Below are 72,089 nucleotides of genomic sequence, written 5' to 3'. Positions count from 1 at the left end.
TTGATTTATCGAAGAAAATGCATTTTGCAAAAAATATGCATATAGAACACTAAAATACTTAACTGACGATATATGAAATAAAATATAACAGCTAATAAATATGTAAAAAAAGGAAGATTAGTCAACAAGTGTGAAAAAAAAAATTAAATTACATATATTAAATCAGCTCAAAAAAAATGAAGATGTTGCGATATCGGACACTTGATAAAAACGGGTTATATTTTGAAAAAACATTAACCTTGTCATCATACCACTCATAACTAGAGCAGGTGGCATTTATCGGTAAATGGCCTATATTGAAAAATTATTCTAGGTGGCATGCACGTCCATTTTTTTCAAAAATAACAATGGTCCTAACCCAAATATGCTTATTTTTAGGAAATCAGCTGATAAAGAGTTTTTAAGCGAGTTAACCCTCCCGAACATCAGGGCTTTGCAAATATCGAATATACGCTTTTTCACTTCGATATCCGCGGCTCGCTGAAATTGTTGATCCGATTTTTCGGTAATGATGATCAAACTTCCGTCCCATCCAATTTTTAATTTTTAGGACGGGATACGTCCCAAAGACGCTAAACTTGGAACGCGACTCCTTGTTTTCTTTTTTAAATAGAAAAATACAATTTTTGAAAAATATGTAAAAAATATTTGGTAAAGATATTCACTTTTTTTAACAATAAAATTTGATCATAAAAATTGTAAAAAAAATTATTCGGTCTTTTTTGAAAGACGCGCATCTCAAGAAGGCTGATCTTGTACGGGTCTGCACTCCGGACTCAAGTTTGATCATCTGTTTTTTCGGCCTAGTTGGTAATAATTTTTTAAGAAAAAAATTGCAAAATACTTTTTGTCCAACCCGGGCAGACTTCTGATTTTCACGGACAGATATGTATCATGAATCATGAGTTCAAAGTTCGGATCGGATAATTTGCCATAGTTTAGTCGTTATTCTAATCCTATTCATATGATTTGGTTTAATTGATATAATATTATTTTTTCACAGAGTACTCGATTTAAAAAGACCAATATACTTTCACACCGCTACTTACGGGCATTTTGGCAAACCGGAATACATTTGGGAAAAGCCAAAAATTTTGCTGTAGAAATGAAATAATTATATAAAATAGTTTTAATTTTTATCTGTAATACAACACTAACAATTCCTGAAAATACCAAAATCTAATCAACCGCGTTATCAGAATACAATAATTATTTCTTGGTAAATATCAAATAAAATTTGACATAGAATGTGGAATGGTTCTCGATATATCTTTAAATAATTTTAACTTAATCCCGTGATTATGCATATTAGGATATACTCATATATTATAATAACACGACGATTCAATGTGATTTTTAAATTTTAATGATTTATAGTTCCTATTTCGCGTGTTTAAAATGTTTATATTAATTTATATGTACTTTCATGAGCACAAGCATATTTGATTGTTTATTATTATTAATCAAATAATAAAAAAATATTTTTAAGTGGTATTCTTAGATGAAGAAAATTGCCTTTTTCAACAAATATAAGCTAAAAAAATATAAATTCACAGAAGCTAAATTAAATAGTCATGTTAATATAATATTTCGAGTTCAATTCTAACACTATTTATCATAATCTATTTTAACAACAAAATTTTCATAATAAAACAATTCAAATAAAGTTTGAGGTTGTAGGGGTAATTCAAAATTGGATAATGGTTCTGATTTTATCACTAAGTTCATCTTATATTTTATCTTCAATATGACCAATCTTACATTTTGCAATTTGATTGGGGTACGAAACAAACAATTGGAAAAATTTGCAACTAATAAATATTTTAGTAGGGGACGAAGTTGCGGCACTATCTTTTTTGGTGGCTATAGTTAGCGCGCTACCTTTTTTTTAATTGTAGCTAAGTAGCTTTTATTATATAATTTTGAAATTTATATTTTCGAAATTTGTAAACCCAAATCAACTTTTATAAAATATTAAAATTGTCTTGTACAAATAATAAAATCATTCGATTCGATTTGTCAAATATTCTATTCGAAAATTAAATTTTATAAAAATATAAAAAATATTTTGCAAAAAACTAATAGATAGATATAAATATGGTATAAAGATTCTATTAAAACTAAACTAATTCTCTTCAGCAGATCAGAACAGAAAATAAAATCCAATAATTTTATAATGTTATCCAAACAAAACTTGAACAATTGTAGCAGGCGCATACTCAACAGGGGTAAGGAAGGGGGAATACCCCCCAAGCCAAAAAATTTAGATATAGGCTAAAATATTTTTCAAAAATATTACTGATTCCTACCTCTTATAGCATATATATTCCAATTTGCATTTATTTATCACATTCACATAAATAAATAATTACTAATTTATTCTATGAATATCATTCTAAATTTTCCTTAGCTTTATATATATATACCATATTAAATTTCCCATCAAATCATTTGAAACCTTTTCATTGAAAAACTTAACTTAAACATTTCACAAAAAAATTATCGGTTCGATTAAGATTATGCGAATAGCTGAAAGCATTATATTGGATCTTAAGGAAATTAAGACAAATATAAATGATGAATTTCATAAATTATGTCATTATTTAATCAAAATCATAGCTCCATGAATTTAATTTTGTCTACTTCGACCCATCGCTCCTACTAATTTATCCAATCAGAATATTATAAATATATCTCCCTCTTGGATACTTTTGTCACTCTGAATGGAAGTTTCTTGATTAATCAGGTAGGAAACACTTTACAAATATTATTACCACAGAATCTTTCCGAATCTATTTCAAATCTTGATAAAGAAAAAACAAATATTTGGCAGATTTTTATTGTGAGGAAGTTAAAATATTTCTTGATATATTACTAGCTAAATGCAAACTATGGTATAAAAGGTTAAATATGGTTAATAATGTTAAAATGTTATAGATGCTTCGCCTAATTTCTGACATACTTAGACTAATTTCCTAATATAATAAATTATATATTTTGACAACTCTAACTATTGGTACTTCCAGGGGCCCCTACAACGAGGGGGGAGGGGGTCCGAAGCAACTGCTTCAGTAAATTTGAGTGGGGGTACTTTTTTTTACATCCATCATGATCATGTGATTTCTGGTTTCTAAATGTAATAATAAGACCCTCCCCCCACCACTTAATATTTAATTTAATATATTGACGGAAATTTTGGTCGATGTTTAGTAAATTTTATTTAATATCTCGTAACCAAGCCTTCTGAGGGAACAGGCAACAAGAAGGCAATATGATGGCCCTTATTAAGCTTATTGCAGATTCTGAACCTATACTAAAAATGTATATACAGCAAAATGAAGAAAGAAAAAAGGATAAAAAAAATAAGGGATTAAAAACGAAATTATATTCAAACCTATTATCATATATAACATAAACATTATCATTGAAACCATGAAAAATATGGTTATAAAAAAAATTTAAAATGAGATTACATTTAACAGGTGCTTTTCAATCATAGTTGATGGCACATACGATGTTTCGAAATCAGAAGCAATAGCTTGATAGTAAGATATGTTGAAAATAGTGAGACGCCGAAGCCTGTTGAAAGACTGATTGACATATATTGTACGGGAAATACCACAGGTCTCGATATAAAGCATAATATAATATCCAGACTTGGCTCGATGAATTTACCCCTTGAATATCTAGTTGGGCAAAGTTATGATGGCGCCTCAAACATGAGTAAAAGAATCAATGGTGTGCAAGCCTTGATTAGAGCAGAGGCCAAAGGCAGCTTTTATTTGGTGTTATTGTCATCGATTAAATATAATCGTTGTTCAATTATGCCAATCAATTAAAGAACTTCGAAATGTTCTAGGAATACTAGATAAGATTTATGTCTATTTTAATGGTGTAAAAAGATATGAGGTACTCAAAAAATTTCAGTGTAATGATCTGAAAAAATCGCAACGATTTCTACGCGTCAAGAATACCACTCGGTAATAGTTCCTTATTTATTTAAATTTTAAATGTTTTTTTTATTTAGAAGCTGGCTATCGTCATATAAAGCTATTGTAATTTTTTTTCAACTTTATGATGCCTTGAGGGCAGCTTTAACAAATTTAAAGGATTTTGAAGATCCTGCCACTTCCACTATCGCTAGTGCTATAGTCTTTAGAATAGAAAAATTTGATTTTATTTTATCACTTTGTGTTTTGGATAAAATATTGTTGATAACAAGTTTGGCTTGTACAAAATTGCAAACCATTTCGAAGGATATAGGGTATGCAATAAATCAAATTCAATTGGCAAAAGATTGCTTGATTAATTTGAGAAGTATAAAATAAATTATTGTCTTAATTATTTTTTAATCTAATAGATAATAACACTGAATTTTTGGATGTTTTTCCAAAGGCGCAAGATTTTATGAAGGAGAGAAATCTACCTTTTGATTTTGAAAGTTCTAGACTTCAAACATTTCAATAAGGAGAGGTATATATACTTTCATCATTAAATATAGAAATTTTTTTTAGCTTTAAAATAGGTGTGTTTTATGCTGCACACGATTTAATTATTATGCAGTTTAACGAAAGATTTAATGATGATTCAATGAAATTTTTACATCAAACATAATTTTTTACGCCAAAGGGAATGGCAGAAAAATCAATTATTAAGGAAGATATCGAGGATATCTGAATTTTACAATTTAAATTCAAGTCAAATTTTCGAAGAAATGCTGAAGTTTAGAAATATTTATAAGATGGCCAAAATGGGGAATGCAATTATTACTCATGACCTAGAGGTTCAAGAATCTAAAGATTTGTCAGATTCTGAGAATTGTAAATTTATTTAATTAAAATATTTTTACCAATACATCATTTAGCTTCTTCTGATGATGATGATGGACTTACGATTCAGATTGGAAAAAGTATTCATTTATTTTACCTTATCGTTTACTTTTAAATTTTTCTGCTTTCCCTAATTTAAGAATTTTATATAAATATTTATTAACCATTCCCGAAAGAGTCATGAGTAAAATTAAATTAATTAAAACAAGACTGAATGTCGAATTTTGGTGTTTTCGATTATATTCACTATAATTTTAATAATACCCTTTAAAAGATTACAAGTTATTTATTTTCCAATATCCGATTGATTGTATTTTATAAAAAATTGCGAGTTTATATATAAAAAATTTGCTATGCAAAAACAAAACATTTTCTATGCAAAATAACAATAATCTATAATATTATTCATACGTAGACGTTCGTTAATAATCATGGGTTTTTATGTTCAAATAAAAATGTAACATTTTGAAGAATTTAGAAGGGTTGGGTGATTAGAACCGTTGTCAAATAAAGAAAGGTTAGAACTAAAATGATACTAAATCAGACTAATATCCTCGATTATATATACTTTTCTATAATATTCGTCAAATAAAGAAAGGTTAGAACTAAAATGATATTAAATCAGACTAATATCCTCGATTATATATACTTTTCTATAATATTCGTCAAATAAGAAAGGTTAGAACTAAAATGATAATAAATCTTTATTAAATAATAAGAAAAAAACATAATCAAAATAAATTAATATAAATTAAAATTAAAATAAGAAATTAAAATAAGATAAAAAAAATTAAAAATTAAGTTCGTAAAATCATAATTTAATCATCATTTTTCGCTTCATAATATCTCCTTATATATCCTTTTTCTTTAATCAACATTTGCATAGTCTCAATTTGTACCGAGATTTAATTCTTGTAGATTTGAATATCTTTGGGCTTCGTAATTTTGTTTAAAAGTAATTTGCCTGTCTGGCGTTTTTCTTAATCTAGTAAATTTGCATGTTACCACAATTACAACACCTTTCCACTTAGATTAGTCCCACCATTCTGCGAATAATCTCCTTTCTTCCGATTTTGACTTTACTGACAAATTATCCTAGTCTTTGCTTGTTTCTAACGGTTTCTAGTAACTAATGACGGTAAACGACTGCCGATAATTTGTCTGCGAGTAACGATGGTTTCCACGACTTCTTGTTTCTAAGATCATCGATTTTTTATCCTATACTAAAGTTTTGATAAGCAACTGGCGATAATTTGTCAACGATTAACGATAGCATCCTGGTCTTGACCACTTGTTCTACCTAGTCGCTTGCCAAGATATCCACGTTGTCTTAAGATCTCTTATACGATAAAGATTTCTTGTATCTTTTGATCCAAAATAAAAAATCCGATCTCTAATTGAGCTCGATTGCGGCATAAATTTTCTAATGACGAAAAGCCGTTTCTCTTTATGAAGATTTTTTGGTTAATCAACAACCTGATATTTTGCTAAATATTATCAACTTAAATAACAGTCAACCGTATATCTTTTATTTAAAGGTGATAACTAAGAATTTTATATTTAGAAGTTACTGGTAAACTAAAAACCATTGGAATTTTGAAACTAATAAAGACTATGATATTTTAGATTTTAGAATTATTATCAAGTGATCACTAGAAATAACTTTGACAAAGAAATAGAAACATAAATTGCGAAAGTTAATATTTAACTAATAGGTTGCTGAGATATAATAATTAAAAAATTCGGTGAATAAGATTAGAATATAACTTTATTGTTAGGAAATAGTTGATTAAATTCTTATTGAAGATTTACGTTTAACTTTTATTTTAAGGGCTGCGAGAGATAAAACAGCCTCAAGGATTAATGTGAATTAGTATATTAGGTTGTAGATTAACCAAAAAATCTTCATAGAGAGAATCGGCTTTTCGTCATTAGAAAATTTATGCCGCAATCGAGCTCAATTTGAGATCGGATTTTTATTTTGAATCATGAATAAGATTTAAGAAGAATCATACAATATTATTCTAATAGTACAAAAGGAAAAACATGCTTTAGAAATATACATATCAGTTTTCAACAACGGTTGTGCGAAAAATTATAATGATTAGATTTCATAAGTTCTTCAAAGACGTGGGGTGAAAACCATAGTGATTAGAATTAAGAGGTTGTTCATAAACGTAAGTATGAAAACTTTTATGATTAGATGTCATTGATTTCTCAACAACGTATGTATGAAAAGAGATTTATATATTTCAGCAGTTTTTTTAAAGACTTGAGTGTCAAAGAGTACATGAGGAAATAAATACACAATGATAATTGTTTTAGGTTTTGATATATATTTTAGAATAGGATTTTTAGATATAAATTTAGTATAGACATGGCTGAAAAGAAGATGAGGATCAATAGCTAAAGGATGAGTACAAGTATCAATGAAAATATGGGTCTAGGCTTCATTAAGGGGAGAGGGGTGATAGAATTTGATATATTTATATAATTTATTATATTTTGCTACGTATTATAAATTTAAGATTTAGTATAATTTACGCCATTTATTAAAGGCAGAATTAGTTTAGAGGAGATAAATGTAGACATTAGGATAAGGTTGGTATAATTATATATTTTATTAGTATATTTGTATTAGGTAGTTTATATTTGAGAATAAATATAAGAAAGTGATAAAATATTTCAGAAGTTATTTAAATAGATTATTTTAGGTAGAAGTAGATTAGATGTGATTACTCGATATCTCAGCAAGGGTAGACTGTCGTAGAAGACCCGGAAGTCTGAAAGATAGATACGATTACAAGAATTAGAGGCAAAAACCAATCAATTACAAGAGAAAGGGGAAAACAAGCAAATTGATAGAAAGTAGGGTCAAGACGTTATGCTGCAATCGTTAATCGCTGACCAATAATAGCCAATTATTACCGAGACTTTAGTCTTGATAGGAAACAAGCTACGATAAATTGTAAAAAAGATTAAGACAGACTAGCAAAAAAACAAGAGAGGAAAAGAAACTGGATGTCATCGATAATCGTTATCAATCATGGATAGTGGAAAACAGGCGTGTATCAAGTTCGTCAGTGGCTTACAGCGATAAAAAGCTGATCGTTTTACAGGGTGACAAGCGACAGATAGAATTCAAAAATTTCAAGCGACAGAGCCTTCGTTAGAACTTAGAAGACAGCAAAAATTAAGAAGAATAAGTCGAGATCGAAAGAAGATTGATCATTCGCAGAATGTTGGGTCTAATTTAAGTAGGGAGGTGTTGTAAATGTTAGATTGAATTTGCATAAAGATTTCTGTTGGATTTTGTTGTACTTTATATGTAATTTGCATAAAGAATTCTTGTGGATTTATTGTTATAACGCGTGATAAAAAGATTATATTTGAATAGTTATGATTAGTTATTAGAAGATTTAAAAGAGTATAAAAAGGCAAAATTTTTACGATACAAACAATCTTTGATGTTTTTTTAAATTATTAACTTTTTTAATTATATTTTATTTTATTTTTTTTATGATTTTTACTATTATAATTTTGAATAAAGAATTAAAGTTGATTTTATGAGTACCATGAAAGATTCTTTTCTCAATAATTTAACCATATTATCAATAGAATTTTTTTTATTTAAACAATTTAATACTGATGAAATTATAAATTCTTTCGCTTTCTCTTCCCCTAATTTATCTAAATTATTAATTTAAAAATAATATTTATAAAGTTATATTTTTTGCATTTTATTTATATTATATATTAAAAATTGATGCAATAAAAATTATTTTTGAAATTTATGGGTGTCATAATTATCATTTTTTCAAAGGGGGGGGGATACTTTTCAAGGGGTACTTTTCATGGGGGTATTCTGCTTCATTTGCTCAAAAAGTGTAGAGGCCACTGGGTACTTCTACTAATGAAAGAACATTTTATTCTTTAACAAGAATAAAAATACCTGAAAAGTAGTGTTGTTAAATGGCTAGATTTGGATTAAGTTTAAAAAACAGCCAAATCGCTAGAAAAATATTGCCTCAGCATTGAGATTTTGTTAATAGATTTCCAAACCTTTGTACCATCTATGAGCAAAATCTTTAGGGGCGTTTTTAAAAATCGGTGCAAATTAAGGTATTTAGCCACATTACTGAGAAGTACTACCTCTGAAAATATTATATGGGTGCCCCTTCTTCAAGCTCGTAGCCAGAAATTTGCTATTAGGGGGGGGTAATTTTTAAAAATTAAAATAGTTTTTTGGAACATTAAAAATTTATTAGAAATATTCATATAAAATTTCTTATAGGCAATCAAATGGCAGTTTCGAACACGAAATAATAAATATTATAGCTATATAAACCGGTAAGTAAATTAACAATAAATTTAGAATTAAACATTATATGATGATTTAAAGAGTTAATCAAAATTTGTTCAGTAATGGGGATTAAATCTCAAAGTTATTAGATTCAATCGATTTTCTATTGTCGTACTTCTGAGTTAAGTTGTTTTTATTTTCGGTAATGTATTAAAAAACCTCTCATTTATACTTGTTGTACCTATTGGCATTGTTGACAAAATATTCAGTGATCTTAATATATTTGAAAATCTTCAAAATTTATTTTAAACTGCAATGATATCATTCTTGAAGGATATTAATCTTTCACACCAAAATTTAAGTTCTAAAATTAAATTTTATATCCTCTGAATAAAATTTTTATAAATATTTAATTTTTCAATAGCGAGATTAAATCCTGAGACGGATTTCTAAGTATAATAGTATTAATTAATTTTGGACCCATTTTACAAATAGTTGGATTTGAAAAAGGTATCCAAATTTTATAGTAATATACAATTAAGTCCGCGTTGATATTGGAAGAATTTGTTTATTTAGGTGCTAGTCGAGGCTTACGAATCTCATAATCATATAAATTCTCTTCATAAAAATTTCTTAAAATTCTTGGTCTATATTATCTTTTAGTTTTCTAAGTTATAATATAATAATATTCGAAACTATATCATTTTTTTGAAAAATATTGCATAAATTTGTTGCTTAAATTTATTATCACATTCCAATGCAAAAAAATATCGGCTTCGTATATAATCTGATAATGGATTAGTTTCAGATGAAATATCTGGTTCAGATTATTCTGATATTTCCTATAAGGGCATCAAAATAAGTTTCTCTAGATCCAAAAATGCTATAACGTTTGGTCTAAGGTTCTACCTTGTCGACCATGCTTTTTGCAGTTTTTTTTCTTGTAGTATAGGAAGTCTTAGAAATATTCTATTCAGCAAATTCTGTCTATCTGGATATCTGGACATTTCATACATTCTTTAAGTTTTGCCTAGTCTAGTAATTAGTAGAACTAAATTAAATAAGATTTATAATTTGGTTAATTTAAATAAAATTTAATTTGGTTAATAAGATTTTTACCCATTAAGATAATATAAGAAAACTACTTCGGGATTAAATAATAATACACAAGGAAGATATATTTAAATTAATTTTAACTTTTGGTTAAAATTAAAATAGAGTATTATAACCTATTTGAAATACATTGAAAATAACAAAAATCCTATATATTTTTCAAAAATTTTTGGCCCTCCTGCTGGCTATGCTCTTGCTTTCTCAATATACATAGAGAATTGACATTGCACTGATGAAATCATTGAAAAATTAGTTCAATCTCAAGGAAGAATCAATTTTAAATTATATATTTATTATTTGCATTGATATTTCTCCAATTTTTAATTCGCCTTATTTTTTTTCTTAATACTTTGTAAGTCCATATACATGCAAATTTTTGTGCATTAATCTATATTTCCAACATTTATTTCTTTTATAGGTTTCAAGAAAAATTTAACCCCCCCCCCCACCCCGATTTCCATATTGAATTCCTGCGTACAAGATTGGTTTATGAGAACTTTTTATGAGATATTTCTTCTAATTATAATAAGTTGAAATTCTTTTAAATAATCAAATTAATTAGATTTCAAGCAATGTTCAATTTTTATAATATGCATAATATTTTATCACTATCTTAAATAAAATACAGAAAAAAATCTATCCATCCTAACTTTTTCCATTCCTTTTAATCTTAATAATAAATTTTTAATAAAGTGAAAAATAGAATATTCATCCATTAAAATTTGTTTATTTAACTTTTTATTTTTTACTTGCGAATACGAAGAGGAAGAAATAAAATGTTTACGAATAATTTTAATGTCCAACACAAATAATTTACTAATAATAAAAATTAATAATATGAATTATTCGATAGAATAGTAAAGAGCTTATTTCGATGAATATATTTTTTTTCATTATTTATATTCAGAATAATGCATAATTTGTTTTAGGTCTATTTTGTAGTGATGTTAAAAGTTACTTTTGAAACATAACTAGTTACAGTTACTAGTTACATTGGCAAAAACATAACTAGTTACAGTTACTAGTTACATTTTTTCAAAAGTAACTAGTTATTAGTTAGTTATTTTCAAAATTTTTTGCAATTATTGTAGAAGGAGAAGGTATAATTTCTTCATCATCTAACTCAGAATTCATTTTGTATTCTGTTTCTATCTAGGAGATAAATATAAATAACACTATCTAAATTAGGAATAGAATAATCAATTAATGAGTGAAACATACAGTTCTAAAATGTGTCTAATTTATATATAATTTGATTATAAATAAAAATTCAGGCTAGATCAAAAAATAAATTTCAGAAAGCAATCATTTTTTAAAATTTGAGTAATGTGCTTATGCTTTTGTTAGACTTGGTTCTTGTAAGTAATGATTAATAATTTAATATTAAATTCTAAAATAATCTGTCTTTTTCCTTATACTAAATTTAATTTTTTTTTTATTACGTATGATATGAAGTTCCAATGCTTGTTACTTGACGGAAAAAAATATATTGTGCTACATTTGTAAATAAATATAATATTAAAATTTATTAAATTACTTGAATTTGCTTACAAAATTATGAAGCCCAGCAGCAATGTAACAATTTAAGAAAAGAAAATCAATTTGAACGGGAAATTATAACAATCCGACATTTTCACAAAATTTTAAATTAATAAATTTAATTTAAAAAATAAATTTAATTTAAAAAATAAATTTAATTTAAAATTAATTTATCACAACATATTAAAAATAAAATTAATTATTTGAATATATCTTTAAAAGTAACTAGTTACTTTTGGCAGTTACATTTCAAAAATTATAACTAGTTACAATTACTAGTTACAATTTTAAAAATATAACTAGTTACAGTTATTTTTTAGCCAAGGTAACTAGTTACTTCTTAACATCACTACTATTTTGTAGTAGTGGGAAAAATCTAAAATAAAAGGAAGAAACAAATTAGTATAATTAAAAACAAAATTAATAAAACATTTTAAGATTTTAACGTTTTATTCATAACCATTAACTATAAATACTAATTATCAAATAAAAGTAAAAAACTATATGAGGAAAATTAATAAGAAAGTAAAATAATATAAGAAAAAGTTAATAATTAGGAAAATTATAAGCGAAAAATAAAAAGTAAATAATAATTTTGTATAACAATCTTTTATATCTTTTTTTTTATCTAACAATTATTCAAATTTTATAATTATTCATTTTAACATCCAATTCATCTTTAAATTAAAATAAAGTACAATCTCGTTTCTGAAACATGAATATTACAAAAATTAATCTTCTTTCTCTTGAAAACATTATAACAAATGTTTACATGTTGTCTACAACATATTTATATGTTATTTAATGGTAAAATCAATTTCATTATGTAAGGCACGTTTATCATTTAATTAAAATATATATTCTATTTATTTTTAAATTTACATAAAACCTTATTAAAAAAATTATAATTTATAAATTTATAATTATATAATTAAAAATAAAATTCTATAATTGAGTCCCCAAAAAGAAACCATAATTGTGTCTAAAATTTCTATTTGAATTTTTTGATGAATAAAAAGGAATTCTCTGGGTTCATTTGTGAAAAGTCGTATTTTATTATCCAGATTTTTTAAAAACATAAATGTTGAAGGCGAAAAATGCCCGTTAGTAGAAGTCACTACTGTTAAAAGTACAAGATAAAGGAAGGGAATTGTTATTCCTTTTTAAGGGGGTAGGGCACCATAAAAAATCAATATTTAAATCTAAAATTAGGAAAAATTGGCTAGATAAGCATTGGAATTAGTTTATATAAATTAGGATTAATTTATAGACCAAATATGAATTATAAGCTTGATTGACGGTAAAATTTTGTATCATTAATTCTTTATTCTTTAAAATTCTTTTAACATAATTAATGCTAACCGCTCCACGCCTTAGAAAATATCAATATTCAAAAACAATATAGTGTATCAATGGCTTGGTTTATTTTAACCCTGAATTAAGATCAGTTTTTTTTTTAAAATTACCAAAAAAGAAAGAAAATTTTATTTAAAATTATTAAAAATGAATTTATATGGGCTTCAAAATAAGTTCCACCCCCATCCCACCCCCACCTACGAAGCCCCTACAAAGATTGTAATTAATTAATCTAATATTGTAAATCATAATGTGCAATTTTCAGTTTCATTATAAAAATTAAAAAAAAGAAAGAATAACAAAAAAAACAAATTAAAAAAATGAAGAAAAAAATTGAAATTAAAAAAAAACATTTAAAAAATATCATAAAATGGTCATAGATTAGAATTTCATTTAAAATGCATAATTTATTTGTGCAATTAAAATTTGAATATTTTTTTTATAAAAATCGTCTGCCGTCAAGATATATTTGTATATACTTATAATTTTTACAAGACGTTTTATTACTAATTAATAATAGTATAATCAATTTTATTTAGTATTCCTTTCGAACCAAGACACTTATCTTATTATCCCTGATGCAAATAAAATCTGGTTATGTTGAATTTGAAAAATTAAAGAGTTTCTATGATATCAAGATCAATTTAAAGCCTTTGCACGTTGATGGAATAATTCGGGTGCTGAATAATCTTTATAAAAAAGTATAACTTTTTTGCACATTTAATTAAAAAAAAATACCTATTTTATTATAAAAAAGGTAAGAGATGATATTGGGAATATTGAATATATGATCCAGGCCTTATCGTGCGTAAATGATTTCATATCTTTAGGAAATTTGAAAGTAGGATTGGTTAAAAATTTTAGTAAACTCCTAGACAATGTAATGTAAATAGTTTTGATAAATATATTTGTTGCATCTAGTTATTCGACATCTATCAATATGGATTAAAATGTCATACACTTGATGAAAATCATAAAATATCCCTTTTAGAGATATTAGACGACATATTTATAGTGAGTTATTTTGACCCCCAAAAAAATCTGTGATATATATTTTTTTTTTTCAGAAAATGTTTCACCTATCACCAGAAAGTAAATTTTATATTAAATTTAGTTTTTTCAATCAATCATTTATATAGATGCCTATCAATTATTGGAAAAATTTATGTCATGTTTACATAAACTCGGCCAGAGTTACCCTTCTACAATTGACATATTTGTTAAAGTATAAAAATAAAAATAAATAATTACATTCCTTAATTTAGCTTCTACTAAATATTGACTTATTTCTATTTAAAGTTAATCAAAAGTGTTTTAAGGATCGTCATATAATTAAATCATTTTTCATTTTTATAAATTTCCTAAAAAAAGATTTCCAAGTTATTGCAAAATTTTTCCGGATTAGTCGATGACAAAATAAAGGACAAAGCTCTTGTTTTACCAGAATATTTAGCTCAGATGTAAATCTATCAAAATATAATTTTTTTTTATTAAGGCTATGGCCTCAATATAAAATTATATTAGAAAACTTTCGTAACCTTAACTAAAGCTATTTTTAATATAAAAATATAAACATTTTTTAAACATAATTATAGAAAATGTTATTATACGATTTGATTAAATTTTAAAAACTTCATAGAGTTTTTTTATATTGCGAATATTTAAACCAGATATAGGACAGAGCCTAAAATATTTTGATAACACAATTTTGTTTAAGGTTGCGGCCAAAACCTGTTTAAAAAATTTAAATTTTTTTAAAACTTTAAGGATACCAAGTCTAATTTCCTGTTTTGATAAGTTTTGGAATTAAATTTTTTGAATGTTTAGGACACAGTTTAAAGAAAATGATTGTTCCCATTTTTTATTTTTTGCAAAGAATAAATTAAATTAACCTAATTGTAATTGGGCTATGGTTGCTATTGTTCAAATAGAAAATATTCGAGCAGTGATAAAAACATATTTAAGGTGTGTTGAGCGACACTTTTTTCATCGCGTTTGAATTTACCTATCAATCAACTAATAATTTTATACCAAGAAAGGAGATCATTTTAAGACCAGGATTTTTTTTTGGTCTGGTCCGGGTTTTTATTTATTTTTAAATCCAGACTTAAATTATTTATTTAAAATTTAATTATATTTTATGGCCCAGTTTGGGTTTTAAAATTTGGACATTTTCTTTTAATAAACTATATTTTATAAATTATTTCAAAGGGAAAATTGGAAATATGAGAGAATGGATATTAAAATGATCCATTAAAAAAAATAAGAGTTTAAAATTATTTCCATTTTAAGGTCCCGGTTCTGATATTTATAATCATGTCATATTACGGTCATTGAGGGACTCTTATTTATACGATCGGTCGAAGAGGGCCTTAAAATTAAAGTGGTATACTTTTAAAACCAGGACATGCTCAAAAATAAAACGTGCTTATTTTTTAATAGAGTAGTTAAAAATAAATCAGAATGATATCTATTATTCAATTAGGGAAATCATGTAATGGACAGTTCAATATTTATTTACTGCTCTTTAATTTTTTTTTCTATGAAACAATTTGCGAAATACTGTCAAAATTTAACTATATTATAAAAATCTAGGGCAACCCCAGGGCTGTAAAAAGTTCAATATTTGAGAAATACGGGCTTCCCTTAAAAACAAAATTCGGACCGGGCCATAAAAATTTTTTTTTAAACCTGGGCCGGGCTTAAAAATAGGAAATTTTTTCAAAATCCAGGCCATGCCTAAAATTTTAACGTCCATAGGCCTCTAAAAAGAGATTAAAACATATATATCAAATTTATAACATTAAATTAATTCTTTTTTTTTCTTTATATATTACAATTAGAATATCGCTTCCTCAACTATTAACCCATATAGGAGGTAAGCAATTAAAATTATTTAAAGATAAAATGGTTTTAGATAGAGTCTACAGGTTAAAGCAAATTGAAACATATTTTATTGTTCAAATTTATAACGTTTTTAAAAAGAGTTTATGTTGGTTGGTATCTTGCCAGGTGTTTAATGTCTTGTTTAATCTCCGGAAAGTCTTCTTTTAATTATTATTATTTTTTTCATTGGGAAGGAATATTAACATTAAGTTATTTTTATTGCAAAATTAATTATACTGTCAGGATCTATCTTTTCTAAAGCAGAGGATTCGAATCGAAAAAGGGAGTTTTATTTGATACTCGCCCCACTCCTCATAGATTTTAATAAAATAATTATTTAGTTGTTTTAATACATTTTGATTTGACAACAAACTATTCCAAAATTAGCCTCTAAAAAAGGCATGCTCTCAAAAATAAGTTCAGTGGTTAATCAAATGTCATACAGGTGAGAAATATATTTAATAAACGGTAAGAAAATCATAAAAAGTAACTTGGAAATAGTTACTTTTGTGGTTGGTTGCATTCCGAAAAATATTACTAGTTTAGAATTTTTGAAAAGTAACCTGTTAAAGTTACTTATTTGCACAAATATAATCAGTTAACGGCTTGTAATTAGTTACTTTAATAAAAGTAATATTCTGTATAAATATTTATTTTAATTCCCTATTTTTATAATTCATTTTTCAATAATTTTATTATAATTTTTCTTAAGGTTCAATAATAAACCCTTTTTTTTATAAAAGGAAATATTAATGCCATAAAATATTTTTTTTACCTTTACCAACAGATTATGGAATACAGAGTGGTTTGGTCAAAATTCTATCCGCATTAATACCGACAGCCCGCAAGCACGAGTTAGCTGTTAACATGTTTAAGGATCAAAAAACTTTGTTACAAAATTTCGAATCCCTCGACGAACATAATTTCATTAAAGTTTGAATAGTTTTTTTACCCTACTTCCTAGTCAGATCTACCTTTCGTATTCAATAAACGTTAACCATATGTTTTTTACTAGCCTTATATTTAAATATATTACTGCTTTACAAACTGTAAATTATCTAGTTGGCAGAGTCTATCTTAAGTATTTTTATTCTTATAATTATCAGAATTTTAATGAGTTTATTACTTTTAACATTTAGTTTTATATATCATAATTAAAAATTTAAATAGAATTAGTGAAGGTCAATGGGTCAGTTTTTTTTGTTTACCATAGTTTGAACCGAATCATGGTGGTTTAGTCTTTAGAATTGGTCCTGTAGTTTATTTCGATCTTTGTAATTTTATGGTTAGGGATCAATAGAAATTTCGTTTTTTTAAAAATTTATTTTACATTATATCGTTTTATAATTATCAAATTAATTGTATACATAATATTAGAATGCTAGTTTTTTTCATCTATCTAATTTCTATTCATACACAAATATATAATTTCATTTATACTTGTTATAATATATCATTTTATTTTACATTAACGACGTTAGGGAAATATTTAAATGTTACGTTCATAAATAGAGAATTCACATAATTAAAATATTTAAGATTTGTTTGTTTGTGTGCAAATTAAGAATAAGTTCCATTATCTATCTCTACTAACAAGATGTTACTTGTTAGAAAACCCTTACTTCAACCCCTTCAAATACTTAAGCTGCAATCTATAAAACTACTCCCTTTGAAAGTTCTTTCAATATAATCGTCAAAATTTTCTTAATTAAAATATTTTCAATATAATCGTCACAATTTTATTAATTAAAATACTTTCAATATAATCGTCAAAATTACAACAAATTTCATCAGTTTTAAATTAAAAAAAAATATTTTTTTTACTTCTTAATATCAATAATGGCGTTTTTCTACAATTTAAAAAAAAAATATATCAAAACATTCTATGCTATTTGAATTTTATTATAATCTAATCAACCTTATTTATATCGGTTGATTGGCAATACACAATATTAATATATAAACATACGTATATAAAAATACAACTACTTGGTCATTCAAGCAACTGTGAAGAGTAATTTTCTAAAGCAAGATGACAGTAACAAAGAAGACAGATAAAGCTAAGAGTAGAATATCTAATGAAAATGATTAATGAAGCTGATATTATTATTCTATAATATAAATAAGTTTAATGGTAGATTGTTTTGCCAGTATCCATATCATATCACATAATATATATCATATCCTGCTTTATTATTTCTTTATTCACAAATAAATAAAAAATATTCAATTTTATAAGATGTTAAAGTTACTTTTGAAACATAACTAGTTACAGTTACTAGTTACATTGGCAAAAATATAACTAGTTACAGAGTTATTAATTACCGTTATTTTTCAAAAGTAACTAGTTACTTTATACATCATTCATATAACGCATTTATTTACTAAACGAATTTATTTAATATAAAAAAATTATGATATACAAATTATAATCATTTGTTTAAAAAAAAATATACAATTTATTTATATAAAAAAATAAGTAAACCGAAAAAAATATCGGATAATAGAATATTTATATTTACATCTAATAAAAATATCCTATATATTTGCATTGAAAAAAAAAACATACTTATTTTTCATAAAAATTTGAGTTTATTTATTTGCTTTTAACAACAATTGGATTTCAAAATTTTTATCTAGGAGACGCGCTCGTTTCTCTCCAAATATGAGCTTCCCTAGACTGAATAAACGCTCTACAGCAGCACATGATATAATAACAACATTATATTTAATAAAGAGTATTTTTAAATTTGGAAAATCGTCATATAAAGATAATGTGCTGTTATTGGATTTATAAAATTTTCAATAAATTCATCATTATCAATAATATTTTGACGCTTTAAATCAAAAAATCTAACTACTAATGATGTTTGTTACGAACATGAGCCATTTGTGTTAGATTCACCGCGAGGTATTAAAGTATTTTTTAAATTTAAAATTTCCATCTTTTTTGATCTATTCTTTTCTTGCCTTATCCAAGGCCAATCAGTTTTAAATAGTGGATGAAGAATAGCAGCAATTATGTTATCATTATCATAAAGATTATGAAACCTATATCATTGTATTATTAATTTATAAATAATAATTTATTTAAGTTTTTTTAATACTAGCTAATATAGCATCTTTTAAAGGTTGACAATATTTTAATTCTTGAACACCTTCCAGACAGATAAGTATCTGTGTTATTGTTGGGGTATAATAACCTAGATACACATATTTTTCACCTTCTAATATATCAATAGCTTTAGCTACTGGTTGCAAATCTAATTTTTTTAATTGAAATTATTTATAAGACATTAATTTAAATTTACACTGCAATATTCTTTAATAAAATCACGATCTTGTGATGCAAATCTACACAATTCTATCTAATTCATCACATAATAAATCGAAATCCAAAGGCAATTCATTTATAAGTGATGATATTTAAGATAAAGATGTATAAAAAGAACCCCATCTTGTTACAATGGGATATGGCAGCTGAGAATGTAATCTCTTTTTAATTTGCTCAGCGCATGGCCCAGATTTGTTTTGTGTATTCCACAAACGTTTACATTTAGATATAGCAACCTTATACACTTTCCTATAATCCTCATTGTTTAAAAGTATTTTATTGGCATCTTGTGTTGTCACTATGTTTAATGTGTGACAGGAACATCTTCGATGCCTGGGAAGGTAGTCGAAGTCATTTATATTATAATTGGTTAGCCCAGAAGAAGACATTTATATTATAATTGGTTAGCCCAGAAGAAGACATTATATCTTCTATTGAAATGTATTCAATATCTGAATCATTATCTTCCTTTATTTAGATTTATACATACATATTTAAAAGTTACTAGTTACTTTTGGCACTTACATTGGTAAAAATATAACTAGTTACAGTTACTAGTTACAATTTTTAAAATATAACTAGTTACATAAACTAGTTACAATTTTTAAAATATAACTAGTTACATAAACTAGTTACAATTTTTAAAATATAACTAGTTACAGTTATTTTTTACCAAAAATGTAACTAGTTACCTTAACAACACTAAAGAATATACTGTTTAATAACAGGTATTTTTACGCAAACTAAAAAAATGTCGGACCCACGTGACCTAGGCAGAAATTTTGATATACCGGATTGGCTTGAGCCAGTATTAAGAAATAGCCAAAAATATGATTAAAAATTGAAGTGTATAAATAAAATAGGAATATACATATTATAATATACTAATTAAAATAATAAATAATTTTTAGTAAGCTTTACAAAAATCATACGTATATTTATATTGAACATCTTCAGCAATGTAGAACTTTTCTAAGCACCTTTAACGGATCGATCCCTCAAAACAGGCACGTCTATTCTTACGATTGTTTTTCGCTAAATTTCGGAAAGTTGATGGAAATAATAAAGTTCCAAGATAATGTGACACAATTGTACTTGGATTTTAACATCACAACCAGTTGTTTCTCTTTCCACGTGGCATATAAAGTCAGTGATTTTATAAAAATAAAAGAATGCTTATATTATATATATTTTTTTGCGCCTATATTATTATTACGTAAGTGGATTCTTATTTTCATTTTGAAGATCACGGATATATATTAATCTAACCGTATAGTAGACTGAGGCCTCCTTTAGAATAGTCATAAAAATAGCACGATACCGCGTCACTTACGAAATGCATCATATTAAATTATTCAGCTATAATCGTTTAAAAATAAATTGCTTATTGCTCGAGCTAGATCCCGGTTCCTAGGAAGGAGGCCTAAAGTTTAATTCATAGTGCACATGATGCGACAAGATTGAACATCTGATCGAGTTTATAAAATCTTTTAAATGACATTTATTTAACTATCCTATATATATAATTGTTATATTATCATCAAGATTGGGTTAGGATTAAGAACAAAATTAAAATTATAATAAAGAAAAATTGATAAAAGATTTTTTAAATTCTATCGGCTGTTAAATCGCGTCGCATTATGCCCACTGCGTATTCAAAATTATTCTCACAGGCCAATAAAAATAATGAAATGATTATCACATACCCACTCATTTTTATCCAATTAAATATTTGTTTTTTTTAACTTGAATTGAATGTTATCTCGGTTGGTGTAATTATATTTAACGTTTATGGATTAGCAGATCACTTTGCTAAAAATGATTTAATTTTATTAAATAAATTTTTCTGATAATTTTTATGCCGATCAAAAAAGATAATAATTATTTGGAAATAATATTTTACGATGAAATTCATATTTATATATCATGTCCTAAAATAGCTGATCATTATTTTTTTGAGATATATGGTCATTTTTTGTGAATAATTAAATTCTTTTTATTTCTTTAAACATATTTGTTAAAGGAGTTTGATCAAGAAAGGTGGGAAAATTTAGAAATATACAAATATCAGATAGCATCTATCCATGTAGCAAGTTTGAACCTCAATTTCTTATTTTTTAAAACTTTGTATATAATGTATTCTTTTAACACAAGAAACGCTTTACTGTTACTCGTTACCTTACAAAAAAGGAACGCTTTAATTGCTATTTAAAAAAAGTAACTTCTTGTACTCGTTAAAAAAAACTAAATATAATATATAAATTTTTAAATATTTTTTTTACTAATAGATAATAAAAATAATATAAAAATAGTATATTATAAGATAAGTTCTTTTTGTAACAATTTTTTATTTATTTTCAAAATTTTGAACAGATAAACAAGAGCATAGGCATATCTAGGATTTTATTAAGGGTGGGGGTAATATTAGGTGAGGATTTTTTTTCAGAAATTTTATTGATCTTTAATTCCACTTATTGTAGGCCTTTGCCTATACTAGTTTTTATAAAAATAATTTTGTTTCACTTTTTTTTTATTAAAATATTTTTTTCTAAAAATTTTGAATTATAGTCGATATTTAAAAAAGTTATTAACTTTTATTAATTTTTCTTTCAGATTCTTCCTTACACTGATATATTGTATAAATTTCTTGAGGAGTGGGCAGGGGGGGGTGTAGAGTTGAAATTTTTATTAGCTTAAAATGATGGAATTGCGATGGAGGGGGATTTTCGCCCTTGGTTATGCGCCTGCAAGAGCAATTAGTGTTAAACACACATTCAACTGGCGTTGAGGATGAGAGAGTTGTATTATATTTAATAAATAAAATTTATTGGGAGAATTTATTAAAAATATTTTAAAAATGTTTTTTTTAGAAAAACTTATCACCATCTTCACATGAACTTCAGATCCTCGTCAATTCGTTTTTAATCTTTATCAGAATTTAATCTAAATTCATGTAGACTTCATGTCTTGATTTTCTTTATTTGTATAGAAAATGTTTCATACTGGGGCCAGGGAAGAGTTAGATAATTTTAATCTAAAGAAATAAGTACTATTATTGACATATTTTCTTTATAAATAATATAAACTGTAATATTAGAATATTAACTAACATACCTTCATTGATTTAATATTAATTAGATTAACAATCTTGAATGTATAGAATTAAACACCAAAAATGTAATAAATAAAATAAAACTGAAAAAATTTGGGGTTGATTTGAATTAAAAGGCTTAAGCTATTTTTAAAATTTAAAAAATAATTTTTTTATTTGCCTTATAATTACTCAAGGAAACGCTTTGCTTTCAAGATGTTAATTACAGCACTGTTTATATTACATATCTGATATCTCCTAGCCGGAAATCATATGAATTTAAAAAAAAAATGAAATCTCAATAATTTGGGTTGCTGATATAAAGTTTTCATAACAATATTATTTACATTTTCCATATAAATTTTATATGAAATTTTTTTTAAAAAAAAGGTTGGAATCCTAGAATAGATTTCAAAATATATGTAAATATAAGTCTATCAGATATATTAAGAACTAGCGCTGAACCTCAGCCTTCAATTCTTAATAATAATAATAGAGGTATGGGTGCTAAAGATTGTATTAGCATTGAATTGCCATGGCAGGATGACTCGTTTAGCAAGGCGATTGAAGCTATGTTTCTATGTAAAATTACGGTAAATTTCTTTTAAATTTTTATAAGAAATGAGTGAAGAAAAATGAAGGAAGGAAGGTAAGATGGAAGGGGCGAAAGAAAATATAGGAAACAAAATAAATTTTTTAAAACTATGTTTAACAGAACCTTACAACATCTTTAACCTTGAATACCACCATGATAGGCTCAAATTCTTTCACTTCAAATAAATCAGCAAATAATGTTCCGATCTGCAAAAGGTTATTCATCTAATTTTATATTATTTTTTCATAAAATTCCTCAATTTTATTAAAAATGATACATATAAATTTTCAATTCATTTTTCATAATTTTGCAGATTATTTTAAATTTGTTCCTTATAATCATATTCAAATTATCATTTTAAAACATATAGAAATTTTAGCAAAAGATCCGAAATTTCAAGTATTATAATAAATACAGATATATATGCATACAGTATTGTAAAATAGCACGAGAGCTATCGCTATTTATTTATTTATTTTTTAAAGCTCTAGCTAAAGGCTACGAATATGAAGTAGTAGCTTTTCTACTTTATAAATTTTTTTAAAAAAAATTTGAATTACCATTTTTTATATATAATCGTAGGCTGAGAATTGTAATTCCATATCCATTTTTTTCCCAAATATTACAGGAGATGGTTAGGAATTTTTAAAATTTTAGCTGTATTTTTCAATAGTGAAAGACGAGAAATTTATTTCTATTATATTTAACTATTATAGTAGAAAACTTGATGGTACCCTTTAAGTACCAAAATTTTTCTATTTCAGGCATTTAAATTAGGGATATAATCGATCAAATTTTTCACCAGTTTTGGTACCAGATTCTATAAAATTAAAATAATCGACTGAATTTAATACCGGATCTTATAAAAAAATTATTAATCTCTTACGCGTGGATCGTAAATTTAATTTAATAGAAAAAAAAATACATTTAAATTTATTTATATATCTTCAACATCAAAAATAACTAATATTTAATCGACCGGTATTCAATACTTTATTTATCCAAAAAGAGACGATTTTTTTTGAGTTGTAACTAGAGGTCTGCATTGGGCGGGTTTTTGGACCAAAAGTCCACCCACTCAATGTTTAAAAAAAAATTTACCCCGCCCGCTCAGCCCGCCCATAGTTAAATATAGGGATGTATCGATATTTTATATCGGATCGGGCCGATATTTCGCTCATTTTAAAATATCGGTTATAGGCAAATATTATAAAATTTTCCGATCCGATATAAAATGGCGCTTTTAACAAAATTTAAAAAAAGTTATATCTAAAAAACCATTTATTTTTATATATAAAATCGAAATACATTTTTATGTTTAATTCTGCAATATAGTTATTTTTTTTCGCATTCTGTTTAAAAAAGTGTTCATTAATCTCTTCAGTATCTGTTTTTAGTGATGCTAGTGATATTAACAGTCCCCATCACCGCCGACATATCTCTGATATAAAAAGAAATCTTCGATATATTAATTTTAAATATTCATTTCAAATTTCATAATATATTTTTTTATTATACTAATTATGTAAATAGATTAATTTTATTACTTATTATATAAATAATAGCAATTGAATTGAATATAAACTATAACTGACCATTATAATATATTTAAATGACATATGTTATGGTATAGTAAAATTATAGATGTTGTACTAATAAAAAGTATAATAAAAATTAAAACCGGTATCTTTGCAGAATACAAAATTAGATATGATATCGGATCGGTTATCGGCCGATATCAATTTAATATCTAAAATATCGGATCGGATGGGATCGGCCTCCAAAAAGTGGTATCAGTACACCCCTAGTTAAATATATACCTGCCCGCCCCACTCATTTGTCTAAAATTCCTTGCCCGCCCGCTCGCCCGCCAATTAGTCTAAACCGCCCATTATTTATAAAAATTTTTAACCCAAGTCCGCTTATAAAATTTAATTATGGCCATTCTTTCAATTTTTTAAGCATCTAATAAATATTTTAGCATTACTCTACAAAAAGTTTATAATTTAGGAAATTAATTTTTAAAAAAAATTATCAATTAAATTATAGACAATTTATTTTATCAAATAGAATATTTATGAAAAATATATAAATCTAAAATTCATATTATATGTAATTATAATGCAAAATAATAAATCGACATTTTTCAAACACGTTCTTCTTTGTTATAAAAACCTTCCAGCAATGCTAAATCCTCATTGAGAAGAAGCACTAGTTACAGGAATTGACAATATCTTTCTTGCTAATCTTGATAGCTTTGGCAAATCTCTTTCTTGTCGTTTCCACAAAGTGGATATCCGTTTGAAGTGTATCCTCTTCCTAAAGTGAGATCCGGATGTCCCGTATGCAATATATGTAAAACTCTTTTTTGAAGTGAGTACGGAATGATTAATCTGCTATTCCAAAAAAAATACTGTTCTATTTTTGTAATCGTTTTTATGCTATTCGGAATAGTAACAGAACAAAATAATATACCGGATGGTTAATATTAGAAACAGATGCACCTAACCAAGTATTTGGAGCTGTACTCATGCAAAAATATGATAATTATAATGAAATTTCAATAGTTTACACCTCAAGAACTTTACAAGATGCTGAAAAGAATTATTCAACAATAGACAAAGAAGCAAAAGCAATAATAAACGGCGTATAAAAATCTCATAACTATTTGTAAGGACGAAAATTTAAAATTTGAACAGACCACAAACCTTTAATAAAGATATATGGTAATAACAGAGATTTAAGCTCATTAACAAACCAAAGATTATTACGTTGGGCTTATAAATTATCTGCATATGATTATAATATAATGTACAAGAATGGCGCTAATAATATAATTGCAGATGCTTTATCGCGAAACCCAATAGAGAAAAATGATGATAGAATAACAAGCGAAAATAAAACAGTGAAATATATAAGAAATCTTACTTATGACACATAAACTCTATCAAGAAAAGAACTTAGAGAGGAAACCGCAAAAGATCCAATTTTAAGAAAAGTAAAAATATTAATAAATGGTACAAATATACAAAATCAAGTACCAGAATTACAAGCTTTTAGAATAAGAATAGATGAAATAGAAAATGATGACGGTATTTTATTTTGGAATGGCAGATTAATCATTCCGTACTCACTTCAAAAAAGAGTTTTACATATACTGCATATGGGACATCAGGGTATTACATCAATGAAATTCATTACGAGACATTATATATAGTGGGTAGTGTTGTTAAACAGCTCGTTTTGAGCCGATTTTTAAAAACGGCTAACTCAATATTTTAGCCAGAAAACTATTGCCTAAACCTCAAGATTTCGCTAATAGATGTCTAAACCTTTGTTCCTTCTACAAACAAAATATTCAGGCTTGCGTAATATTATTCTAGATGAAATTTTGAGTTAGCCGTTTTTAAAAATCGGCTCAAAACGAGCCGTTTAACAACACTAATAGTGGGTCAAAAAACTAGTAAACAGCTGTAGTGGATGTCAAAAACTATACAGAGATATACCAAGTGTTGTCGTATAACAGAGGAATCCGCCCTCACAACCCTAGAAAAGTGAAGAAGAAAAAGAAAAAATCGTAGGAAAACATTCCGGCCAACTACGAACAAGGGAAAGTTGAAACCGAATTAAAAACAAATGACAATATAAAGCTAGGAAATAATAAAACAGTAGAAACAATGGAACCAAGTCAAGGAGGAATTCAACCCCGATATCCAGGGATCGAAGGCCAACAAAAAGATTAATAAAGATACAAATATACAAAATCAAGTATACAAACTTTTAGAACAAGAATAGATGGAATAGAAAATGATGACGGTATTTTTTGGGATGGCAGATTAATCATTCCATACTCACTTCAAAAAAGAGTTTTACATATATTGCATATGGGACATCCGGGTTCAATGAAATCCATTATGAGACATTTATATGGTGGGAACAATTAGATAAAGATGTCGAAAAACTAATAAAGTGTTCTTCACTTAAAAAAACGATTGGTACAATAAAAAAAGAAATATTGTTATTGATCATTTTATTAATTATGATTTTTCTGTTGTTTGTTTTTGAACAAAAATGTCCCGCCCGCCCATTATTTAAATTTCTTAACCCGCCCAACCACCCGCCCGCTCATAGTTTAAATTTTTCTAACCGCCCATCCGCCCGCCCACTTATATGGGCGGGCTTGGGTGGGCGGGCCGAAACCCCACCCAATGCAGACCTCTAGTTGCAACTATACTTCTGTTTATTAATTTTACATATTTTAAATAAAAATTTTAAAATGAATGCATTTATAGATGACCAATTAAAAACCGTTCAAGATTCGGATATTTTCAACAGGACGGTTTCAAAAAGGGAAGATTATGGTATATTAAATTTAAGAAAATTTCTGAAACTAATAATTATTTCTTCTTTGGGATTTCATTTTAATAATAAAGATTCAAGTCTCTTATATAGTTTTTACCCGACAGATTAAAATCTGTATGGATGTTAGCATTAGTATATCTTTGCATTTCCAATAACAAGTAATTTTTATCCAATAAATGTGAAAAAGCCCAAAATATTTATAAACAATATATATGTCATATTGAGATAAGGACCATCGAGATTTACTAAGGCGATTTTTAAATATGTTAAATCTGATTTGACCGGAAATGTATTCTAGCAAGTATGAAGCCACACTGTGAATGTCACAATTTTACTCTGAACCTTTGAACCATATTTAACTCATCAATTTTAATATAAATTGAATTAATACACAAAAATTTAATGATAAAAATTGTCTAAAATTCAGAGGATAGTTTAGTTTACATATGCCAGAATACATTTCGTGTTAAATCATACTTTCCCAAGTTTAAAAATTGCTCTCACTAATGATATGTAAATGTTAAAGATTTCGAATCCCTTTATATTCCGTATCCCAATACGATGTGTATACATTCAATAACATCTAGATTATAAAATCTATATTTGGGAATTATATGTATAAATTTTAATTAAATTAATATAAAAATAAAAATTTTAAACTCTTTTATAAAATTTATATATTAGATTTTCGTATTTAATATAGTTAATTTTTATTTTATTTATTAATAAGTAACTAAGTAGCACACTCTGTATTGCTATTAAAAATGTAGAGCGCTATTGCCATCGCTATTTAAAAAAAAATTAGTGCGCCATTAGCTATCGCAATAAATAAACATTTTTTTTTTCTTTAGATTTCACCTTTTCTGGTGGTAAGCTCCTTCAACATCTCTCTCCACTTTATGTTATTCATACAATCTCTTTTATCTATTTTATACTTCTTTATATTGGCTCTAACTTTATGGCCCCATTGAAGTTTTGGCCTTCCTCTTTTACGTTTGCCCATCACTTCCCAACTTTCAACTTTATTTCCTATGTAGTTCAAAGGCCTTCTCATTGTGTGCCCATACCACCTAAGTCTGTTTACCATTAACTTAGTTTTAATGGGCACTACCTTTAAACAATTTAGTATTCTTGTACTGCGCACCTTATCCTTTCTTGTTACCCCAGCAATCATCCTCAGCATTCTCATCTCCATAATTTGTAGACTTCTCTCGTCTGATTCTTTGGTTGGCCATGTTTTGGAACTATATAGAATAGTTGGTTGTACTATGGAACTGTAAATTTTTCCCTTTAATTTGTGTGGGATTCTTTTGTCAAATAGCACTCCAGATAAAGATCCTCTTCATTCCACCACCATAGTTCTTTGTGTGATTTGTTGCCTCCTCTTGTCAAGCCTAGCGTCGATTTTGCAGTGTCTATTTGAAAGGTCTGTCCAGATTTTTTCACTGACTTGTGAGCAATTTATTTTTTCAATGTTTGCATTGATTGCAGAGGCATCTGTCATTGTTTTTAATTTACCCCATTTGATGCATGGTTCCAGTTTTATCTTGTTTTGAGTGGATTTATTTGAGATGTGTAAATCCATGACTAGTAGCTTTTGTTGTGCGGCGATATCTTCTCCTGGGAATCTTTTAATCTTCTGCGAGAGATTAGCATGTAATCTATCTGTGTTTTCCTAGTACCACTTTCATATATTATTAAATGACTGTCTTTTTTCCTATAGTAGGTATTGGTTAAGGCAAGGTCGAAGGCTTGCGCAAATTTCAGTACGTGCTCTTTCATCCATCACTCCTTTCTCCATATCCAAAACCACCATGATGCCTTTTGTAGCTATCTCTTGCTTTCCCCACATGCGCATTTAAGTCACCACCAATTATGACTAGGTCATCCTTAGGGATTTCCATTACAGCTTCATCAAGGATAGCTCTAAAGTCTTCTTTCTCTTCTTCCTTGCAACCCGTTTGAGGGGCATATACTGATAGGATGTGTAGTATTGATTGACCAATGCAGAGTTTTATCTTCATTAGTCTATCAGAGATCCTGTTGACTTCTACTACTGAAGAGGTTAGGTCATGGCTGAGGATGATGCCGACACCGTTCCTATTGCTCCCATCTCCATTCATCAAAGTTTTCTGTCCTTTCCATTTCGTCTCTTGTATGCACGCTATATCAACTTTTCTCTTGTTCAACATTGATGCCAATTCTCTCGTCTTACCTTTAAGCGTCCCAATATTCAAACTTGCCAGTCTTGTCTTCTTTGCTTTGACCTTTACTTTACTTTTCACAGGATGGAGGTCTACACTCTGCGCGTCGCATGGAGGGAACGCCCTAGCTTTCATATTCATATATCCATTTATTTCTGTCATTTTGTTTATTGGACAGGTATCCTTAGCACCCGTTGTCCAGGCCTGTCGGTGACCGGGGTGTCATCTCTAAGCTCCGAAATTCATCATACCATATGTCTTTACACATCAGTCATCGAAGAAAAACTTTGAAAGTTTTTGTTCCTTACCAGGATTGAACCTGCGTCTTTGTTCATACTCGTGTTTCCAATCGTACATCTTACCCATTAGGCCACCCCGGCGATCGCAATAAATAAACATAACGCTTTATAATTAAACAACTCTGATTACCTATAAAATAAAATATCATGTTATATATTTTCATAAACAAATACAATTTTTACTAAATATTATAAGCCCCCCGACCCAGATTTTAAAAATTTATTTACTTTATAAATTTTTTTTGGCTGTAAAATTGTGTGAATCTTTCAAATTGTAAATTGAAAAATATGAATAGTAAATGAATGTTGAATCCAGAAATATTATTTACTATTTCAATTAGACCCAACAAGGATAGTTTTTCTTGATAAGTCAGGAGATTTTTAAGATACCATTTTATGGTTCTTCTCCAGGTAAACCTACAGATCTCCGATTTATATGATGATTCTAGATTTTATTTTACAGGAGACGTGTTAACGGTAGTTCACAATGGAAAAGACATTTCAAAACCTTCCCACATTTCTCCAGTAACTAGTGATACAGAATCTTATAATTCCAGCCCGGGCTCCAAAAGTAAATTATAATTTATATTTTTTAATTAAATAAGTGGATGCCTATTGAGGTCTGCGAGGCAAAATTTTTAGACCCGACCCGTTGGGAATTAATTGATGACCTGTCCGGCCAAATTTTTAACCGGCCCGGAGTTTTAATATTTTACTAAGGATGTTCGGCCTGTTAAATTTTTTTAAATATAAGGTTTAAACCAAAAAATATGTTGTTGAACACCAAAATAAACGACTATTTATAATCATGGGTAGTAGTTAAATTAAAAACACTATGTACTATGGATTTTCACTTCTATGAAACATCATAATATATTGAGCGAAATGATGAAATCGCGACGCGACGTTAGTTGTGATCTCTCTAGAAATTGATTTTGCGTCGCTTGAGCGAATTGCGCTTTATATGAACGAGGCTTTACATTAAGCCAGTTTTATTTTAAGCCAGGCTCTATCCATTGCCATTATTATTGACGTGGACTAACGAATTCATTCATTATAATAAATTGTACATGCGTTTAAGTAAGTCGGGTCCTAAGAATGCGTCCTAATTGGATAATTTAGTAAAATCATTCGTGGAAATTATTAATACGCTGGAATGCTCGAAGTAGCCTTAAGCGTTTGCGCCCCAAGTAAGACCTACAAACCAGTTGCGTCGCTAGCTCTTATCTTATTTCAAACTTGTGGTCATTTATTTTGATTTAGGTATGTAAATTTAGCAATGTTGTACATTAGAATAATCATCAAAAATTAGTTTATTGCTAAACATTTAGACAAGAATGACACACTCCCCTCAATTCTTAAAGTTGAGACTATATTTTAAAAAAGTCGAGGCAAACTGGTTTAAGGCAAACTCAGTTTAAGTCGTTTAAGGAATCAGCTAAAATGAAGCTCAACACCATACTAAGCACGCTTACCCCTCTCCAAAAGACCTAGGCCACGACTGACAAACTAATATATATTTTAAAAAAGTTTATAAATCTCGTTTTTTTTGTTTTGGTTTTATTATTACTCAAATTATCAATAAACTCTAGAAGGGTTTCATTTTTTTTAAATATAATTTTTTACAAAACGAAGCAAATGTTAGGTGCGCAAAACCAGACATGAGCATATTAATCGAACTGCAAAATAAATTGAGTGAAAAATTGGCTCCTCCAAACGGTATTAACTATGTTGAAATTGTTTTATATTATAATTATATTAAAATGAAATATTTCTTTCAAGATTATTTTTTCATTTTAAAATGTTTTTGTAAATTTTAGGAATTAATTAAATATCCTCTGTAGATTAGAAAGAAATTTTTTAAAAAGAGGATAGATAAATATTTAAAAGATAAAGAAAAGAAAAATTAATTCCAGGAAAGATGATTTTTAATTTTTTTAAAAAAATCTGTTATTTAATCAAATTTGAACTGAATTTACTAAAAATCATATGAGTTCAAGTCAGATAACATATAATATAATATTTGTCGGAATATTTTATGAATTGTAATGCAATAAGATGGAATGAGTGGAATGAAAGATGATGTGAGAAAGAACGACAAAATGGATTCTTGGACGAATGTTAAAGACAAAATGAAAGAACCTAATCCCAATTCAAATATTATATACAACAATAGTAATAATTTAACGAAAGTACCGAATTCAAGCAGGAATTACGATAAAGCTAACAATTCCAAAAAAGTAAAGGTTAATTGCAGTGCTATATAATTGGAATTATCAAGATAAATATAAAAAATAAATTGCCACAAAAATGATATATTAAGCCTCCTCCCCTCCCCCCATTTCACTCAACCCCCAACTCCCACCCCGTCATAATATATAATATTTTAATAGAGCCTAATATTAAATTGTTACCATTATATAAATAAAAATACTCTAACTATAAATATATCAAAGACCTGCAGCGGACCGGGTCATGCTATATTTTAATTTTTTTTAAATACCCAGGTCGGGCCTTAAAATTTTCTTTAAAATTTTTACTCGCCATCATTAGCTATGAAGATTAAAAATAAATGTAAAATATTTTTAAAAAATCCTAGCTGGGCCGAATAAAAATCCGGGCTGTGCAAATGGTATCTCTGCAGATCTCTGAAATATATTGCGATCCATAATTAAATAAATCTGAAAAGAGAAGAAAATAAGGCAGAGGAATGTAATATTTAGTAAACTTTAATTTTCGAAGCTTTAAATTTAAAAATCACTATAATTTTTTTTTTTATAATTAATTTTAAATATTGAAGATTATCTCCATTTTTAGCGATTTTTATAAAAAAAAATTTTTTTAGGAGATATAAGCAAGATTCTTAATTTTGAACTATTAGATTAGAACCTATCCTATTTTTTTAGATTCTTTAAAATTTTATCTTGGATATACGATGGTAATAAAGCATTTTTTTTAAAATGTCATGAAGATCGATAATGACAAATCCAATAAAATGGTCAAACCTTTAAAACTGGATACAACAATAAAGGACGCTAACGCCACCATATCAGCGATTTCTAGCTCTGACATACGCGGAGTGAGTAATAATAATGACAAGGTTAATAGCGATCTCGATGTTATCAATCGTGGACCGTCCAAAATAGACCAAATTACTATTAAAGATGGAAGACAACTTTTACGATCACAAACTAATGAAATCAATATCAGTGATAAATTTTTAAAGGGGAACGAAAAATTCGATTTAATTATAGAGACGGTGACCAAGAATCTAGGGTGTGAAATTAAAAATTCGACAAATAAGGGCGAATCCGATATCATAATCCTTCCCGACAATCTTGGTTCTTCTCAATATTTTCAAAGTGATCCTAAAAATAAGAATAGAGTAGACAACAAAAATTTGAATACCGAAAATATCGGCAAACAAAGTTGGCAACCGCCCGAAAAAATAGATAACGACAATGTTAGAGATATATACGATTTTTATTCCCCACCTTGTAAACATACTCGGTCCCAAAAAGAGAAAGTGGTAGAAAAAACTAAAAAAAAATGTAACAATAAAAAAAACAAAGCTCCGCAGAAAGGGAATAAAAAAATTAACGTTAAAAATAATGGGATGGGGGAATTCACGAATAAACCTATAGAATCGAAAAAGAAAGAGAGCTTTTACGTTAAAACGAAGGAATTGGAAGCGGAATACTCATCTCTGCTCATGTTTGAAGAGAGTCAGATGTCTGGAGATTTTCCCAAAAATGATCATAAGAAGAAAGACGTAAAAAATTATCCTGATTTAAAGATTGATCTAAATAGTAATCGTAAAAATGATAACCAAGATAAATGCAAAATGAGCGATAATAATGACAATTTATTGAGTGACACTAATAAGAAAAAAAGGGGCAAAAAGTTGAAAGTCACGACAACGGCATCGAAAGGTAAGAGCGGGAGGAAAGAGAAGAACGGGAAGAAAGGAAAATCTAGTAACATTAAAATTGCTAATGATAATAATAATAATAATATTTATATGTCGAATGTCACGAACGATAAATTAGATTTTGGCTGCGATAAAAATAATAAAATGGGCTTAAAAGAACACTTGCTGTTAAATGAAAAAGAAAATAAGATAGAGGATTATAAAACTAAATTTTCTACTAATAAAACTATGAAAGTGAATGATTATGAATTAGAAAATGTCGTTATAGAAGATGACAGCGTTTTAGCCTTTTCTCCTATTTTCAGTTCCCAACAAAAGCTGAAAGTGGATAAAAGGGAGAATAAAAATATGGAAAAAACGGATGTTATAAAAAGTCATAAAAAGGACTTGGGAAAAAACATGAAGGTTGATAATAAGGATAAACCATCAAATTTTCCAAAAGATCCAAATTTGAATTCAGTATCAAGGGGTAAAACCATAATAACATATCCCAATCCATTATATTCTTCAACTCCGAAAGTAAATTTGCCAGTAATCAAACGTAAAGGGTACACACCCATAACTCTAAAAGTTAATTATAATAACCAAGTCATTACTAAGCACGTTTTTGATACTTCAGGTAACGAGAAAGAACTGGAAAAACATAAACGACAAAAGAATCCCGAAAAAGAGAAAGTTGTGGAAAAGATTAACGTCTACGAAATAGCGGAGGGTTTAAATAAAGGTGTCCCCAAAACTTATTTAACAACATCTCATGAAGAAAATGATCATGAGAAACTGGAAGGCCGATTGAAAATAACGGGAAGTAAGTTAGAAGCAAACGAGGGTAATAAGATTAGTACCGACCAGAGGAATTTAATCCAACAACGCAAAATAACGATAGAGAGAAAGGTCGAAATCACACTCACTCCGCTTCGCGAAGAAAATGTTTTCGATAGATTTAAGGCACCTCGAACTAATAAAAACGGCGGTAAAAGCGCTTTGATCAATAATAATAATAACTATAATAGTTTAGAAAGTCATAAGGGCACGGATAAGAAAATGGATCTTGACGTATTATTTGGGAGAGATTATAAGAGCAGAAACGCGAAAATTGATTTAAAAAAAGATGTTTCCTATAGGCAAATCACCAACTTAAGAAATAATAATGATAAACATAATGCAGCAACCTACAGAGACTTCGAAAAAAAAACGGAAGCAAATAAAGTATCAAACGATTGTGATAGAAATGACTTTCAAATCCGAACTAATAAAAAATACAATTTGAACATACCAACAGCAGACGGAAAGCGTGTCGAGAAAATCAATAATAATAATGTTATTAGTGAGGCAAAAAATATTATCGATAAAATAAATGGCAAAAATGGTGACCCCAAATCTGGGTCCGAATACGAAATATGCAGAATCCAACAGTCGCAAATGACCACCGTGCGCCCTTCTCGCCGAAAAACGTATAACTCCTCTAAGATAGTTGATAACGCAGATAATTCCCTGTTCTCTAAACGAGATGAAAAGGTTTCAGAGGATAATGCCGATCATTGCATCTTAGATTCGAACGAAAAAGAATCGATTACTAATCCTAGCCGAAATAAAAAAGATGATGCCAAAAAAAACTTCAAAAGAAATTCGAAAATTTCTTCAGAAAAAAATGACGAATTAAAATCGAATAGTAAAAATAATTTAGAAGAACAAGATGACGACATATACAATTTCGACACCGATCACGAGTTATTTAAGAGTCCGGATAAACCAATTACTAAAAAACCGGAAATCGGGAAAATAGATCGTTATCAAAATAAGGGCATATCCTCATTCGCTTTGAATTGGGGTGGAAATAAATTGGATAGAAAAAAAGAAAATGACGCACCCACTACAAATACGATCAAGAAAAATACTAACCATAAGACTAAGAAGAAGTACGAGCGAGAAAGTCAGAGAAAATATAAACAATGTTTGATCAATGTTGTCAGCAGCTCGAAAAACCAGCCGGAAGATCGGAACTTGGGAGATAATGGAAATGAGCAGTTAGTTAATAGGACTAGACAGAGCAAAAGGCTCGCTTTAATAGCTATCAGTAATTGTATGCACGATAGTTCTAGAGGAGGCCCACCACAAAAGATAAAGGATACGTCTGAAGAGAGCTTTGTGAGCTTTGCTGGAAATGACGATCATAACGACAGCGAAATCTACTGTCGGGATAAAAAACAAATTTTATATTCAGGAGAAGATAATGATTTTGATAATGAAAAGGTTAGTAAAATTGGTGAAAAAGTTGCGATTAGCGCCAAAAAGGTATAATAAAATATTTTTTTAATACTTAAAATTGATTTTTCACTTTTAAATAATATCGGATAAATATAATCAGTTTAAAATAGATAAAGATGCTTCTAGTGATCTAGATCAACACAACGTGATATCCATGTGTATAGATTCTGATTCTGAAAGCAGCGCCATTATAGAAGAAAAGGATTATATCGTTAGTGTTAGGTAAAGAATGTTAATGAATTTATGAAAAGAAAAAAAAAGAGTCTCTCTGCCTTTAAAACGGACTTTTCGTAAATAATGCATTAAGTTATAATTGTCTAACATAAACGTAGGATGGTTGCATCTTAGTATGTTATTGTTTACGGAAAGATAATTAACTTTTTGAATTAGTGTTAAAATAAAATAATTATGTTTATTATTAAACAAATTTTATATTAAAAAATTGCGAAAGGAATTCACTCGATTTCAGAACCACAATCGGGGATAAATTTGAAGAATCTATAAATCACCAAGTAAACGTTATAATGGGGGGTTTTTTTTCCAAAATTAAAATCGGGATTAATTGACATTAATACTAACCTGACGGATTTTTTCATTAAAAATTCTTTAAAAAATGTACATGCATTGAAGTCCGTCATTTAAAAGCATTTGGATTAGACTGGCATTTAAACAAAATTCCTTTCAATAGCCCCTATAGGCAATGACATTCCACAAGCTGACTTCCTTCCTTCCATGTACGCACACTCTTAATAAATGATTCATCAGTCTACATTGGTATTAAATTTCATTGGGTTAATAGTTAGTTTGTATCAGAGTCAGGTCTCTAGCTATTAAATTTCATTGGGTTAATAGTTAGTTTGTATCAGAGTCAGGTCTCTAGCTAGCTTGTATAATTCAAGCTTTTTTAAATAATCCTTTTTTGAAAAAAGGAGAATATTCCGACATTCCAAAACCCAAACTTTAAATTTTTAATTTGCGCCCATTTGCCCTAGCTGACTCAAAAATTTCACTGGTATATTTTTGGGGGTTTTTCTCCTTTATACTATTATATATCGGGTAAAACTTATTATTTTTATTAAAATTTCTATTCCATTGATGATTTTCTTTGTAACTATGTTTTATAGTTTTTTTTTCTTGGAATAATTATTTAAATTCTCCCTTAATTTCTTAACTATATCATGAAAAAGAATTTTTTATTTTGATATTTAAAAAAAAGATCAGCGAAAGATCAAGATCACATTCCATTACCGATTCCCAAAATGAGGAAAACCAACACGCTGGTAAATAAATGACTTTTTGTTGGTGTTGTTGATTAATAAAATTTAAATACTACATACACGGTTAGGGTAAAAAGTTTTAAAGTAATTTCGTGAAACTCTTAAGCTGACTAGGTACGCCGGTGAAAATTCAAATTTGAAGCCCTAATAGGATTTTAAAGCACCCTCTTAAAAAAAAATTCAAATCACTAATCATATGAATATCGCTCCTTATCACTAAAATATTTTAAAATTTTGAAATAAGAGATCATTAAAATAGTATTAGATAAGAAATAAAATTAACTAACATTCAGAAATTAGTGCTTCTATATTTTTATTTTATCTTTAGTTTTGATATCAATTTTAGAAATCTTCTTATTTTGCCTATAAATTTTTAAAAATACTGTTTACCAAACGGATCAAAATATTTAGCTAAAATGTACATATTGATTTAAGCTTTATAATTAGTGCTTCCAGAAGTTTGGCAAACTTTATGTTTAGGACTGCCTTTTTATGAGATTAAATTTTTGAATATGAATCTACCATCTTTTTAGATATTAATTGTTCTTTTCTGTTTATTTAATAAATTTAAATAAATTACTCAAATTCTCATTATATTTTGATTCGGTGCAAATGAAATATAAATGGATAAACGTTATTTATTTTTGAGTCGATTTGAAATCCGATATTTAAGACAGCTTAAAGCACGATGCTATAGTTTTATTTCATATAAATGATTTTTATTTATTGTCTGAAACACAAATTGATGAATTAGTAAGTACTAATAAGGCATTACATAGCGTATTCAGATATCTAGTATTCTATCATATATCAATCTTGAGGATTTTATTTATTTTGTATATAATGTGTTTTTCTTTAAACTATCGGTTTGAAGCACTAAAATTTACTAAATGCAATCATTATTGACATGAGTTTCAGACTTAATGCTTCCAGAATTTTGTGACTTCTCGCTTTAAACGTGATATCATTATCTAAATAAAACAGAAACCAGATATCTAGAACTTCTATATTCCGTTCTATTATGCCAATTTTGTTATTATTTTACCAATAATTTTTTCTCCCAGAGGTTAATGTAAAATAATGCATTAATTAAGCACTATAGTTTATATTTTTGATATAAGTTTTAGAACTAGTATTACCAAAATCTTGACTCATAGGCTAAAGAGTGACATCATAGTTTTTATCTTGTTTCTCGATTTATTTTTTTTGATTTACATGTATATTATTAGAAATAAAAAAAATTAAAAAAATACAATTAGTAGAGAACAAGTCAGACAATTCTTTTAATGCTCCTTCCTTACAAAATAGCGCTAAACTTTCGATAAAATTGACTACTCGTATACCCAACAATACCTCTAAACAGGTATATATTATAATATAATACTTTTTTTTAAAATTTTTTAAAATTTATTATTTATGGATTAATAAAGATCAATGTTATTATTATTTGATGATATTCTCTATTTATTTCTAATCTACAAAGTGTATATGTTCGTTTGATTTAACTTCAACATAAAAAAAATAAATAACGTAAGTGAGAAGCTGGTATATCCTTCATTTTAAACTGTTATCATGTCAATCAATAATTTAGGCTAAGTTTTATTTTCAATAATATTTTAACTGAGATTTTTGACGCTGTTATTCTATTTTTTTTAAAATTATTATATTAATTTTTATATCAATAAATTAAATGGCTAATCATAAATATATAAGAACGAAACAGTCTAAACATTACAACACTTTAACTCCTAATTTGATTTGGGTATTATGATTGAACTCGTGAGATGAGATTAAATGAATGAATAAATAAATGAATAAGGCGCGTACGCAGGAATTTGGTCGGGGGGTGGGGAAAATAAAATTTTTTAAATGGAGCATAAATTTATTAGGACTAATAACTTTTCTAATACACAATTTTAAATTAATGTGAATTATAAGAAAATTATATATATAAACCGGCATATAAAAAACTATATAAATATGAATTAAAAAATATTAAACGGATATAACCGGCGGCATTGAAAAACTATAAAATAAATGTGAATTATAAAATATAAAGTGAATATAACCACCATATGAATCACTTAAATGACCCATTAGAAATTTGAATTTTTTGAGCCTTTAAAATTTATATATAATGTAAAAAAAATTTAATTGTTGGAAATATAAATTAATACACAAAATGTTTCTTAAGAATAATTGTATTTTGTGTGGTTTGAGCTAATTTTTCAATTATCTCATCCTTGCTTGGCGTTAAATGCCTATGAATATTCAAAAGATTCAAACCATTCAATCTACTTTCAGAAGTTTTACTTCATAGGTATGTTTTTTCGCCGGGCCGTATTTTAATTTTTTTAAATAAACCCGTGCCCGAAATTTTAAAAAAAAAACACCTGGGCTGGGCCTGAAAATGTTTTTTAAAAAAATATCCGGGCCGGGCTATATATTTTAAAACCAAATATTTGAAATCGCCATTATTAGCTATAAAAATCAAAATCAAAAATAAATAAAAATTCGGGCCGAGCCTAAATTCAAAAAAGCCGGGCCGGGCCTAAAATTTTTTTTTAAAAAAACCCCGGGGGGAAGCAAAAAAAATTTTGAAAAAAAATCCGGGCCGTGCCCTACAAATGGTACCTCTGCAGGGCTCTGTTATTCTTCTTGAGTTGCTAATATATATATAACCATTTTAATACATTGAGAATATAAAAATGTGTTTAAAATAATGCAAAGCATCCATAGCATTTTTTGGGACTATATCAACCATAATTAATCTTTTAATCATAGTTATTCAGCTAATAAGCCATCATAAGATACTTTAACATCTTCATGATAAAAATTTAATAAATAAAAACCATTCATTTATTTGAGTTATAAATATATCTATGAGATGGGGATGGGTAATTTGTTTTATAATACTCTTCTACTGATCTTATATTAATGTTTTGACGATAAGCTTGCTTGCTGCAAGTCGAGGGGAACAAATATTAAACACGTATAGCTCTGCTTTTGACTCAACAATAACATATAAAATATGAAATTCTTCATCAACATTAGCTCTAATTTCCTTGAGTTGTAATAAAATGTTCTCAGCTATTCTCATCTTCTTAATCAAGTCAATGTCATGTTTTTGAAAAGTAATACATAAAATAATTGTATAATTAAATAATACATTCTAATGAGGAAAAAATTTTGAAATAAGTATTGAATCCAATAATTTTCTTGTTGAGGAAATATTTCTTTCAACCCATTATGATATTTCAGTAATAGCATTAATAATCGGCTCTTCTAACTCCATAAAAGCTGTTACTGCTTGATGGCGGAGACTCGATCTCGTTGGACAAGCTTGCAATTTCTTTCTTCCTGTTAGACAAGGAGTTTCAGAGATAATTATTATTTGACTAAAATTTAGATAAACATTACGCCACTAATGTCTGAAAATGATAGGTAAATATTACGCCAAGGAAAACTTGAAATTGAAATTAATTGATAAAATAACTAAGTAGATGAATGCGATAAATAAATGTAATTAAAATATATATGAGATGGGAATAAATATTAACTAATATAAATTAATATTAACAATAATATTTTTGAAAAATATAATCCGGCACCTGCATTTTTTGGTTGGGGGGGGGGGGGGGATTTGTCTCCCTGTCCCTTCCCCCGCTGCGTACGCGCCTGAAATAATGAATGAAAGAAAGAAAAATATAATCGTCAAATGTTATATTAAACTTTTTAATTAACATAGAATATATGTGATCGCGAAGTCATTGATTTGGATACGTCTCTTAACGACCAAAGTATGGCAAATTATAAATTCCCTGTATCATACTTTTTTTATTAAAAAAATTTAAGATAATCAATAGAAATAATAATGCCTTTGAATATATTCAAATTTAAAATATATCGATATACAAATTTTTATGAAATAAATATTACTATATTGATAGATAAATCAAAAAAAGTAATAGTTATAGAAGAAATGGCAGATTCAAAATATAATTTATCTCGAGAAAGTTACAAAATCCCTTTCAATCAGATAATCGGTAAATATAGCAGCCATTGAAAATTTTGATCATAATTATGGTTCCTTTTTGGAAACACAATTAATCATCATATAATTTTTCATTTTATTATTTTCTATTTATAGTTTATAATTATTTTGTATATATTTTTTTTAAATGTTATTATAAATTAGTGATCTGCATCGGGTATAATTTTTCAAGCCTGGCCCGGCCCCAATCCGAAATTTTTTTTTAAAAATTTTTCCGGCCTGGCCCGAATTTATTTAAATATAGAAATTATTTTTCTAATTACTCAAAATAAACGATATATGTTATATGGCGTCTACTTTCTATAAATAAAATCACATATTTTTATTTTACATAAAAAATTCAACATAAAATTGATAAATTTAGATACATTTTAAAAAATTTCTGAAGCCCCACCCGACCCGGCCCGAATTTTCTTGAAAAGTATTGGGCCCACCCGTCCCGAAGCCCGTTCGGGCCGGGTGCGGGCCGGGCCTACTTTTGCAGATCTCTATTATAAATATTGTTAATAAACAAATATAAATCACAAAAAAATATAATAACATACAAATTACTGAAACGCTCAGATTTTTTTTTTCTTTAATTGCTAGCTCGGAATTTATACCGAATTTCATAGCTATTTTTTAAAAAAATGTTTGATCGTTTCATATATTTTTCTGGGCGATTCATTTTTTAATCTGAAGCTTTCAGTCATATACCTGAGCAATTAGTATTTTTTCTGGGCAACGAAATTTTTCATCTGAGCATTAAGGAAAAATTCTGAGAATTCAGTATTTTGAGAATTGAGTATTTGTTCTCAGCGTTTAAAAATTTTTTTTCTGTATATTTCAGTTTTAATTCTAACCGATTAAATAGGAGCCTTTGATTTATTATCATGTCAATGAATTTTTGTGCGGAATATTTGAGCATGGAATAATTGTCATCACGATTATTTATTTTCGTAAGTAAGAGCTACCGAGCAATTAATGATTGGCAATGTAAAAAAACTTATCGTTAAAGTGAACTTATAAATAATAATTTTAATTTTTTTAAAATAAACCCTATATAATTTTTTTGTAATTCTATTTTTTTTTTAAAAAAAAAACTTTTTTAGAAATAAAGGATACGCAACAACTTACATCTGAAATAACTACTACTATACAACATCATAATATTCAAAATAAACAAGTCAAAATTTAATTTTTTTTACTAACACAATGATCAGTTAATTCTACACACCCTAAGTTACTGATAATTTACCCTTAATATTCACTCCTACCCCCTAATCATAATTAGCAAAAGAAACTATAGAATAAGATTGGAGTAAAATGCATTCCCTATAAAGTTTATTAATGATTTCGAGTCTTAACCCCCCCCCCCCCCCCAATGAAGAAGCTGTTGCCGGTCACCAGATCACATTACATCTGATTACTATGATCACACCTAAATTTGATTAGGAACACGTGATTAAACTATCATTTTAACTAATCAAGTTTCGCGTGTTTAAGTGACGAGGGGTCTTACAGGGGTGAAATTATTTTTATTAGTTGTATTTAATCTACTGATAAAATATTATTCAACTTTACAAAATATTATACAATTATTATTTTTTGTAAAAATATAATATGACAATGTTTATTATAAAATAGACATCAAAAACAACGCCTAACACGATGCTCCAATCAGAGTAATTAACGTATTTTTTCTCCTTTTTCTGAGCTGAAGTTTATAAATAAATTGTAATGAGGTTGAAGAGAGTTTGTTATGAAATAATTTTTTAAAATTAACCATCCTATCCCTCTTCCTTTTGGATAAATCTTGGCTAGGCTACTGATATCACTCACTATATATATAATAAATTATTACATCATGAATGTAATATATAATATAAAAGGAAATCGCCTGATTCGATATAATATCAATCATTTGAATAAATGAATAAAATTAAACCTTCGATAAAATCTTTTAAATAATTGAATTTTTTGATGTTTGAAGGTAAAATATCGACTAAAATCGGGTCATTTAACAACACTAGTCTTGGCTGTATAGACATTTATGTTGAAAACATTAAAATAATATTAAGAATAGGGTTAGATAGCTGTTAAAAGTATATTTGGAAAAAAATGATAAAGATGGCTTGGAAGTCTCCTGTTATAAATCCCTGATCACAGCTAAACTTAGACGTATGTAGCATATTACTACTTTTCAGAGTTAAAAAGGGTATTTTGGATTAGAATTCTATCATATTAAGAACATATGTTACTTAGCTTCCTTCCCCTGATCACACAGTGTCACATTTTTGAGTAAATTTCTTTTTTCAAAAAAAAATTATATAATATTTTTTTTATATCATTTTTCTAAAATAAGGGGAAATTTGCTCGAAAATATAAAGAAGATTTTCTATGAAGAACGAAATTATTTATCTGAGGAAAAGAATGATTGGAAAAATTATTACACCCTTGTCAATGTAATATATTTTTAATAGTTTAATAAATAAAAATTTATTAATTAAATTTTTATTTATGTTCATATTATTTTAGAAACTTATAGAAACCCAGCCATATATTCAAAAGAAATTAGACCTAAAAACCAAAAGGTGCTCATACAATTATGTATACTATATATTAAATTTGTGGTTGGCATTAAATTATTCGCTTTAAAATTTAACTTGGTAATATTTGAAGATAAAGATAGGATATAATATAGGGGAGTGGAAATAAACAAAGGAATGAGTTTATGATAAAAAAAAAGAGAATTAACTTAAATATATAAATAATCATTCTATTATATTTTGAAAAATTTAACATTTCTATAAATTAAGAATGAATGATTATAAAGGGATAATAGAGGAGCACTTTAAAGTCATCAAGTGTGACAGAAGCAAGGAAGAAATTGCTAGACACCAGATGACTATAAAAGAAATAAAAGAAAACCACGAAATAAGCGTTAAAAGACTTAAGAAAAATATGGTATTCATCAAAATATTTTATATTTAACAAATATTTTTCCTCATAATTGTTACTCTTTATAAGTAAGAGAATTACTTAAATATAACGTAAATCACATACAGGGTGGAAATCCCCGCAAAGGAAATCACTATAATTTGATACGAACTTGGGCCATTTAAAAAAAAATTATAATATGAAAAGTTTCCTTAAATCATTTTAATCATTTATTATAATAATAATTACGTTATATTTGCATAAAAGATAAAAGATTCCTTGAATGATTTGAAGTGTCTTATGGCAAATATTTAAATATCTGATCAATGGATGCGATGCCCTCATTTTTACATGTATTGTTATTTGTATAAAAATCATTAATATATGTTTTTATAATTTTGAATATTAAGTTTTTATAAATTTTCATCTCTTATATTGCATCATATATAATAATAATATAATTAATGTTTTATTTCTACAAATTTTAAATCTTGTTTTAGCACACAGAATTATTTTTGGATATTACAAATGTAGAACTCTAAAATTTTCAACTCACACTTAAACTATCGCGTTGTCTTTCTAGAATTGTCTCCACTCGCCTAGAAATTGTATAATAAAAAACTAAATACGACACAAATAAAAGGCTATTTTGTTTATATACATTTAACACTTTTTTATTATTAAATAATAGATAAAAAAATTTTTTTTATTTATTTATTTAATAATTTTATAAATACATAATAATTATAATATTATATATAATAATATTCTTTTTAAATATATAAATAGTAATATTTAATTTTATGAATATAAATAGAAATAGTGTTGTGCAGATTTAATTTTAAACATTTACATATTTTTTTAATTTATCTGAAAATAAAATTATTTGACTTGAAAAAAATTATTAAAATGACATTAATATATTCTTATCAATTTTTACAACTTAATTAATTTTATCTACAAATGAATTAAAAAATATGGAAATGTTTAAAATTAAATCTGCACAACACTGTATATATCTATTTGAATATGTGCCCATTTTATATCAAATCAGGGTAGTGCACACTGTAATGTCTGGGATGCTTAATTCTTGGAAATTAACTATATTTTTGTTGTCTAAATATTTATTCAATTAGTTATGTATATTTTTTTGTTAATTATATTTTTGTTTTCTTTAATTATTTAGTTTAGTATTTTTTTTGTTGTGTTGATTTAAAAAAATATTCTTTTCTTTAGATTATTATTTATTTATTTTTTATCGGCGCTATTATATATTGATAAATAGAAAAAATAAGTCATTTTCTTTGCAAGTTTTTTTAGGAATATTTTTTTTTTGGCTGTCGGGAAGAAACATAATAGAAGGGAAAAAGGAAAAAGGAAAATATAAAAGGAGTTAATATATTTAAAATCTATTAATAAAGTAAAAATTAAATAAAGGTAAAAACTATGTATATATCTTTACTACGTTTATTTTCATTCACTAAATCTATATGGTTTATAAAAGCCCTCTAAGGTCTCTGTTTATAGTAGAAGCGAAAATGTTAAATTATACAGCTAAGATACGCATCGCGTGGGCAACATAGTATTAACATAAACTAGGGCTAAGTTATCATGATTTTATTGGAGGGAATTACCACAACAAGTTTCATTTCATAACAGTTTTTAATGGAATTGAATCGGGCTTTTGATCGCACTCGGAAGAACCTGATCCTTCCAAACTTGAGATTTGGACTAGTATTTATTAAAAAATAGCAAATTTATATACTATTAAATATATACCTCCAAAATCTTGGCTAAACCCAGGATTGGTTCAGTTCGGGGATACATATATGGTATACATAAGTTTTTACCAAGGATATTGTAACTAAGGCCAGCCCTGGGAATAAATGTTTCATAGTTAGTTGCTAACTATTTTTTAAAATTAACAAAAAACTTTCCAATTAAATCCTAGTCTAAGATATAAATATTTGAAAAGTGCTTACTTCATATAATTTAAATTTTAAAAAGATACGGATATTCTATAATTTTTATATTTATTACTTCTATTTAGTCGTTTTCAAAATATAACTCACAACAATAATACTAGAGATTTCATCAGCATTATTGACTGTTATTTTATTTTTGATTTTAGTAAATGCAATCTATTGATAATAAGCCCTTGTGAAAATATTCCCAAAATGACAGGCAATAAAATGAAGAATATAGTTTAATAATATAATATCTAATATGTCCATTGCCATTGTTAAAATACAGGTCTGTATCATATAATAGGTTATTAAAGAAACCTCCCCCCCCCTCCTTCAAAATTTTTTAATTCTGCATTTGGTCATTATATCTCTGCACTATGCTATGGTAAATCGATGAATCTCTTAGAATATTATTTATAAATAATACTCAAATAAGATCCTTTTTATAAACTCCACTCTACATTATAAAATTAATTAAAATTCTTATGATTTTATTGGGAATAACAAATAAGTATTGATTGGAAACAACTCCAAAAATTAGTCCCAAACGTGTCATTAAATGTATTTAAAAATGCCCATACATAGGTGTCAGCTGTAGCGCCATATTATATATAATTATGGTATATTTTAATTTCCATGTGGACATTAATCATACACCCAAAATCCACAAAATGGTAAATTTTCATTATTAAGGAGACAAAGACAAATTCCAAAATAATAGTTTAAAACAACACTATTTTCTTACAATGCTTCAGAATGTGGAGTATGATGATGATTACAATGCAAAACCTTCAACATCTTCCCAAAATGAATCTGTGGCTCTTGAATTAACTCAACCAACCACTAAAACAGAAGTCCCAAATCTAGATATTATGATTCCTTTGCCTATTAGCGACGAAAATATTAAAATAAATTTGATCAATGATAACATTAAATCTTCAAAGATGGAAGAAATTTTAAAGTTATCTCCAATAAAAATTCCAGAAAATTCTCAGATCACTACTCAAAAAATTCCTCAATCACCCTTTACAGTTTATCAGATAAAATGGGTAAAATGGAGAGGTAAAGACTTTCCTATAATTACACAGAATGAAAATGGACCATGTCCTTTGATTGCTTTAATCAATGCTCTCCTATTGATGGAAAAATTTTCTATTCCAAGTATAATTGAAATTGTCACACCTGAACAATTAATTGAATACATTGCAGACTATATCTTAGCAAATAAACCAAAGGTTTTTATTGAAAATAAATTTAATATAATTTTGACATAAAAGCTATTTAATAAATCAATGCTATTAAATATTTTTGATCTAGAACATTCCTGACGAACATTTAATTAACTATGAACAAAATGTTCAAGATGCTTTAGCATTGCTACCTAAATTGCAAACAGGGTTAGATGTCAATATTAGATTTACTGGGTAAATTTATCATAATTTTTTGTTTAACAATTATTAGTTTGGTTAAAAAATATGTCATATTTAAATAAATCATTTACTGAAGACAATTTATAAACTCCGTTTTAAACGGAAATATATTAAAGCATGTATAAAGTACCTACCGATTCTCAAACAATTTTTAAACTTCTGTCTATTCATAGTTTATATGTAAAATCAAGAGTAGTTCAAAAATTTATATCTAAATTGTTTGAAATTTATATGATTCTTATAGATGCTAAGATGCCTTCCTAATCAATTCATTTTAAAATTGCCTATAGTAAATAATTTAAAATCAAGAGATTATGAATGTCAATGGATTACTTGTCCCAATACAACATAAATGATATTGAATTTACACTTTATTGCAGATTTTTTAAATTAAAGGGGGGAGATTATAGGAGAAGTTTTTCATGCCTGTTATACTCAAATTTAATATTAAGTGATGATATGGTAAACAAATTTTGATATTGTATTTTTTAAAATGATTAATTAAAATTAGATTCATATTTTTTTATTTTTGTTTGGCTAAATCAAGGTTTAAAACAAAATCATTACTTATTAAATATAGCAAATAGATATTTAATATAACATATTTATTTCCAATAAGCTGACTCCCCTACATATCCATTAGTGTTATAGTTTAAATGTAAGCGCTTCTTTTTTTTCTATTTTAAAAAATTTACATTATGCTCACTTATGAATCTTATTAAATAAATGAAATAACACCATATCATGCCTTTTAAATTTGAAATATTTTAAAATGTGTATTTATAAAAAAAAATTTGACCTAAAGACCCAAAGATTTTGAATACACCCCAGAATGCATTATATTTGATCTACTTAATATTTCATTGTGTCATGGCTGGATCATAGATCCTATCAATGAATCGGCAACAGCTGAATGCCTTTCTAACTCCACCTACAATCAAATCATAGACAAAATCATAACTAATAAATGTTCAGTTGACTCTAACCTCGTTAATTCTGGTATGTAATATTATTTACTCATAATTATTACCAAAGTTTTTTTCTTTAAAAAAATATTTATTTTTACCAAAATTTTACATATTTTTAGATATTCTTCCTTTTTTTTTAATGTTAAAATTATTAATCGTTTTTATGAATTTTTATGTAGCATATTAGAAAATATTTAGACATTAAATTCACAATTATCCTTAAAAATGAAGTATAGATTATTTATATCCACTAAATCCTATATATCTTTCTTCATTTTTAGCATCACATTTGATGAATAATGCCATGATATCTTCTTTTATCACTCCTAATGATAATCTTTTAAAGTCAGCCTATACTGCTTGAATAACTTTAGCTCTGCCTGAAGCTATTTTACTCACTGTTTTATCTCCTCAATCAATTTTTGAATTTTTTAAAAAATACTAATCAAACCTCCCTTTGGAATATATTCAACTATTACAAAATGCTGACTTTACCAGTGGTTATGTGGTTATAAAGGGTTGGAAACATTACCAAGTCGTAACCTAAGTAACCACTTATCAGATGAACAATTAAGTGTTGTGATAGGCCATTGAATTAGGTGTAACATAGTTCAACCTCATACATGCATAAAATGCAAGGTATTAGTTGATTCAAAGGGATGCATGATCTTACTGTAGTCTAGGCATACAGTAATTAATTCGTTATTCGCCATTCTCTTATGAGGACCTGAATACCAAACATCATGAAGCCTGCTAATTTATCTTCAGATGATGGCCTAAGGCTAGATGGTTTAACTTTAGTACCTTGGTCTTTAGGTAAATCCTTAATTTGAAACTTTCATTTCCAAAAAATTTGAATTCTAACCACAATGATATAGCTGAGAAGAAAAAAAATTAAATATTTGAAATTGACAAATTATGATTTTTTACCAATCGTTATCTTTTCTTTTGGACATATGTCAAGCAAAACTTTAATTTTTTTAAAAAATATAGGTGGTTAAGAGTCCTTAAATCAGAATCCCAAAGAATATAATTTTTTTTAAAACAAAATATTTAAATTATTATTTTAAAATATAATTATTCATATCTTCATTTAATGAGTTTTTATTATCTTATAGTTTGATTGGAATATGGTTATATATATATATATATTATAAATGAATAAAAAATTTACAGGTAAAAAAAATAAACTATATAAACACTTGCCATATCTTAGAACATTATGTTATTAATATTAGAAATGAGTTTATTCCAAACCTTTATAATATATCATAATACTAGACTAATTTAATGTAAGTATGAAATTTGAAACGGGATTAATTGAAGATCATTTTGATTACTTGATTTATACTATAAAAATAGGCAGAGAATTTTGCATATTATATTAACACTTTTTTTGTGTCAGTCTAGTTATAATTTGTGTAAATGAGTTTAAAATACTTTTGTGCAATTAATTCTGTGACAATATATCCAGTTTTATTTCACACAATTCCTAACGTAGGATTGAAAATTGCAGTCATACTCAATTTAAAAAATATATAACTTATCAAGATATTTAACCTAGTTTTTCTTTTTATGCATCTCATTTATAAATTGATTGTATTTTTTTGAAAGCCCTAATAGCAGAGAACTTCATACAAACAACGTCTCACCAATTGACTTACTATGGGCTCTGCGAACTCAACTCTGTTCTTAAAGACGATGAAATGGTCGTTCTCTTTAGGAACAATCATTTCTGTACTCTTACAAAACACAAAGTAAAATATTTTAAAATATTTAATTAGATAATTCAGTAATTTTTTGTGAAGGCAACAAAACCGAAATAGGAATTCTGGAGTAAAAAAAAATAATGGGATGGAGTGGGGGAATTAAAAATATATAAAAGTGGAGGGGGGGGGGTAAAAAAATTGAATGGGATCAAAGAATAACGGAAAGAGCTAATATAATATTAAACCAGATGCAAATCACAGTAAAATATAGAATTATTATATATTGCATAAGGATTTAAAAAGTTAATCAAAATAGCTTTCATTGAAAATTTAATCTTTTTTTTGTAATTGCGTCAATTTTTCAGTAATTTGTTCTGTATTGTGGATTACATCTCGGTGTATATTTAATAAAGTTAGTCCATTCTATCGATTTTAAGATGCCATACTTTTGAGATAGATTTTTATTCTCTATAATGAAGAAAAGATCCTTTCATTTGTGTTTGTACTAATTGGTATTGTTGTCAAAATATGCTGTAATTTTAATAGATTTGGAAAAAAAAATTCCTGGTGGATCTATTAAAATTAATTTTTCATACCAATATTTAAATAATAATTGATTTTCAGTTACATTTATATCCTCTTCCTCTGAAAAAATTTAGGTAAATATTAAGTTTTTCAATATCAAGATTTAATATCTTAGAAGGATTTATAGGCAAAAGTATTTGTAAATTGGATGGAGTAACACCAGAAAAATTATAATTATTGGTAGAAATAAATTAAATAGAATTTTTTGGTTGATAAAATTTTCTTCTTATAATCATCAGTTTTTAAGGTTTAAAAAAATGTAAGAAAATATACTTCAGATTATCGTTGGGTATATTATTAATACACTAGGAGGAAATATTAAAATTAATTTCAACTTTTTGCAATTCTCAATTCATGAAAACCTTCTATATTTTTTTCAAAAATTTTAGTTATGGGGAGAGTTGAGGGACCCCCCCCCCACCCCCAGCTGACTACGCACTTGAAAAAACAAAAAGATAAAAAGGATAAATGTTAGGGGAATTTAAGCAATAGAAAATAAATATTTTTTGTGTTTTTAGATTTTATTGGCCTTTTGCACATTTTATTGTGAAAAATCATTATTATAAAATAGTTCTTCCAAATTGAGCGTTTAGGGTCTCCGATTGGAGCATTTTTATGCCTTTTGATTCGAATGGTATCGTCCAAATGGATTTGGTTTTTTATAATTTAAAAAAAATCGCAAAATTTATGTTTTTATATTTAATAATTTTTTTTACACATTGGCCATGAAATGAATTCTAATTCACTAGTGAAGTAAATTTTTATATATTATATATATTTTTAATGCATGGAATGATAAAATAATGGCAAGATTTATTTAATTATTAGATATTGTGCACCAATATGGAATTAAGCTGATATGGACCAAAATTGAAATTAATATCTTAAAATATTTATATTTTATATAAAGCCAGAAGATATGATATACTTATAGGAAAAAAATCAAAAAGATAATATAACTAAAATCGAAAGCGAGTATTATCAGGCAAATCAAAATATAAACTTTGTGGAAGGCATAATTTCTGAACATTAAACAAGGTGCAAGCACAACCTATAATAGTATATTTGATAGAATCATATTAAAAAAATTATATAATCTATATGAAAAATAGCATTTATTTTTTTCTAGCCTTTTATCGAATATAAATACTTTACATAAAATATTTTAATTTCTCGTTTTTAATGATATTTAAAGTATCTGAAACCTTATGAAAAAAAAATTGTAGCTTTATTATTAGCATAAATTCTATATTAGTGCACAAGATTCTAATTATGAAATAAATTTTGCTGCTGTTTCATCATTCCATGTGCATTAAAAAAATATATGGAATTTTACTCCATTTGTGAATTTGAACCTATTTTATGATCAACATGGTGTGAAATGTTAAATAAATATATATAAAAAAATACTTTATATATTATATATAAATTATTTTTTTATATTAAACAAAAATAAACTATTTATCCATTTTTTAAAAAAATATTATAAACGTATATTTTTTGACCAGTTTGGCTAGAAGCATAATCCTACGTTCACGCGTAATCGCATCGAAGTATAAAAAATAATGTAGAATTATTAAATTTGTATGATAATTTGTATACTTCGCCGAAAATTCGCGATAACTGTTAACACAGGGTAAGTGTTAAAAAGACAAACGCCTCAATTTGAAAACATAATTTCATAATTTATTCTTCAGGATAATCTCTATACCTTAGTAACTGACCAAGGATATCTCTCCGAAAAATGCGTCATGTGGGAAACGCTTCACAACGTAGAGGGGGACGAAACGTTTGTAGATGGCGTTTTCGAGAGGGCGGCAATTCGACGCGAGGCAGTCCCTCTTTCCTCAAATGTTAATCAACCACAGACAGCTGGTGATCGAGTATCGGTGAATGCCGAATTGATGGGCAATCGGGGAAATCAAATTGATAATGAGTATATATATTTTAATCCTTTTTTTTCATTATACACAATAATCAAGGAATAGAACCCAGGGATCCAAACCAAACCTTTAAACCGGTATTTTTTATTTTCTACCTGAACCGAATTGCTAAATACCTGTGAACCGATTCGAGCCTCATGAATTTGTGTTTATAAAATAATATGAAAGTTATTACTAGTATATTGCTAGAATTCTGATTTATATCCGTATTGCTTTAATTGGCTGATAAGTGTCAGTAACAATTTTTATGAACATTTGTAAATTGCCATTTTACAACATTTTTTCGCTTACAATGCCAAGAAATAAATAGAATCCAATTTATAATATTTATATATGACAAATTAAAATGTAATATTTTTGTATACACAAGCTTTAAAACAGGTTTTTAGAGGTTTGAACGAGACCTATATTTTTTTAATATTTTATACGAACCGAACCTGAACATTAAATTGTTGTTTTTACTTGAACTGAACCGATATTCGTAGTTCGGATCCCTGAATTAACCAACCTGTTTTTTTAAGAATCAAGTTTATTTTAATAGAAATCCAAAACATTGTTGAAATACGCCCTCGTAATATAATTTAAATTGATATATGAATCAATATTAATAGTTACCTGGTAGCCCTGAGCCTCCAACAAGAACAAAGTGAATTGAACCATCAAAAACAAGACGTTAATTATTCCGGATCAGAAGAATCAAATTCGCGGACTTTCCAGCACATCTCTGACATACCCGACGAACTTTTGACCGAGTATTTAATTGTTAATAAAACTAACCAAAACTAGAATGTAGGAGTTACCGACAGATACTACTTTTTGAAGGCCGATCCGATATTAAATTAATGTCGACCGATTACCGATCCGATATCATATCTGATTTTGTATTATGTACACATACTAATCTTTTTAATTTTTAATGCATGCTTTTACTCATTTCATATGCTTTTAATAGTAAAATATCTATAATTTTACGATACCTAACATAAGTCATTTAAATATATTATAATGATCAGTTTTATATTCATGATCAAATATATATTTTTTATTAATAAATCACTTATTTATATAATAACATGAATCAATTTACATAATATTAATAAACGAATATATTATGAAATTTAAATTAATATATCGATGATTTCTTTTCAGAAATACTAAAATTTTAGTTTATCAGAGGTCAGTCTGTGTCAGCTTCACTAAAAAAGGATTCTGGTGAGATACTTATGGCAGGTGTTGCTAGATATTGACGAGTCAGTTTAGAGAGAGTTGGATATCTATGACTGCTCACGCTCGACCAGTTTAGATATTATCATTTATTGCTTTAAATATTGATTCATTGAGATCGCTATCGGTTTCAAGGGAATACGGACAATTTTAGTGGTATTGTTATTTAAATCAGACTCCTCATTTGTTTTAACAGCATCAGCATAAGATTCCCACAAACTTAATATTCAAGTTGAATTTATTGCTGATATAGATGGAATATCTGCTATGTCCATATTTTGATTTATTTAATACTGTTTAAATGATAATATTTAAGAAAAAACAATATTTATTAAATAGATTAATTATATATATAGGCTAAATGAAATAAATTTCTCACTAGGGTTACTGGTGAAGCATTATAGAAGTAGTTTTTGTTTATAAAGTTTTGATTGAATTGAAAAAAACAGATTGTTTAGGCCAGATTTACTTTTCTTACTAAACACCATTCATTTGATGTACTGAGGGTAAAATCGTTGCAATAAATAAGCAAGGCCTTTTTTTGCTTCAGGTGTCTTTCTAGCATGTAAGAGCATGCCAATATCTTAAGTTTGTGGATGGGTAAATTCAATTGCTTCTGAATAATTTTGAGTATTTTTAGCAATAAATGAATGATTAAAATAATCAATAATTTTTCTTGCTTGAGATAACATATCAATAATCTCTCAGTGTAAAAACTCCTTTTGCTACTAATTGTAGGGAGTGGGCAAAATAAGAAACTTGAATATACCTAAATAGAGTTTGTAAACATCTTTAATTTAATACCTAGATTGTAATCAGATTTTATATTTGATTCATTGTCACGTACAGAATATACTTTACTCTTACTAATATTCCAACTGATCATCATTTGTTCATAATATCCTTAATATTTTTCACAGTAAGTGAATCATTATAAGTTGCAACATGAAACAATTTTCTAAATTTCATTTATCAGATGGCAAGTCAAGCTGATATGCAATCTAACCCAAAGCATCTGGACACACATCACCTGCCCCCCCCCATCTAATTGACACTTAATTTTATTTAATATATCTTGATATATTTCATTAGTCAATGTCAGAAAAATATTTTCTAGACAGGATTTAATAGTTTTAACATACCTTATATTAGTCGATTAAATAATGTCCTCTATAATGGAAGATGGCTGATTATCTAATACTATACAATCATATGGTTGATATGTATATATGGCTTTAAATCTATGGTCTTCAATATCCCATATTTTAGTTTATTTACTAGACCTGGCAATGTTATTTAATTAAATTTACAATTCTTTACCTTAAACTTAAACCTGATTCTTTTCCAAAAAAATTTTTCCTTTCCCTAGTTAATAAAAGTGAAAATTCATCGATGGTTTTAAGGTATTTACTCAAATTAGTTGCGTTATATGTCTTTTGAATTTTCCCACCTCAAGAATGCACGAGTCAACTTTAATACCCAAAATTAGAGCTTGGCGATATTTTGTTAATTTAACACCAAAAGCTTATATAATATATAAAACAGAACAGATTTTTTTGAATAAATTATCGCGCGATTTTATAAATAGAATGCGCAAAAAATAACAATATGGCAGAATGTTTATTAATTAATTTATTATCTATTGTTAAAAAAATATATAAAATGGATTTCGATTTTATTTACAAAAATATATGGTTTACTATTTTTTAAGAATTTTATCACATCTTAATAATGCACAATTATCTAAAAATGAAGAAACCATTTTATCGGATCGGAAAATTTTATAATATCGTCCGATTCGATATAAAATATCGGTACATCTCTACTAAAATAGGAACATTTGAAATAGATGGATTATAAGAAAGAAAAATATTTTGTTAATTAACCATCTTTTTTTAAAGTTCGGACTTAGCTAAAAAGTTTCAAGCTCAGGAAGATTTCATGCTAGCTCAGGCTTTATCTAGAGCAGAAATGGCCGAAAATAATTCTACCAATCAAAACGTTTCTCCGAAAAGATCCAAAAATTCGGCGCAACGCACCCCAAATTTGGAAACATCTGATAACAGTGGTGAAGGGGAAGCAGATGTTAGAGATAATCTCAAGAAAAAGGTATTTTAAAAATTTTTTAAATTTTCCGGTAAAATCGATATTTTTTAAAATAAAAATCTAAGAATTATCTTATAATTTTTTTTTCTCGTTTTATCACAAAATTTATCAGTGTACTATATCGTGAAAACATCAAATCTTACTATTGGTCAAATCATCAAGCCTTGCTATACGTCAAATCATCATTACACTGCAAGATAGAAAATTACCTATTTCTTTATATTTATAAGTTCGATTTATTTTCTTTAGCTTGCGTCTAAAACTTATTTCAAAAGTTTTAAAAAAACTCTAAGGAAATCTAATAAAAAAATTTTTAATTCGTAAATATGTTTTTGATCATATTTTAAATCAATTTTTTTTTATTTAAAAAAAATCTTATTTCGTGTTTTTCGATAAATTTTTTGATGTTTTGGACGCAGCCTTAAAAAAATGTAACTAAGTAAAATTATATCCTACAAAAATAATGCATATTTAACACTTTTATTCTCTTCCTCTTTCAATGTATTACTACAATAAGCTGATAAATTTAATATGTAATTTTGATGTAGCTTATTTATTTTAAAATATATTTTTATCGAAAAAAAATCGAAAACCGGTGATATAAAACTGAAGAAATATTTATTATTTTACTCGATAAAATACCAGCAAAATTATTGTAAAATTATTTTTTGTTTGTTACTTGAATAATCCGAAGAATATTTTACATTTACACATTATTTAAAGCAATATTTTTTAAAATAATTATGTTATGACTTAAGGTAACAAATGTAGAAAAACGGTTGACTTCTATCTAATATTATTTATAGCCCTACCCTCCTCCCCAATTAATGGTATAATTCAATATTGATAGATGGTATTCTGTAATTATATAATTATTGGAAATTTTGTATTTATATATAATTGCTACTTTTAGTTATTATTTTATACACGAATTAATATATTTATCAAATTTTACTTTTAGTTAAATTATTTTTTTTTAGAAAAGAATTAGTAATTTATGTATAGATATTTAAATGTAAAATTTATATGCTTACATTATTATTATAAAAATTATTTATTCTTTCTCATCTAAGTTTTGCTGCCATTCATTCAATTTTGAGAATGATCAAAAATTCCCTTAACACTCGAATTCTCTGCGATTGACATAATAATTTTTTTTAAAGAAATCAAATCGGTTGCCGTATTTATTTGACATTTCAAAATTTAAGAAAAAAAAATTATGCTTCACGGGATGATTTTTTTTGTATTCATGACTTAATTAGTTATATTTATTAGCATTGTGTACATCTATCCATTATTTATAATTATGTTTTTTTATACATACTTATGTTTGGTTTATGACTCAAAAATTATCTTAAAAATAAAAATGACCTACATTCAACCAGTATCCCTAAATTTGGAAACTATAAGTCTCGTTTAGGGGAGGCAATTACCAAGGAAGGGGGGTGGTAAAGTTGGCAAAAATCATTATTTTTTATAAAAAGTATGCCTTCAAAGAAAATAACTTATTAATCAATCGAGTATTCATTTAATATATTTTTTTCTTTGTACAATTAGTTGTACTATTTTAATATATTGAATTGATGTTCATACATTTTATAGTTAAATTTTAATACATTCTAAGCAAATTTAGTGTTTTTATTAACAGGGCTTGATTATTTTAATTTAATTAATTGGAACGTTTGATTACTGAATTGAGCATGGCCAGATAATAACATATATTAGAGGTCAGCATTGGGCGGGTTTTACCATAAGCCGGCCCACCCAATATTTAAAAATAACCCGCCTGCCCATTGTTTTAAAAAAATATACCCACCCGCCCATTAGTCTAAAATTCCTTACCCGCCCATCCATTATTTAAAAAATTTTTTTTAACTTAAGCCCGCTATTATAAAATTTAATTATGGCCATTCTTTCATTTTTTAAGCATTTAATAAAAATATTTTAGCATTACACCTCTACAAGAAGTTTTATAACTATAAAAATTAAGCATAAAAAATAATCAATTTAAATTATGGATAATTTATTTGATCAAATAACTTATGAAAAAAATATATATAATTGAAATTATATGTAATTAATAATCCATTTAAATTATGGATAATTTATTTGATCAAATAACTTATGAAAAAAATATATATAATTGAAATTATATGTAATTAATAATCCAAAAATAATAATATCGACATTTTCTGGATTCAAACATGTTATTTGTTAAAAAACCTTCCAGCAATGCTAAATCCTTGTTCAGAAGAAGCACTAGTTGCAGGAATTGCAAATATTTTTCTTGCTAATCTTGATAGCTTTGGCAAATCTCTTTCTTGTTTCCATCAAAGTAGTTTTAAATATACAAAAAAGATTTTATGATACCAAAAAAGGACATTTTAATATTAAATATCCAAAAATTCATAAGAACCATTTTTAATTAATATTTACTTAAATGATTTCAAATTTTTTTAGCCCATGCGCCCAATGTAAATTTTATAACCCGCCCATAGTATAAAAATTTTTTAATCTGCCCGCCCGTTCTTAAAATTTTTTTTGCCCCACTTAGATGGGCCGGCGGGTCGAAACCCCGCCTAATGCAGTCCTCTAACATATATTGAGCGTATACCGGGAATTAGTTTTGTTAATGATATATTATTATAACTAATACTATGTGAATAAATAAAAACTGTATTGAGTAAAATATTATTGAACAAAAATAATTAATTACTCCTTATATGGGTTATTATATTGGCGACGAGAACAAATGATAATTTTGCGGAGTAGAAATTCATGATTAATGGATGGGAAATTTTGGATATATAAATATTTGAACAAGCGATATTATTATTAATTGTGATTTGCTGATAATGCAAAAATTATAGAAGATATATATGAAGCAATTATGTTTTGATGTTATTAATTTATATGAATTGGATAAAAATAGAGTATGAGGCAGCTGGAAATGTATTAAAGAATATAAATATGACAAAGGATTTTAGATAAATTAAAGAATTCGGCCAAATTAGGGAGGGATGGATATATGATGCATTTATGCACAAACATAGAGGACCGACCGTCAATAATGATGAGAAAAGTAATCAGGAAACAATGGTGAGACTATTTTTTTTTATAAAAAATTTTTGGTTAAAATTTTCAACTGTTTAAAGAACATAATTTTAATATTAAAATTAATAGTTTTAGAATTTTTAAGCAAATGTGAAAATCCAGATATAACAGTAAATACAAAAAAAATCGATATGCATCAACTGACATTTTCGATTGACCAGGAATAAAAATTTCTTCCCTTTCTTTTAGGCATCCTAAATCTAGTTCAGGATAATGCACTCATTTTAAATTAAAAAGGAAAGTTTCAATATTCCACGAAATGGTCATCATGTTCCGTATCTTCAGATATTTTATTTTCTTCAATGCAATTTTTCTGAACGTCTAATGAATGATCTCAAAAAAATTAGACTTATTATGTTTACATAATAAATTATGTTGTTAATATCTTTCTCTTTAATATATATTATACAAAATATTAAATTCGGTTCCTCAGAATATGCCTCATAAAATATAATTGAGGCTTTACGCCTCATAGTAGATTTATAAAGTTAATATATGAATAAAATAATTGGTTTATCTTATAAGGTCTTCTACCAAAGATAAAATTAGATTTCATACTTTTTAATTTTTTTTAAGATTTATGATTGTTAAAAAAATATAATCTTTAAAGAATTCTAGCTTACTGACAATGTTTTTAAAATATATTATAAATCACCTAATTATTTAGTCGCCTTTAATTTGCCCTAAGTACAAATATATTTTTTTTAAATATAAATCTTAAGGTCTAAAAAAACGTGTGACCTCTTAAGATACTCATTTTTAGATATTAGTAATTATTGTGGTGACATCACGTATGAAGGCTATAATTTAATTTGACCCAAAACATGGATATTTTATAGTTATAAAATGTAATATAATATATAATTGATTTGTGTATATGTATGTTTCAAAAAAATATGCCCAAAGTAATTATATAAATTGGATCATTTAGCGATAAAATTTTACAAGTTATATAAATTTGTTTAATAAATAAGTATACATTATAATCTGTACAAATTGCAAATTTTCATATTAAAATAGTATATATGAAATAAATCTTTGGTTCAATGATTAGGTCTGATATGGTTAATGAATATGGTATTGCGATAAAAATATTGAGAGAATAAGTTAACAAAAGTATGTAAAAAGCGATATATAGATTATCTTAATTATTTGCTTTATTGGTTAGATTTGCGATTTATATTTTATAAAGAAAATATTCAAAAACTAATATCTGACAAAGATGGACGTCAACTTTTATCCAGATAACCTGAATAAACCTCGCATTCGATAATTATAAAATATATTAAAATTGTTATTTTTTTATACAAAAAAAAATGAGTGGTATTAAATTTGTAGTTTTATATTAAAAGGAAAAGGTAAATTAAGAAATTTAATTAAAATAATATTTATTTCATTAAATTATTAATCATGACCGGGACTTCACAAAATAAATTTTCAATAATCAACAATAAAAATATGGGAGGGGAGTTAAAACTATTTTGGCAATTCAAAATATTGTAATTTGTAAACAATTTTTTCTTCCGAGAGGCTAAAAAAATTACTAATTTTTGATCTTTAAATTGTCAATAATTTGTAGAAGAAGGTCATTCCCTCCAAAATGAGCGATGGCTTCTCGGATTCTGTAAAATTATAAAATAAAACAATTTTCGTTTCTCTAAAAAAGCTCGCATTTTAATATGGCGCGTTGTCTTTTTAATTGGCAAATGATGATAATTATATAATGTTACGAGGTTAACAAGTCCCACAAAAAAAAATAAAGAATATTTATTTCCATAAATTCAAAAATCCTTCCTTCCCCCATACTTAACTTAATCGTTCCTGTAAAAGAATTACTTTTCCTCCAACCCATTCAAGGTCTGCAAGGTATGTTTAAAAGATCCGCTTTCTTTCAACACCTCTACGCAATAAGTTTTGAGTTGCGGGTCATCCGTTCTACGTTTTAAGATATTCCTGATTCTACTTAACCCATTGGTCTCTTGATTGATGCCGTGGATTATGGGAAACGAATATTTGCCTTCCGTTAAGTCTTCACAAAACGCTTTGTTCTCGTGATACTTTTAATATCCGTATTTTTTTCCCCAAAAAGATATTAATAAAATGTAAATTGGAAAATTTTAATATATAGTTCGTTGTGACCTAACTTGACGAATAAAAATCTTATCTTAACAAGGCTAGACATATTTTTCTAACTGTTCACAAAAGTTTTGTAAATGATCGTATGATCAATTTCTTCTCTAAACAAAACGTAATTGACTACCAATTATCTGGTAAATAATCTCTAAGTGGTAACAAATAATAACAACCTTTACCCCGGTATTTTTTATATTTCTGTAGAATATCATCTATAATGGTTAATTGAATTATGGCAATAATTTGCTATTTTTTTTCTCTTATTTCTCATATGAGCTAATATAAATATTTGTTAGAAAATAAAATTTAAAAAGGTTGTAAATATTTAATCAAATTATAATTGATTTTTTTTTAAAAAAAGCAAACTTTAAAAATAAGCTAGATAAATTAAAATGGGCAAACGTTTTGTTGATCATAACGTAATATCTCTGAACAAGGTGACAATTTTTAAAACATTTATATTTTCATTATTGTCTATGAAAGGTTCTAAATATATTTTTCTATTAAATCACCAATAATTGTACTATTATTTTTATATTTATTCATAATCGTAAAAATGTTTCAAGCTGTCTTGCCAAGATTTCTAAAAATAACTCTTTCTGTAGTGGCGTTATGATATCTGATAGGCGGCATTAGTGTTGTTAAATGGTCGAGTTTTTATGACACGGAACTCGAGTCGTAAAAACTGCTCCGACTCAAGCCGATTAAGGAGTCGCATGAGCCGATTTAATTAGTCGACTCGCTGGGTCAACTCAATTTGTTCAATTTATTTATTTATGTGATTTATATTTTTTTTACATGTATTTTGTAAAATCCATTCGAGTCGATTTTTATAAACGGTTTACTCAAATGTGTAGTAAATTGCTAAATTATGGGTTACTATGAACAAAAATTATAAAAAGACGTTATCTCCATTTTATTTTAAGAATATTTATGTCGAAACTAAGAAGAATTCTGGACCCGAAATCGGGTTCAGGAATTTTATGGTGGAAATTTATCAAAAACCGATTTTCTAAAAGAGGTTGTAAGCCGACCCAATTCATATTACCCCCCTCTATATAGAATAGCTTATTGATGCTGCATTTTTCTATATTTTCATGCTATTATAACAACATGTGTAATAAATAAAAAGCTCATGATATTTTTAAAAAGCCATGGTTCTTGTATGTGAAATTATGATCATCTATTAAAAAATCTTAAACTAATGGCCAAAAAATTTTTAAATATCGAAAATTTAACGGAAAAAAAATATATACACCATTTTTAATGTAAAATTAAAGAATTGTGAAAATTATCACAAAATTTATGCAATTCGTAAAACTTTTGAGGAATGAAATCAAAAAATTTCCAATAACCACATGATCGCATAATATTATTGTATAATAAAAAAAAAAAAATTTAAAAAAAGTATTTTTTAAAAAAAATAATATTAAAAATTTTCCCTAATTTCAGGGACATTCATATGAGATATGCAAAAATATTATTATTTATTTCCAAAAAATAAAATAATAATAAATTTTCTCCCTTTTTAGTCATCTGGCTGGCAGCAGGAAATTTGAATTTTTAGATTATTTTCTTTATTTGTTATAATAATATATCTATGATATAAATTATCAAGATAAGATTAAAATGTCAAAATAAGGGATTTAAAAAGAGAATGTAAAAAAGTAAATAATATAAAAATAAAACAAGGCATATACAAAAGGAATAAGGTTAAGGGATTTAATTAAAAAGAGGATTATTTTATTTTTTAATGGTAATCGTACCTCTCTGCAGGACTGATATATATATTAAAAAGTTATGATTATGAATTCTTATATATAATTTTATAACATTTTTATTTTAATATATAAAATCGCCTCCGAATAAGCGAGCCAGCTAAAAAAAATACCAACTTCGGGGGACAATAAATTTGCATAATCATCGCGTATTTGAAAATAAATGGCCAGGTCATTGAGCAAATAGGTATAGTCGGATTGGTTTGAGCTAAAGAGTTGCATCAATTTGAAGGCTAGACGAAATAAACCCCCTGTTTCTAATTTTTTTTAATGAAGGGGAACAAAGATAATATATTTAATAAAAATTTGAAAATGGAGAAAGTAAAGATGAATGATGGAAAGAAAGGAATAACTTATATGGATTATATAATATTAATACCTATTTTCTAAAAATAAAGAGCATAGAAATAAAATATTGAATCAAATATAGGGGATTGATATATATTTGTTCGATTTAAGAGTTGCTAAAAAAATATTAAATTCTCTAACCCTTCCCCAGTGAAGTAATTGATTTTAAGGTTTTATTTTTAAGTGATAGGCTAATCTATTATTTTTTTAAAAAATTAGCAAATATTTAACATTTTTAAATCCAATAACATAATTCATAGATATATGTGTGCTTAACCAAATTTCATCCTCTATATCATCTTATAAACATTTCAATTCAAACATTTTAAAATTATCTTTTCCTCACTTTTTAAAATATATTTATATTTTTAAAATCATTTTATATAAATGCTTAACTGATAGCATCTAAAATACATTAATCTTATCAAAACTAAAAATAAAATAAAATAAATTATATAAAAATAAAGTCAATAAACTTTTAGCCACCATGGAAAAATATTCTTCTTCAGATGGACACACAAATGAATCCCTCCAATAAATGTCCATTCCTTGACCTCTGTGTAATTCTAAGAGTTCTTCTGGGGAAGAATAAAAAGAACAATAATTACATTACAAAAGTCAGCTATTTAAATTTCAGGTCCCTTCCTCTCTATCCAATTTAATCCTTAAATTACCATAAAAAAATTGAATTAAACCTGTATAAATTTTGATTGCTTGTGCATGGCCCAATAATAAAACCTTATCAAGGGCTAGGAAATATATAAAATTTGCAGCATTTATAGTTAAAGGGCATCCATATATAGTGTGTGCTACTGGTCGACCTCTTCTCATTTTACTATCATCTTCTATATCGTCAACTCTAATTTAGATAAATGTGGAAATAAATATGAATTATTTATTCCTTTTTTTTAGAACATATTGCATTTATATACATAGTTGGTGTCTCTCAACTTAAATATAAATTATACCCTTTTTTATTAGAGACCTGGAGGCAGGCCCAGAAGGGGCAAATAAATGGCATAATTTTTATCTGGGCCCGGCTTAAAATGTTTAAAAAAATCAAAATCCAGGCTAGGCACTGATCAAGAATGTTAAAAATATAGCCCAGGTTATTTTTAAAAAAATTCTTAATTTTATTATTTAAATCAGTTGGTAAATTCATGTAATGAAGTAAATATTCATTTGCATATTTTCTATATCCCATTGAAGCAATTTGAAAAGATCCAGGCTGGGGCATAAATTTTTCAAATATATTAAAGCCTAAATCTTGACCTTTAAGTATATGATTTCAATGTTTAATGAAAAAAATTGAAGTGTATATTTGTAAATATGATGAATAATTTAAACTTACAATAAGCTAGCATTATGTAACATTTGTATGATTTGTACAATCAATTCAATTTTGTCATCTGGTATGTTGAGCCAATGATTGAAAGCCTATTAAAGGTCAATATAAATTGTGTGAAATTAATCATAAGATTTCAAATAATTATAGAATATTAAAGAAACCCCTATTATATTAAATTATTTGCCAGTCATTTAAATGAATATCCAAGCAAATAACATCTAATTAAAACTTTTATAAAAAATTAATTGTATTAGTTATTAACAAAGTAAGGTTGGCTAAAACTATAGATCTCATAAAAAAAAATTGGGGAAACAAAATAAAATAAAATTAGTATGAAATTTTAAATTATACTTGCGAATTTCTCATTTTTTAAATAAAAAATTATATTTTTACTTAATTATTGCTAGATTAGATAAGATATAGAATCAAATTATACTTTAGACAATTTAGTTCTGATCTGTTTGCCTGGAAGTTCAGATATATAAAAATAGGGGGCTAGTAATTTCTGAGACATTTTTTAAAAGCATATAATGATAATAATTAATTACTTCATCAGGAACAATATTTACATTCATTTACAAAAGAATTGGAAACACATGTTATTAATAAAGCCCAACTTGTGGAGGGCTATTGTTTAAAAAAGAAAAGGGGTGAAGTTTTTCATTCATTAATATAAATAAACAATTAATCATAATTCATAATTGAAGAGACCAAAAATCTACTTTATCTAATTGAGACAGTAAGCTATAGAGTTGGACTTAGGATCAACTTTAACAAAACGGTTATTCTTCCCTCCCCAAATGCGCCTTCAATTCAAGATTTTACAGTTGGAGGGAATACAGTGAAAATAGTAGAGAATATAAAATACTTAGGGGTAATCTTGGATAACAAAGGAAGTTGTAAAGATGAGATGAAGATGAGAATACAGAAAGCTAGAGGTGCTTTCTACAGATATATGAAAATATGGAAAGCTAGCGAAATTTCAGTGTTTACTAGATTGAGAATATTCAACTCGTTGATTGTTCCAATTGCATTATATGGTGGAGATATCTGGGAGGCAAACAAAACAGAGATTTGACGGCTTCAATCTTTTATAAATAATTGTCTTCGTACGATACACGGGATTTTCTATCCAAGAGTAATCTCTAACTCGAATCTTTGGAGGAGGTCTACTCACACACCAGTGAATATTACTCTTAAGAAAAGACGGATTCAGTTATTAGGCCATGTAATAAGAAACTCTGATAATAATTTAGTCCATGATGCCATAACATGGCTGTACTCATATAAAGGTAAACAGTACACAAAATACAAAACATTATGGTACTATAAAACTATAAAAGATATAATGGATCTAAACGTTAACATGAAACAATTCATTAAACTGAACAACAATAAAAGATCCATTAAAAAACTGTTTCGCATCAAGAAAAGTTACCTTCAATAAATACAAAAATACATTCTCATAATGTATGTTACATTATCATCACCCATTAATCCTATAGTATATTTACCATCGTAATAAATTTCAAAAAATTTAAACTCATCATTATCAAACATTTCCAATACCATCATACATTCAAATCCTCTCATAAGTATATTTTATATTTCCTTACTAAAAATTGTTTTAATATAGTAAATATTTTTAATGGTAAATTGTCCTCAACCCACCACAACGTAATTAACTTTCACTGTAGTTATTGGGTATAGGCTCTTTTTTTGTCCCATTCCCTTTTATATAAGCCTATAGAGGTTTAAGTAATATTTTTCGAAATGTTGCGCCTACAAGTACGTGCGGCTTGCCCACAAACGTGTGGAGGGCTCCTCATATTTTAACTTTTATACCCAAATTTAATTGTTCCAATAAGATGGAAATGAGGAAAACCTAGCGTAGCTCTGTTGCATTTCAACACTAGAAGGCATAAGCGCTATATATCACGTATCACGTATAATTAGTGAGCTCAATAATATTTTAAAAAATGAAAAGAAAATGGCTAAAGTTTAAGCACTGTAATACTCTTATTTTATATATTTTGTTGCAAATATTTCTCGATTTTTCATAAAATATATTTAAACATCATAGGCAGCGTCGAACAGTTTGCATCTTATTTTTTTGAGGGGGTAGGGGTAAGCGGCTTTAATGGGGGTAGGTTAAAAAAAATTTTGAGGGGGGGGGGAGGTTATCTATTGAATTGACAAAATTTATTGCTGTAAAAATTAATACTTTTATTATAGAACTATTATAATACAATTCATTGACCAAATCTATATATTGCAAACAATCATACATATTGTTTTCCAAATAAAACTTTCTTCTATCCTTTTAAATGTAATATTTCAGCAAGCTCATAAAGTTATAATAATGAATTCATTGTAAATAATGGATGATTTAATTGAATTTATTATCTAGAAAATAAATCCTTTATATTCACAAAATATCGATAGTTGGTAGTAGAGAGATTAATTTAAGTTATCCTTTATAAATTCTTTGAATAGAGTATCATTATAATTAAAAAGATCTAAATAATAATGGGAAAATATCGCCGCCGAAGATGGTGAATATTTTTTAGGGGGGTAGGTAAAGGTTTTGGAAGGGGGTTTGCATCCAGTGAACATCCTGTCATGTAGACGCTGATCATAGGGGTAGTTGGGATTATTCTATGAATTTTAGGCTTTATCTACCAGTCCCCTCATTGACAGGCTTTTGGCTCACTTTTGCAAGATCTTTGGCCGGGTTTCCTTAGCCTATAGAGTACTAGAAAATATATTTATAGGATAGTAAGTTAATTTTAATAAAAACAATTTATTATCATTGGTGGTGTAAAGTAAAGTCTCGTTACCTTCTTTTAAAGGTAACGAATAATGGTAAAGTGTTTCACTTTTTGAGTAACGGCAGGGGTGTATCCAGGATTTTCCTGTAGGGGGGAGATTTAAAATAATTATATTATTATAAGTATAAATATAAATATGTGATATTTTATATTTATTCAGTAATTTAATTATTTTTTATAGAAAATTTTGGTTTTTATTTTTAAAGGGCAGAGATAATATTTTTTCAAGTGAAAGTAGTGTTGATAAATGGTCCGGCCATCTATGAGCAAAATCTACAAGCTTCCATAATATTATTTAGACTAAAATTTTAATCGGGCCGTTTTGAAGAATCGACCCAAAGGTTGATTAACAAATACAAAGTGTAATTTTATAATAATATTTCTTTTCTTAAATTTTTTCTTTTATATCCTTTTTGTGGCATCTCTAATTTTACTTTTCTCTAATTTTTTATCAGCGTTACCTAAAATATTTAGATTTCCATGTAAATTTATTGAATTATTGATTGGCATAGGCATCAACTTCACGGGGGCAGCAGGGCTTTCGCACTCATTGACAAATTTCTATGTTATTTTATTTCTATATTGCTATGCTCTTTCGTCTCTCCTCTTTCTATGTCCCTCACATAAAAAAATTGACAAATTATTATATGATAACTAATAACATTCTCACTATAATGACTCACAAGTTAAGGTGAAATCTATAAAACTGGCTCATTTTACACAATAATAGCAGATGAAGACGTGTATATATCTACAAAAGAGCAGATTTCTACATGTTATTGTTATATGAAAGTGGATTTAAAATATAAATTAAATATTTTTTAGGATTTTGTGAAGCATCGGAAACAAATTCTGAGCATTTATATATCATCAAAGATATATTACTTAGATATGCTTTATACATCAAAAAATGCGGAGGTCAATATTATAATAGAGCCTCTGACGTTGGTGGAAAGATATTTGGTTAAAAAATGCTTTTTTGCAATGAAGAATCAAGAGCAATCTATGTACATTGTGCAGACCACAAATTAAATCTTATGGTAAAAGATTCATTTAAACTAATATTCCCTATTTTATAGTATCAATGAAAGGTTTATTATAATTTGTTAGATTCTGCCAAACATGGAAATATCCGTCTAATATGAAAATGATAATTCAACTTCTTTGGTCATTACTCATTAGAACAATATCGCTAAAATAAATAGAAAGAAATTATGAAATAATCTTAAACTTTTATTGTAAATTACTGATATTTCTCCAAGGGCATGCAAAATAGGTTCTTCTAGATCCGAAAAAGACTGTAATCACTTAATGTCGAAGGTTTCATCTTATCGTGGTGCAGGCTTTTTGTAGTTTAACAAATTCTACCTATTTGGATATCTGGACATATCATACACGCTAGAAGTTTTATCATAGTTCTTAATAGAGATAAATTAAATAGAATATTTTTTGGTTGAAGAAAATTTCCTTATATCCTTCAGGGCTTAAGGTATACAAGAAATAATTATTTAAATTAATTTTAACTTTTTGTTAATATTTAGAATAGAATAGAATATAACCCATTTAAAATAGAATACTTTGCAATTCACAATTCATGAAGTCCTTTTATATTTTTTCAAAAATTCTTGCTACCCGCTGGCTATTCGCCTGTCTATGGGGGCTTAAATACTTTTTAAAATATGTTCAAAAGTTAAAGATAAAAATAATACATAATCTTTAAATTAATTGTAAAAAAAACCAAAAAAAAGCTTGTAAATTTAATTTTATATAAAGCCCGATTCAAGCCAATTTTTAAAAACGACCTGATTAAGATTTTAGCCCAAATAATATTATGTAAACTCGGGATTTGGCAAATAGAGATCCAAAGCCAAACCTTTTAACATCTATGAGCAAAATCTCCAGGTTTACATTATATAATCTTGGTTAAATCTTAATAGGGTCGTTTTTAAAAATCTACCTGAATTGGGCTTTTTAACAACACCTACCCTTATGCCATTTTAAATGGCGCCAGTGAGATTCCTGAACAGCACATTTTTAAATATTATAATTATACAAAACAATTAATTCAACAAATTGTAATCCTCCTTTTGTGAAATAAATAAAAAATGCTTCAAACATGCCTTTAGTGAAGGATATAATATAATAAATATTAATCTTTTTTTTAAAGGTAAAATCTATTTCATAAAAAATATTTATTATCATTCCTGAAAACGATCGTTATGCAGAATGAGCTGTTGATAGTATATAAATGAAATGTATATGAAGGCCAATTTATTTTACAATTTAAATTATATGAATGGAAGATTTATTTGTGTAGATTTCCTCCAAGAAATATGAGTGGTAAGTGTTTTATTACTCATTTTATTTATTATAATGCTAATTTCTCAATAATAGGTTTGAAATCAAATTAACCAGAATACAGAATACCTCTTTTATTTGTATTTTTCAAATGGAAATAAAATAAAATTTTCTATAAAATTACGTTAAAAACAAAGTGTCTTTATTTTTTATAATTTTAAAATTATTTATCTATTATTGCTAATAATTATCTAAATATCTATATGTACAATCAAAATTTTCAGAGTTGTTAAAAGATACTTTTAAAATGGATCTAGATACAGATACAGACACATAGTCTAAATTTATCTAGTAGATACAGATACAGCTTCTAAAAAGTTATCTTGATACAGATTCAATTTAAAATGTATATAGGTACAGATACATTTTTTATTATTCTCTTAGATAAGATTTGAATAAACCTAAATTAGGATTCTATTGTGAAAATTCATGAAATGATCTAAAATATTTATTGACTCGATATCACATTTATCAAAATATAACTAAAATAATGATTTTTAGATATTAATATAATATATGATTAATATAAATAATAATTATATATCATTAATAAAATAATATAATATATGATTAAATGATTATAAATAAATATTAGATTTCAGTAATAAAATATTTTTAAAATTTTGGTCATTAAGACATCCTCGTTTATCTGTAAAGATATTTTTAGCTCTACTAAAAAGTCTTTCAACAGGGGCGCTGGAAGGGATTGTGGTGTTATATTTAATGAATAACATTTTATACCAGGATATTGTTTAAAAATACTAAAATCTCGGCATTCATTTTTGAAAAAATTATTTAAAATTTGTTGATTATCAGAATTTAAATCATTAACAATATCTCCTGCTGTGGGATATTAAAATCGGATATAAAATTATTGGTTTTTTTTACAAAGGTTTATGATTCTGATATTCCAAAATCCTGAGCAGTAGTATAAAAATCTAATATTGATATTGGTGCAACTGTTTCTTCATCTTCCAGATCATCGATGGATTCACTAATATTTTCAATTGGCTTGAAAACTCTATCATAAATAAGTAATATTATGTTTATATTTATAATAAAATAAACCTAAAAGACTTAATAAAGTTTTTGGCATTATCAGTAATGGTCTTTGAGATTTTATTTTGTATGCAATAATCCTTTGCTATAACTTGTAAATTTTTTGCTATTTTATAATATGTATGACTACCAGTCATTCTTTTACAATCCAACGCTACATTTTTTCTTTCCAAACTTGTTGGATCTATATAGTGTGCAGTGACTCCTATGTATGAACTAAAAATTAACATTTCTTCAAACTGCTCAAATAATTTGTTTGTAAATAAATTATTATACAAATTTAAATGTTAGCTATACCGGCGATAGGCATTCCAACAATCTCTGCTGTGCATATTAACGATGGTTCTATTAGATTTTAATGATTTTTTTCTTTTCATTCTCCCATCTTTGGGAAATTCTAGCAACAACTGTCTGTCTGCAAATTATATTTTTTTGTGGAGCTAATGTTTTGATCATTTTTATAAATGATGGATTTTCAACAACTGAAAATGGCGGAATGCTATCTATAATAAAATCAGTAGTTATTAAATCATCTAAAGTGGTTTGGGTTAAAGCCTGAGGTCTCTTGGAAAAAAAATCAATGGACGATGAGAGTCCAATATTTTCTTTAATAGATTTTTTCTCATTCCCCTTTTTTATTTGGATTAAGAGTGTTTGATGTTTTCTCTTAAAATTAAAAATTAAAATTGTAAACATTTATTTAGTATCTATACCCTTAAATATTTTACAATGTTGCAAGTTGAGGTAATGCTAACTGAAATTTGTATATTTTTTGGTAGACATGTCAAACATTTTACTAACAGAAATTTGTTTTCTTTATTTTGAGATATT

At 26.8% G+C, this 72,089-nt stretch overlaps 4 protein-coding genes across 7 annotated transcripts in view; 3 read left to right on the top strand and 1 right to left on the bottom strand.

The window, feature by feature from the left end:
* The window catches only part of LOC135925358 (S-adenosylmethionine synthase-like), a 112,811-nt gene extending 111,655 nt beyond the window's left edge, over nucleotides 1-1,156 (top strand). The window contains exon 7 of the mRNA XM_065460630.1: nucleotides 1,004-1,156. Coding sequence (XP_065316702.1) covers nucleotides 1,004-1,103 — 100 coding nt within the window. The 3' untranslated portion in view covers nucleotides 1,104-1,156. The remainder of the gene's footprint in view (nucleotides 1-1,003) is intronic.
* Nucleotides 1,157-13,287: 12,131 nt separating this feature from the next.
* Nucleotides 13,288-37,395, top strand: LOC135924436 (uncharacterized protein MAL13P1.304-like). The gene is made up of 16 exons (XM_065459493.1): nucleotides 13,288-13,359; nucleotides 13,680-13,841; nucleotides 13,898-14,020; nucleotides 14,512-14,600; nucleotides 15,984-16,018; nucleotides 16,814-16,959; nucleotides 21,384-21,453; nucleotides 22,842-23,044; nucleotides 23,167-23,261; nucleotides 25,999-26,138; nucleotides 31,547-31,630; nucleotides 31,970-32,157; nucleotides 32,883-36,134; nucleotides 36,208-36,329; nucleotides 36,559-36,619; nucleotides 37,324-37,395. The coding sequence occupies exons 1-16, from the start codon at nucleotides 13,288-13,290 to the stop codon at nucleotides 37,393-37,395; spliced, it is 4,914 nt and encodes a 1,637-aa protein (XP_065315565.1).
* Nucleotides 37,396-46,972: 9,577 nt separating this feature from the next.
* LOC135923106 (ubiquitin carboxyl-terminal hydrolase MINDY-2-like) lies at nucleotides 46,973-57,560 on the top strand. 2 transcript variants are annotated; one of them, XM_065457680.1, is made up of 9 exons: nucleotides 46,973-47,485; nucleotides 47,534-47,559; nucleotides 47,642-47,748; nucleotides 48,560-48,753; nucleotides 50,337-50,479; nucleotides 52,714-52,952; nucleotides 53,571-53,711; nucleotides 56,085-56,292; nucleotides 56,402-57,560. In XM_065457680.1, exons 1-9 carry the CDS (start codon nucleotides 47,071-47,073, stop codon nucleotides 56,414-56,416), a joined length of 1,488 nt encoding a protein of 495 aa, XP_065313752.1. In that variant the 5' UTR covers nucleotides 46,973-47,070; the 3' UTR covers nucleotides 56,417-57,560. The 2 variants fall into 2 exon arrangements, with proteins under 2 accessions (XP_065313752.1, XP_065313751.1); XM_065457679.1 differs by having other exon boundaries at nucleotides 46,973-47,559.
* A 2,725-nt stretch (nucleotides 57,561-60,285) lies between these two features.
* LOC135923249 (geranylgeranyl pyrophosphate synthase-like) lies at nucleotides 60,286-65,641 on the bottom strand. Of its 3 annotated transcripts, none has more exons than XM_065457902.1 (8): nucleotides 65,559-65,641; nucleotides 65,447-65,515; nucleotides 65,014-65,099; nucleotides 64,358-64,521; nucleotides 64,139-64,237; nucleotides 63,432-63,571; nucleotides 61,240-61,460; nucleotides 60,286-61,025 (listed from the first exon to the last, which is right to left on the bottom strand). In XM_065457902.1, exons 1-8 carry the CDS (start codon nucleotides 65,583-65,585, stop codon nucleotides 60,947-60,949), a joined length of 885 nt encoding a protein of 294 aa, XP_065313974.1. In that variant the 5' UTR covers nucleotides 65,586-65,641; the 3' UTR covers nucleotides 60,286-60,946. The 3 variants fall into 3 exon arrangements, with proteins under 3 accessions (XP_065313974.1, XP_065313972.1, XP_065313975.1); XM_065457900.1 differs by having other exon boundaries at nucleotides 64,139-64,240; nucleotides 65,559-65,640; XM_065457903.1 differs by lacking the exon at nucleotides 65,447-65,515 and having other exon boundaries at nucleotides 64,139-64,240; nucleotides 65,559-65,600.
* Nucleotides 65,642-72,089: the final 6,448 nt, after the last annotated feature.

This window comes from Gordionus sp. m RMFG-2023, chromosome 2 (genome assembly GCF_954871325.1).
Source record: "Gordionus sp. m RMFG-2023 chromosome 2, tfGorSpeb1-WG-v2, whole genome shotgun sequence".
In the NCBI taxonomy this organism is placed as follows: domain Eukaryota; kingdom Metazoa; phylum Nematomorpha; class Gordioida; order Chordodea; family Parachordodidae; genus Gordionus; species Gordionus sp. m RMFG-2023.
Note: the sequence above shows the minus strand (reverse complement) of the source record. Positions and strands in the feature narration are given on the sequence as shown.

Excerpts from the sequence above, each read along its gene's own strand:
- LOC135924436 (XM_065459493.1), top strand. The coding sequence starts at position 13,288 with ATGAATTTATATGGGCTTCAAAATAAGTTCCACCCCCATCCCACCCCC. Across the intron at positions 26,139-31,546 it reads TGAAATAGAAAATGATGACG|CAAATGTTAGGTGCGCAAAA; the intron begins GTATTTTATTTT and ends TACAAAACGAAG. Across the intron at positions 32,158-32,882 it reads ACAATTCCAAAAAAGTAAAG|ATCGATAATGACAAATCCAA; the intron begins GTTAATTGCAGT and ends AATGTCATGAAG.
- LOC135923106 (XM_065457679.1), top strand. The coding sequence starts at position 47,071 with ATGCTTCAGAATGTGGAGTATGATGATGATTACAATGCAAAACCTTCA. Across the intron at positions 47,749-48,559 it reads GTCAATATTAGATTTACTGG|ACCCAAAGATTTTGAATACA; the intron begins GTAAATTTATCA and ends TTTGACCTAAAG. Across the intron at positions 48,754-50,336 it reads CTCTAACCTCGTTAATTCTG|CCCTAATAGCAGAGAACTTC; the intron begins GTATGTAATATT and ends TTTTTTTGAAAG.
- LOC135923249 (XM_065457900.1), bottom strand. The coding sequence starts at position 65,585 with ATGAATGTAAATATTGTTCCTGATGAA. Across the intron at positions 65,100-65,446 it reads TCAGAACTAAATTGTCTAAA|GCTTTCAATCATTGGCTCAA; the intron begins GTATAATTTGAT and ends GACCTTTAATAG. Across the intron at positions 64,522-65,013 it reads TTACATAATGCTAGCTTATT|AGTTGACGATATAGAAGATG; the intron begins GTAAGTTTAAAT and ends TATCTAAATTAG.